Source organism: Accipiter gentilis, unplaced genomic scaffold (genome assembly GCF_929443795.1).
Source record: "Accipiter gentilis unplaced genomic scaffold, bAccGen1.1, whole genome shotgun sequence".
In the NCBI taxonomy this organism is placed as follows: Eukaryota; Metazoa; Chordata; class Aves; order Accipitriformes; family Accipitridae; genus Astur; species Astur gentilis.
The window spans coordinates 1,148,089-1,218,599 of record NW_026060956.1 but is presented as its reverse complement, the minus strand read 5'-3'; the positions used below and the strand labels follow the sequence as shown (position 1 = coordinate 1,218,599).

The 70,511-nt window shown below is 51.1% G+C and overlaps 1 protein-coding gene and 2 long non-coding RNA genes across 3 annotated transcripts; 2 read left to right on the top strand and 1 right to left on the bottom strand.

Annotated features, from left to right (window-relative positions):
* Positions 1–25,781: 25,781 nt before the first annotated feature.
* Positions 25,782–26,970, bottom strand: LOC126037177 (uncharacterized). Its single transcript, XR_007505542.1, has 3 exons — positions 26,902–26,970; positions 26,231–26,322; positions 25,782–26,144 (listed from the first exon to the last, which is right to left on the bottom strand). It is a non-coding gene; the product is annotated as an uncharacterized LOC126037177 (long non-coding RNA).
* Positions 26,971–34,506: 7,536 nt separating this feature from the next.
* Positions 34,507–35,236, top strand: LOC126037182 (uncharacterized). Its single transcript, XR_007505547.1, has 3 exons — positions 34,507–34,595; positions 34,753–34,931; positions 35,206–35,236. It is a non-coding gene; the product is annotated as an uncharacterized LOC126037182 (long non-coding RNA).
* A 26,636-nt stretch (positions 35,237–61,872) lies between these two features.
* On the top strand, positions 61,873–63,317 carry LOC126037212 (T-cell activation Rho GTPase-activating protein-like; the record flags this gene model as incomplete). The annotated part of the gene is given in 7 exon segments (XM_049797477.1): positions 61,873–61,958; positions 62,043–62,106; positions 62,341–62,378; positions 62,380–62,500; positions 62,585–62,700; positions 62,862–63,057; positions 63,285–63,317. Coding segments are annotated over 7 exon segments (654 nt in total), but the record flags the coding sequence as incomplete, so codon positions are not given.
* Positions 63,318–70,511: the final 7,194 nt, after the last annotated feature.

Genomic DNA, 70,511 nt, shown 5'->3' with positions numbered 1-70,511 from the left:
TGAAACCAGGACACACAGGATCCCTGCCTCTAGGGCAGTTGCCATTTTGCACTGCTGCAGCCTCTTCCACAGGCAGTGCATAGTGTCATTTCAGAATGCCTTTTATTGGTTGTTTTCCTGGATTCAAATTAGAAGGCCATTTGGAAAAAAACATCTGCCGTGGGCCTTTGGTATGGAAGGCCAGGTAATGTTCACAAGCCCAGTGTCCTTTGCGAATGCTACAGCTGGTCGAACTGGCCAACATCTCATCCAGTCACTGCCCCCTGTCCCCCCTGATTTTCTGCACATAATGCTGCCATGAAGGTAAACATCTGCTGATGGGAATCCCTTATCAGACAGGGTGCTTAGCCATTCAGTGACAACTCTTACTGGTGCCTTGCTTCCCCCCCATCCTCCCCCACCATATTTCAGCCATTACACCTCAGCAAACTGAAACAATGCAGACTCCTCGGTTTGTTTTACAGCTCCCGGGACTCCAGGCTGTGATGTGCTTGAGGAGATCTGTCAGGAAAACAATTATGTTTGTATCACCTGACTCTTCAGTTTCAGTATCAAACTTCAACATGCTAAATTTCTGATCCAGCGTACAGAAAGACTCCTGGGACCTAAGAACATGCAGATGAGTGCCAGCACACCTGTACAAGGAACAGTACCTGCCTTCGCAGGAGACATGGAAATGGGTGATCTGTGAAATAGTGATCTTGAATTGTTTTTCACAAGGTGAGTCTTTCCCAGGATCAATAGAACAGGCTGAGGCTTTTTTGAAGGGCTTTTATTTGCCCACTGGTATGTCAAAAGAGGGTTAGCAACAAAAACTTAACACTCTATTGTATTTCACAGTTCGGTGAAAGACGTGAGACTGCAGACTAGTGCATAAAAGGCAGTTCAAGAGAATCACAAAGAAGCATTGCTGTACCCCCTGGGAGAGGCTTTCAAAGCTGTCTGAAGGATTGAATTGGATTTGTCTGCTTCTCACCCCATTGCGTGGATCTACAGTTTTACTGGCAAAGCGTTTAGGTGCTACAGAGATGGATACCTTTAAAACAGCAACTGTAATGATCTCATGCATAAATATGCACAAAGATGCTCTAATATCACCCATGGTTATAACTCAGTGGATGCTCCTACCAAGACAGTGGTTCCTTTCCCTAGCCACTGAACACGTAAAAGTATGGAACAGAATGACACGATCAAGCTCTGAAGCAAAATCTCCCTTTTCATTTAGCTTTAATTTAGAGCTGCATTTAGTGGTGAAAAGTGCCAGCCTGACAGCTCTGAAGCATGAAGCACTTGATCTTCTGTGCCAGAAGCACGCAGGCACTGGCCAGGCAAGCTGCCTGCCTACTTCTTGCCCTGCCAATACAATATATAATTGAGGAAAGTAAAATGGAGATAGAAATGTATTTTCTCCAACAATTTGGTGCTGACAGCTTCTCGCCTCCAGCCTTCCTGCACCTCAGGAGCTCAGAAAACGACAACAAGAAGTGAAAGCAATGAACACCGGCACTGCATCACTCACGGAGTGGCTTTTCCACTCAGAACAGTGGCTGGACTTCATCACCATAAAGACTAATTGTCTGGGTTTGGAGGAGTGCCTTGGAAGCAGTGCAGGGGCCCAATTCAACAGCGTGTCATCTAGAGAGAGGGAGACAGTCAGTGGCCCAAATGTCCCGCTCAACTGCCACAGCGGGAGAACAGGGAAGCGTTATCCCTGCAGTATTGCTGAGACACCAGCTTCAGTAATGATGAGACACCAAAGGTAAGTAACTTTCCCCAGGTCTCATTAAGCATGCACTCACGTTTTCCAATTTCCTTTCACTGAACTACACAAAACCTCTCTCTACAACAATAAATGCACGTGCCCAGGACCATTCCCTGAAATGGAGGCCAACTGGCACAATTACCCTTGGCCATTTGCTTGCATTTTTTTTATGCAAAATTTGGATGCGCAACAGCTGCGTCCAGAATGCCCACTGGGAAATCCCCTGGCCCACTCCCACTCGTGAGTGGTGCCAAGGAAGTTGTTGAGCTTTTCAGCTGACATGGGCCAAACCTGTACCTGTAAACCTCCAAACGATTTAGCACTACAGATGATCAAGGTCCAGTTCACGGGAACACTCACTGCTGCTGTTTAATTCCATACCACAGATGCTGCCAAAAATTCTCCCTCAGACAGCATCTCACGGTAACATACACAGGGTAGGGTTTTTTTCAACACTCTCTTAAAACACCAGTAAACAGAAGCAGAGGAAAGCAATGGGAATAAACCAAGCTCAACCGCTATCATCTCAGGGATAGAAGAGTGGCTCGTTATCTTAAGAATACAGCCTAAAGAGCATCTGGCTTCAGGCCCAATGTTCAGCTGGAATCCTTTTTTCCATTACTGTGATGAACAGGTAGAAGGGGGTGGGGGGTAGGTTTATTTTTAAACTTCTTACTTTTAAATAAAAAGGGGAACAAAAGGTATTAAGTATCTACAAAGAGACAAGGCACTATCACAAGTGTAGGATCTAGCAACAAGAAGTGACTGAAGAAAGGGAGGCAGGAAATGGGAAGGGTCACCAAGTACCTAAGCACAATTCACAAGTGAAGGGATCCTGTCAGCAGAGACCTTTTTGCCACCAAAATGCTTGATCAGCAACAGTTCAGTCCTTCAAACAAGAGGACATCAGAGCAATTAAAACGTGAAAAGGCAACACATACCTTGAAAGACAACACCTGAAGAGGCAGTTGATTTGGAGGAAGGAGAAATTGGAAGAGATCTCCAGGCCCACCATAAACTTGCTGAACTCCATATTAAGCAATAAGGGGTTGACTGGTTGCTTTCTGCTTGCTTTCCTTCCATCGGAAGGCTGTTGCAGAACCCAAATCTTAGAAGCATTTAGAGTTTTCTTCCAGTTTTCAGCTTAAATTTACTCGGGAGCAGGTGGTACACATGTCTTCCGGTGCCCACTCCTTTTAAGCCTAAAAACTGTTCTGCCTAAATGGTATTTCCCTCTCCTGTGTTTACAGGAGTCAGCCCACTCTTCTTCCACCTGCTTTTTCTAGCCTAGGCAAATCATGAACTCCTGATGTCATCACGCATGTCCATCGCCCGTGTCCCAGCAATCCCTGCAGCTCTCTTCTCCAGTTATTCCAGAAGGTCATCTTTCTTGTACATGAAGGCCACGTCAGATGAGCTGTGCTCTGTTCAGTGGCATTAACTCTTCTCTACACTTCCTGAAAATACGTGGCCTGACACACTGCAGCGTAGCACTTTCTTATGCCCACATCACACTGTTGGCTCCCAGCTGCTCTCCTGTCCTTCCCTTTAGCTACCTGTAGTTCTTCTTCCCCCTCCTCAGTTTTGGCCAGCTGAAGAACATAGAAGAGAATCATAGACTCACAGAATCATAGAATGGGTTGGGATGGAAGCGGCCTTCAAGAGCATCTAGGTCCAACCCCCCTGCCATGGACCCGGACACCTTCCACTGGATCATGCTGAGCAAAGCCCCATCCAACTTGGCCTTGAACAGTTCCAGGGAGGGGGAGTCCACAATTTGTCTGCACAACCTATTCCAATGCCTCTCCACCCTCGGAGGGAAGAATTTCTTCCTTCTATCTAATCTAAATCTACCCTCTTCCAGTTTAAAGCTATTACCCCTTGTCCTATCACTACGTGCCCTTGTCAAAAGTCCCTCTCCGGCTTTCTTGTAGGCCCCCTTCTTCCCTCTCTTCTAAATATCTTCTTGGGGGTCTCAGCTTGCTGCCCTTCAGCTATGTAGCTTATCACAACAGGACAAGGATAGCACTCTTTTCTCCCCAAGTAAGCAAATACTTAAACTGTTCATTCAAATATAAAAATGAAGAGAAGGGAAAAAATTGACAGCTAAGTGGAACGTGAAAGTTTAAATTCGTGCCAAAGCAACTTGACTACTTATTCTGCAGCTGTAGCAGAGGGCTGGCACCTCGATGTCTGATCATAATACAACAAAAAAATCCTTCCACTATGGCTTCAAATTACAAAAGAACTCCATCTAAGGGAAGACAAAGTGTATATACACAAACATTGCCATATGTTTATAGTGCCTTCTCAGCACAATGTTTCTCTCATGGCACCAAGAACTTACTGCTATGAAAAATTACACATTTTAAGTGCTACTTTAAAGCAATTTACAGCTAAATCAACAGTAGTGAGAAAATAGTCAAGAATTGGACTTGCAGAATGGGAGATGATTCATGACTGTCTCAACATCTTTTACTACTGATGAAGCTTACAACTACCTTACTGTTCGGGAATGACATTCTTTGTTAGTATTGGTCCAGTTAGAAACTCAGCAGGCTGGCTTGTTCATCATTGCAATTTTTCAATCAGAGGAAAGAAAGAACTGAGGAAGAACTAAGCAGAAAGAAGGCCAGCAGGTACCAGTTTCAACTACCTTTCACCTGGGTGCAGAAAGAAGCTTCTTTCTAAAAACAAAAATTGCATCCTATCGGGATATTGGCTATGCTCGGAAGTGTCTTTTTTCCACCCTTCACTTCACTAAAAAGCTTTTTGGCCCAGCGCGTTTTCTCCTGATGCGGAAATGTGAAAGCATTGGGAATCTGGCACATTTGCATAGGAAAGCTGTTGCCCACTTAGCTCTGTAGCTGTGACGGTAGGCGCTGCAATGGTCACGTTCCCCTGCAAACAGCAGTTGTCTTTGCAGGTGAGCCATGTCACAAGGAAAACATGCTCCATTACAACTTCCCAGCTGGATGAGCAAGGACACCACTAGTGGGTCTGCATGCAGGTCAGAAGCCCAACGCTGGTGCCACACCTCAGGTTCTTGACACAACAGTAGGTCAATATGCAAAACTTAAAACGTGGGGTGGTTACTGTTGGAATGCCAAAAATGAAGGAGAGGTATGGCCTGTGGGGGACTTCAGAAAAAGAAAGGAAGATCTTACTCTCTCTGTATTACACTTTCCAAAATGAAATCTCGTATGTAAAAAGCAGTCAAGACAGGATTAACAGCTACCAACAAGTCAACAGATTTCCTGGAATTGTTCTGGAATCATATAATCCCTGTCCGAAGGAAGCTATCTGCCTTGAAGATGCCAGACAGTCAGTGGCATTTCTACCGGTGCTCAGCTACATTTTAGTTCATCAATTAGCATGCAGCCTGGCTTTTAAAAGATGTTGCACTGGCCAGAAGAGTCAGAGCTGAACTGAGCTCTCACATGAAGTCGAGGGGAGAGGAATACAACAACACGTATTTACCACAAACTGGAATATAGTTGACAAAAAAGTAATCCACTTTGCATGGCAGACATGCCCGGGTTTAGATGCTGCTGCTAACATCTCGGGCAGAGGCTGTCGTTATTCTATGGGCTATCGTTGCACTCATGTAACAGCCAGCCTTCGCTTGCACGAGGACTGGAGTGAGACCCCTGTGAATTACCATGCTCACTGAATCAGCCAGCAGAAAATAAATAAATGAATTTTTAAAAAATCACATGTAGCACAAAAGAGGGCCTTCTTCAGAAATTATGGCTCTCTAGAGAAAACAATGGCTTGGATCAGTTTCTCATTAACTCTTAAGTTCTCTGTCCTCTGCTCTGATAGGTGTTGATTCAAGATCTCTCCGGACTCAGAAGCTCTACAGTTGGATATCCCGGCAGGAGCAGTGGGGGACAGCAGCCACCTAGACCAAGACCGACTCCTTGTTCTCTCTGTTAAGTCAATAAACCTGAAGGAGCATAAAAGTGACTCCTCTGGTAGCAAAAACAGAACGGGATGAAGGGGCTTGAGGTTTTCAGAACTGTTCTCCCATATATCATAACGATGGAGCAGGAAACACTTTATTTTGATCCCAATTCACAGTTCCTTCATAGCCAGAAGAAATTTCATTACAGGAATTTCCATACCACTAAACTGGCAAAAAAGGCATCCAAGCCTTTTTATCCCTTCTTCTCCTTTTATACTTGTTCCATAAAACCATTTTCCACTCTCCAGCTCACGATCCCTCTAAGCAGGAAAGTCCTATCTGCCACACACTTGGCATAAACTAGGCAGGATATGACAAAGTTTCAAATCCATCAGTATTTATAAGGTTAGAAACGTCAAAGTGCAATAAAAAAAAGAAAAAAAACAAAGCAAAAAAGGGTGGTGGGGTAAAAATTAGTTTCTACCTTGACTGTTAGGCTCTTAAGCTGCCAGTACTTAACACTGATTTTTCTATTTCCGTGATTGCTACAGTTCTGCGATTTGTGGATATCAGTTTGAGATTATCTGCCTTTCCCCAGCTCAGGCAATCCACTTCTCAATGGATTTCTTTTCTTTTTTTTTTTTTTTTCATGTTTAAAATGGTTAGAATACACGCCTCCTCTCGATTTAAATACCAGAAGTTAGCTCCACTGGTACATTCATCCACAAGAACGTTAACACCTCCAACTTCATAGACAACTGCAAATTATTTCTGTAAACAGCAAATTACTAAACATAGTACAACACTCTATGAAGGAGAAAAAGAATGCACACCATCAGCATTTCCCTTTTGGACTAGAAAATGAAAATCTCTAACAGCAGATAAGCCTGAACTAAACATCAATCAAATCTGGACCCCAAATGGGGTACGGCTTATGTTATGTCACATGTCTGGACTCGACTCTTGAAAGCAATCATGCACTTAGGAAAATTCGAGGCTGTTATGCAGAGGTTTAACTAGAGTCTTGGCAACTTTATTTGGGACATGAAAGGTATTTGCACTACAGTACCAGGTGCAGTAAAGGAAACTGGTCTTGCAGTTTAATTCCAACGCTGCATCTGCAAACAAAAGGAGGCTGCTACGTTTGAGGAACATGGATGGAAATCTCACCTGCCACCCCGAAGTTACACTCTGTGGCATTTTGTCACTTCTTGTCACTTTCCTCGGGCTTGGTAAATCTTTTGCAGAGTCCAAGGCAAAGGCCCATAGCTTCTTCCTGTTTGTAACAGTAGATGTCTGGGGTTTCGCAGGCTGGTTTGCTGTGGGGCACCACTTGTACCCTCGATTTGCCTTCATACATGCAACCTTGTACTGGAAAAGAAAAGGGAAATTGCCAGTCATGACATTACACTATCCACAGGGCAACAGAGTGCAGTGCTTGTAAGAGGATTTAATACAGTAAATAATCCTTAAATGTCTTGATTTTTTTAACAGTTCCGTCACGTGCTTAGAGACTGACCGCCAACACAATCTAACACGAAGAAATCTTGAGATAAGTTGAGCTGCATTTAAAACACTGGGGTTTCTCTCTCCTCTCCTGAGGGTTTATCACCCAGAACCCAGAGCAGGCTGAAGTTCTGATCCTGCAAACTGCTCCCCAGTGCTTGAATGCTCACTCTGGGAAACAAATTCTGTTGCAGGTTCAATCTTTGTTTACCTTCTAGTTTGAATGAAATGAAAGCAGACACTTAGCAAGAAATGCAGCATGATGCTCCTTACCTTGCGCTCCCTTTCCTCTAATAGATCTGGATCTCAGAAAATTTGAGTATATTCTTTCCCCAACCAGGCACTGAAAATAAACCACTACCAGCATCACCTCATTTTCAGCAACTTCTGATACATCATCCCAGTGGGCCTTCCAAAATGTACCATGCTGCACAGCTGCACGCAATAAACGGGGAACACTTAAAACTGTCTTTGGCCTGGAGCACACGACACACATCTCAGTTCTTTGCTATATTCTTGCTCTGAGGCAGCAAAATGAACAAAGCCAGGCTACGCATAGCGGGGTAGGGGGAAAAGGTCTGGATCCTGCACCGTTTGGGGGGTAAGGGGAAGGATGGGAACCTACTTGATTCTCAAACTGCAACCGTGACGTTTTCCAAATACCTTGCTGACTAGACCAAGACAAGATTTTTGAATGTTAGCAGCCACAAAGAGAGCACATTTCAGTATTTCAAGCGTGCTGCTGTGCCAGGTGGAGAATGCATGAATCAGAGGAACATGCCACACTTTCCTGCTACAGCTGTTTGCCTAACAACGGAGAGGGGCACACAGCACTGGCTGCTGTGGGAGGCTACGCAGTGAGGACCAGCGCTGACTGCAGGGAGGAAGAACCCAATACCTTCCCATGCCCTCCCTCAGTAGCTCTCAACGACAGCAAACAACCAGACCTGAAGCACATGGCAGGGCAGCTGCAGGAAGTTTCTGCTGAGGTTGCACACCTTGCCACCCACCCAGCTGTCATCAGTCCCCATTACAGCACAGAGAAACACCTACGTTTCTTGCACATGCCTGCACAGAAACGCACGCAGAGGGAAAAAATCCCCTGGGTGTCACACGCAGAGATAGCACTGACAACCTTGTTCTCTGACAGAGTCACTGCGGCGTTTTCCCAGATCAAGAAGCAGCATGCCTTGTGGCAGGATCACCATCGCAAGCGTATCGCTTGCTTTCATCTCCATCTTAGTCTATCGGCTGGCGCTCGCTCCCTCCAGACTGTAGCCGGGATAGAAGCGATTCAGTTTACAAGCAGCACAGCACCGCGTGAGCCCGCTGTGCTAAGTCCTGTATTTGTAAACATGGCTATAAATAACAAAACTCTGCAGGGACCGCTGACCCACACGGAGGCTGTGTTTTCTGAACAGGGCGTCTGCGTGAAACCGGCCAAGTCAGGGCTGCGACCCCCCTCGCCCTGTCCCTTTTCTCCTTCCCTCAGCCGGGCCCGGCTCCAGCTTGGAGCCCCCTCCCCCGGGCAGCCAGCAGGCAGGAGACACCCCCACGCCCGCCCAAGGGCCTCCCTCGCCTCACGGGCAGCCCCAGCCCTCACCTCAGCCGGGCCGTAGCTGGAGCAGAGGCTGCAGAGACCAACATGGCCGCCCGGCAGCCCCCAGGCCTACAGCTCCCAGCATGCCCCGGGAACCACCAGGGCTCCTGCAGGCCCCAGGACTACAGCTCCCAGCATGCCCCGGGGCGCTCCTTCCTGCTGCCTGACCCTGCAGGGACACCATCCCCGGCCCGGCCCCGCCCCCCGCAGGCCCCATGGCTGCCTGCCCGGGGGAGGACGAGGGCGAGGAGGAGGACGAGGAGGACGAGGAGAAGGACGAGGACGAGGAGAAGAAAGAGAAAAGAAGAAGGGGAAGGGGGGACAGGGCGGCGCGGTGGCCGGAGAGGGGCAGGAGCAGGGGCAGGGGCAGGGGCAGGGCAGAGAGAGGGAAAAGGCGTCAGGAGAGCGGAGCGACAGAGCGATGGGACAGGGAGCAGGAGAGAGGGACGGAGGGCAAGGCTGAGAGGAGACCAGCAGGGAAGAGAGAAAGAAAGGGAGAGGCAGGGACAGAGAGCAAGGGGAGGACAGGGAACAGCCCAGAGAGAGTGAGAACAAGAGGGGTGCGGATCAGGACAAGGAGGGGCAGGAGGACAGAGCAGCGATGGCCTCCAGGATGGAGACGGCGGAGGAGCAGAAGGGGCTGGGGAGCAGCACGGAGGCCCAGAGAGAAGAGAGAAGGCCCAGCCAGCTGAGCAGGAGGGGATACGGGCAGGAACGAGGGGCCAGGCTGCGGGAGAGGGAGGGAGGAGGAAATACGGACAGGGAGCGAGGCAGAGAAAGAAAGAGGAAGAAGAAAGTAGTGGTGAGAGGGAGGAAATAAAAAGTGGGGGCAGGAAGCCGGACAGAGCGTGATGGGGAGAGACCAAAAATGGCAATTCTGGGCAACTGCCCCCGTTTCTGGAGCACTCCGCAGGAACTGCATCACCGGGAGCCTCAAGGACTGTGCTGCCTGCCAAAGCCCTGCCCTGGGCCCAGTCCTGCGCCCTAATATTGGCGATGAGCATTGCCTTGCGTAGTGGCCAGGACTGAGGGAAAAAAAAGGACAGCTGGGAGTGTGGGGGGGGAAATCACCCAGCTGTTTTTGGGCTGCTTCTGTATTTTTTTTGCTTGATGCTCTTGCTTTTAAAAAGAATACTCTTTAGGCTCTAAATACAAACTGCAAGGAAAAAGGAACCAGGCGTACCAGTCTGGACACATTTAATGCCTGAACCCATTCAACAGCTGCACCAACCACCACTCGCTCCTGCTGCACACACTCCACCGCCTGCCTGCAGGTACAGGCAGCCGCCCTGTTTCTTGAGCGTTCCCCAGGCACGGCAGCACCAGGCAGCTCAAAACACCATGCTGCCTGCAAAAACTTGAGCACAGCTGAATTCTGGTCAGTTTGTCCTCTTTTTAGGCTGGGTTAAAGACTCACCCATCGAGAGATGGCTCAGGACCATGCCGGGGCCGGTGGCACTGCTTTCTGGATCCTGTGGCGGCGATGGGCAAAGGAACGGGTTGTCAAATCCCAGGCCTGGGTACCCGTGTGGGTTTTCAGGGTCACCCCTGCCTGATTTTTCCCAGTGAAGCTGCAGGTAGTGCCAGCCCCGTGCTGCAGCCCTGGGGCTGAGGCTCAAGGAGCCGGGGATTTCCGCAGGCGCTGCATCCTGCCGGGCCCCACTGCCGGCTGCTGGCTGCCCCCTGTTCTCTCCAGCTCTGCTTTCTGCCAGCGCTGGGGGCACCCCAGAACAGCCTGCCCGCTCCCCACAGCCCCACTGCCGTCCATGTCTGCAGCTCATGTGTGGTGTCCACATGCCACAGCTGATTTGGGGGGTGGCAGGTCTCTCTTGTGGCAGCCTGGGCATGGGGGCAATGCAAACCCCATCCCTCCCTTTCAATCTTTGTCCCCAGGGAGACCCCCTGGAGACTTAGCGTGCACTGGAGAGCGCCCTTCAGGGAGGTGACAGCCGATTGCAGAGCAACGCTGAGACCCGCCTGACAGCAAAGGCGCCCGGTGGCCACGGAGGAGCCCAGGTGAGCTGGTTCTCTTGGAGGCCAGCAAAGCAGCCTTCCTCTGCCCCTGGTTTTGTGAGGTATGGAGCAGTGCAGAAATGTTTCTCAGGCATCCAGGCCTGAGGAGGGTTTCCCAGTGCCCCCGTGAGAGATCCTGCTCCCAGGCAGCATCTCCCCTTAGAGCCGAGGTCGTATCTAGCCCCCCGGAGCTGGGTACGGCTGCGCTGAGGGGTCTCGCAGGGAGGACGGGGTCATCTGCCTGCTGGCTCTGACACAGAAATGATGAGCTGAAGCCCCGTGGCCATGGTTGGCCGGTTCAGCGTCTCCGAGTGCCTTTCTGCCATGGAGCGTTTAAGCCAGGCACTTTTTCAGAGTGTGATGGATGATGTGAAGATGGATGCTGGTGATGTCCTGGTGGCTCTGTCCCACTGCCCCTTCAAAGTTGTGATGTCTGAGATCTGGGGCCACCTGCAGGCTCTGGATCCAGAGAGATGCAAAGATGTCCAGGGAGTTTGTGTTCCGTTTTTTGGTATCTTGAGGCTACGGTGTGCTCGGGTTACGGTATGCTAGCGTTGCAGTGTGCTAGGGCCATGGGATGGCAGGATTACAGGATGCCAGAGTTCAGGTGAGTTAGGATTAAAGCATGTTACTGTTACGGACCGGCTGTGGGTTTGTTGGCCCTGGGTTCTTGGAGTTATGTTATTTTTGCCTTGTCTTGTGTCCTGGGTTTTTTTTTTTTTTTATTTTTTCAGTTGCTTTTTTATCTTGTTTGTCTTTTCAGGGTTTGGATAGGGGCCTTTGGTTTGTGTATGTTTCTTCTGGCTGTGTTTTTTACTGTTCCGGTGGTTTGTGTTGGGTTTTCTGTCTCAAAACCACCATTTGTGGTCTGATATGTCTGACCAGGTCATGCAGAGTTACTTCTGGTGCAGTCTGACTCATTTCCAATGAGTCAGGAGGTTGTGAGGTAGGTAGGTAGGTAGGTACGGAGGACTTAGAGTCAATTGTGAACAACTACCAGATGGCTAACGGGCACCTATCCCACTCATCCCTCCACCATTCTGTATTGCTATGGACTTTACCAGCCATTGTCATGGACTCTGAGCCTGTACTGTAGTGAAGTCAAAGCAGGTATTAAAAAAAAAAAGAAACCAGGAAAAAAAAAAAAAGAGTGCTTTTCTAAAATATTTACAAGATTGGAAACAACAGGTGGCTGTGGGCAGGTGTGAATACAGAGAAATGGGCAGTGTGCATCTGGATTTAGGGTTTGTTCTGGGATTTGGGCAATGCTACCAGGCCTAAGGGTTATTTCGGGTTTGTGGGGTGCCACTGGGTTGAAAGCTGTTGAAAGCAGCATCTGCTCCAGTGGAAGCAAACCCTGTCCCTGCAGCAGTGCCAGCAGTGCATGTCGTAAGGTGCTGCGCACCAGCGTGGTCATGCCGCACTCTCTGGAAGGGTTGTTTCAGCAGCTCAGGTCCCCAGCTGGCCACCCTTGAGAAGAGCTGGGGTGCCACCCTCTGGTGTTCTTAACTTAGCCGGTTTGAGGTGAGGTCATGTCTCTGATGTTTAGAATAGTTCAGGATAGTACAAACCGTGCTGTCTGCTCTGCCTTGGTAGTCAATGATGTGTTTCTTTTTATAGTTGAATTGCCTTATTCCTTCTTTTGAGTCTCTGATGCAGATCACTCGGGGCCGTTGATCGAGGCTGATTTTTGAATTGTGCCTGCTGTTTTGCTCGTCAGTGCTGCAGGAGGGAAGCCAGGCAGTGCTGCTCCACTACTGCTTGCCGGGGTAGCTGTGGAGGAAAGAGGCTTTAGGAAATCCCTTCCCAAGTCCAGCTGAAGCTCAAGAGGTTTTCTGCCAGTGGAGTTGCTGCGGCACTTGCATCACTTGGCAAGGTCTCTAACTTTCCTTGGGATCACCTTAGTTTCTGCTCTGTAGGAGATGGCTGGCAAGCATTGAATTCGCACAGCCTGTGCTCCTGTTGAACCGTCTTGTTGCTTTTTGTCGCAAAGCAGTTTGTCAGAAAATGTCTGGTGAACGAGGCTTCTAGTGATAGTTTGCTCTCTGGATATTCAGGAACAGGAGAGGGATGTAAGTTAACGTTTTTAAGCTGGATGGAAACAGCAGCTTGAATTTATTAAATGTTTTGGCACACTTCAGAGTAGCTCTGAGAGCATCCTTTGCCTTCTAGCGATACTGGGTAAGGTCATGAATCTTTAGTCCCGTGCTAGGTTTTCACCTGCAAACACTTGCGTGTACTTCTTCCTGCATCTGCTTTTGTCCCTGTAAAACCAACAGCTGGTCTCTGGGTCTTTTGCTTTGTGGTCAATGCTATTATTTTGTAGTTTAGTTCATCTGCATTTGTCTCTTTCTCTCTGTCCTGTGAAAATGAACTCTATCGCAGCTGCACCCAGGACACTCTCTCGCTCCCTCTGTTTTGGATAGCTGAATAATCTCGTAACCTCTTAAGTAGAAGATTAACCAGGCGCCTGTTCCTGTACTAAAGAATGCAATGTAGGAGCGAAAGGCAGAAGCGTCTCAATAGGACACATGTAAAAATGCAATGTCATTGACAGTTTTGGCCGTGTTTGGCGGTGGTGGTTGCTGTAGCCCTGTGCTAGCTCCGTGCTTCCAGCTCAAACTCGGTGCAAAGGTTGCCTGTGAGTTTCTTGCTTGGTTCTGCCCGTGCCTTTGGTTGGCGTGGGGTCAATGTTGCTGGCTGGTGGGTGGCTTCATGCCTTATCTGGTAGGCTGATTTGTCTGCTTTGGGAAGATTTTGAGCTGTTGAACAGGTGGGACTGAGAGCAGGGAAGGCATCTGGCTTTGGGCTCTTGTCCGTGTCCTTGCACTAACGAAATCACACTACTTTTTGGCTTATCCCAGTTGTTCAGTCGAGGTACATCAGCCTCCAAGAAAAGGAGAAGTCTAAAGGCAGCATCCTCCCCAGCAAGTTTTGTTCTAGGCGTCAGTCTGCCTGATGTCCGCTGTGGAAGTGGCGCCTGTGAAGGATGATGATGAGAGGTGCTGGGACTGCTTTCTCGAGGAAGAGCTACAGGCTGAGCCTTGGGCCAGAGAAGTCCAAGCTCCCAGGGACGGGCCTGCACAGGCTATGTAGAAGACGGACCACTGTGGTCCTGGATCGGGGTGAGAGCGCATTGCCTTTACTTGAGATCCACTGTCTTCCCGTTGCCGATCCGAGGTGTGGTGGGGTTGAAACTGAGTAAATCCCTGAACTGAGATCTGGGGGGGCCATTCCCTTAGTACCAAGGAGTGCACCAGAAGCTCATGTCACAGTGCCCTTTCTTCAGCACACAGCTCGGCCTTGTGAGACTAGAGAAGGTCCTGTTGCCTGTCTTTGTCCCATCCGATTCAGGGACTTCCCCTTCCAGGTCAGACGGCTCCTCAAGTTCTCAGATTAGTCCTTTCCTGGGAACTTTTGATACTTGCTAGGCAGTCTGTTTTCTCTTGAACTGACTGATCCAGCAGAACTGTGCTTATGAGATCCACAAATCTGGGACTCGAGGGCTTGTTGCATTCAGAAATAAAGCAGGCTGCATCAGTGTGACATTAGGGATTCTTTTGCACAAAGAAAGCTCAGGTGAGGCCATACATCCTTAAAGGCAGCTGTGGTTTAGACTAGATGAGCTACATCTGCAACCCTTCCTACCTCAGCCTGTTCTCTGGTGTGGTTAAGAGGTGTAGGTACATCAAATGTTCCAGGTATGAACAGAGGACATTAGGAATTGCAGTAGTGATAGGATTTATTTATTTTTTTTTAAATGGAAGTGGATTCCCACCTCCAGCTTTTGAAGTCACTCTATCTGGCAGTTGTACAGCAGGATTCCTGATGGTGCAGTTCCACCTGTGGGAAACAAGTTCTAGCTCCCATTTGCTGTTGAAGAACAGCTCAAATTGGAAATAGCCCCTGTTGCAGAGATGGACCCCATAATGCTGGACTCTAGAGTTGTTAGCAAAGACAGTAAGATGAATGACTTCTTGAAACTGTGTTTTCCACCGTCTTGTCTGTACCCTTGAACATCGTTTCCCCGTAGTTACCAATTTCTTGCTCGTACATGAAATTAATGCTTGAGTTTACCTCCTGACTTGCTAAGCTTATTTTGCTTGTATTTTACCAAAAGATGGTGAAAATCAATTCACAATCATTCAGCAGCTGCTGAATTATTATCTGCATGACGTCTTTACCGATGCTGGTGGGTACCAACCTGCAGCTGCTTACAGGAATTGGGCTGCTTCTCGCTGACTACATGGCAAGTGATGCTGTATCAGTCCCCAGATATGCAACACTGTGGGAAAGGAAAGATCTTTTAGTCCTCCTCCTGTTCTTCCTCTTCCTCCTCCTCCTCCTCCCCCACTAAATCTAGTGTAAAGCTCTCCATACAAGCCTGGCCAGCCCGTAGCCTCAGTAGCATTTACATATCGGAAATCATACGGTTTTCTTTTTTTCCCCTCCCCTCAGCCCAGAGGATCCCACATAATTGTCGTCAGACTCCGAGGCAGAGAGAAAGCCACAGAAGAGCAGCGGCCAAACAGCAAGCACAGAAGCAGCTGTAGCCAAAAGCACCTGAGCCTGAGGATGTCAGGGAGCGTGCTGATGTGCAGACAGCTAGGATGCTGAAGGGGTCTTAATTTCATCTAAATCCAAAACCTCAAAGCATGTGGGGAAGGGGCAGTGCCCCAGGGCCGTGGCCACGGTGGGAAGGCCGGACTGTGAGGTCACAGAGCCCCGCTGTGCCACGCCGTGATGTGCAGTGCTGTGCCACAGGCACCGCTCCAGCAGTGCCAGTGCCAGTGGCAGCGGCAGCAGCAGCAGCGTCATGGTGCAGGCGTGGGGGGCCATGACCCCCACCTGCCTCATTATCCTTTTTATGGTGTCCCTGCAAGCCTGGGATGTCGGGGCTGCCCCGTGGCAAGCGCGGGGATTAGGTAGGGGGGCAGGCGAGGGCCAGTACCCAGCCCTGGCAGCGTGGCACAGCACCCACCACACCTCGGGGTGACGGCGGGGCTGGGGTCGTGGTGTGGCAGGGCTGTGAGAGCAGCGGGGCCGGGCTGGGCCGGGTGAGCCGTGGCCAGCTCACGGGCAGCGGGAGGCAGATGCCCCACGGGGAGGTGCAGGGGGCTGCAGCCGCTGCGGAGGCATTTTCGAGGTGAATGGTGGGGCCGAGAGCGGCACCGCGGGGTGAGGAACCATCCCTCGAGCCGGCCCTGTGCTGCGCTGCCCCAGGGCAGCCTTCCCCTGGCCTGCATGTCAGGGCCAGAGCAGCAGTGCAGGGGCCAGGCAAGAGCCTGCAGGAGCACTTCTTCCCAGGACTGGTCACAGCCGTGCCCGGGGCCGTGGCTCTGCCGCTCCCCGGCTGAATGCTGGCTTTCAGCCTCAGGGACCCAGGGACGTCCATCCTTGGGAGATGTCTGCTCAGAAAAACAGGAGCATTCCTGCTCTAGCCCCGCAGTGCTCTCCTCAGGGGAAGCCACGTCCCCCAGGCCCTCTGCAGCTTTGGAAATCTCCACCCATGTCTGGGTCCCACGTCATTACCTGACCCCCCTCCAGTGACTGCAGGTCACTGAGAAAGAAGTAGATCACAGCCTCTAATGGAAACGTGCTTGATTACAGCTGTGCCTGTAGCCAGTGGCCGCCCGACTGCTCAGCCGGATCTTGTCTGGGAGCCTCAGGGCAACCCCACAGGTACGTCACTTGAACGAGCGGGCATTTAGGTTTTAATATTCGTTCATGTGAAATTTAATATTTTCTTGGCCGATGCTTAGACATGCAGAAGAGCAGAGAGGGAATGGGTCAGGCTCAGTGACGCGGCCTGGGGCACTCTGCCTTGCAAAACATTCTTTCCCAGCCTCTCCGACCCTGCGCTGCCTCCAGTGCCTGCTGCAAAGCCAGCGGCCTTGTTGGGGTTGAGTTTGGAGCTGGTGTGAGCTCCAGGGAGTCCTTTCTGCCGGCAGCACTGTGCATGGTTTGTTTTAAACCGGCATGGTCCAGGCACCCAGTAACGGTCTGCACGGTGCTCCTGAGTGGCAGGGAGAGACGAGTGCCACGGAGCAATCCTGCGTTTGAACTGCATGTGTTGCCGTTCACATCTGAAGAAGTCTATTGACATATTTCACGGGAGCTTCTCTGTTCTGTTTTACAGACGTGGCTGGGCGCAGTGGATATCCAGCTTCCCAGCCGGGTTCCAGGGCTGACGTGCAGGGAGATCGCACGGGTACGTCATGGCTTTTTACTTCTTTGAGAGCTGCCAGCTCAAAGCCCGAATGTGAGCAAGATGTCTCTTGCAGGTGTGAGAATATAGACCTGCATCGTGTGTGCCATGTTGTTCTGTGATCCCCTTATATGTTCCGCTATTCAGTATGCCGGTGTATATGACAATGTATGATGGGAACTTCTCTTGGGTGTTTGGTTGCAGACGTGGGTACAGGGAGGGCTTTTCCAGCGTCTCGGCCGGGTCCTGCGCTGGAGCTCACCTGGCATCCCAGGGGTGAGTAGTCAGTCCTGACTGACTTCACAGACTAAGCGCTCGTTTTCAGTATGTTATTCTTGAGAAATTTAACTTTATACTTTCTGTTAAGGTCCTCAAAGAGCAAGGTACAAAGCTAAAGCTGAAATAGGAAAATCTTCCCAGCGGTCGCCAGATGTCCTAAAGGAAATCCTGAAGGAATTGGACAAAGCAGCACGTGGTGGGTATAACCGGAAGACTTGGGAAGCGGAGGTTTCAGATGCATGTATGGACAAGCCGTAGCCTACGCAGCAGGAAGGGATCGATCAGAGCCTCACTGCACTGTCACTCAAACTTCACGCCTTGCTGGTGCTGGTGAGCTGTAGAGATGGTGCAGAGTCTCTGCTGCCAGTTGTGGTTCAGCTGAGCCCCAGGGATGGCTGCTGGCCCAGTTATAGCGTTACTGGCCAGAGCTGTTCTGGGCAGATGTTGGTATCCAGCTGGCAGGAGCTGGCGGTGCTCACACCTTGAGTGTGTGAGGGACTTGGCTTAGGAGGTGATTCCTGATAAGCCATGAGAGGGCCAGCACCCTGCCAGTCGCTGGCAGGGAGAGTGCCCTCGGCCGGTGGACAGGATGCGCCGGGAGCTTGGGGTCACTGAGACCGGCAGACTTTGCCTGGGCTGCAGGCATCCCCTGGGCAGGATGGGAGCACCCCGGCTTCACAGCCTGGTCTAACCCCATTGTTCTCCTTGATGTCTGAGGAGTCCCGGTGAGACCTCGGGGTCAGGGACAGGTGAAAGCTGGACACCCAGCTGAAGGCCAGACACCTAACTTGAAGGCAGCTAAAATGAAGGGCTGTGAATTCAGTGTTGGGTGGTTTGCCTGTCTGTTTCTAGTTGTGTTTTAGATAACTTGGTTGTGGTTTTCCTCTTGTTTTGGGGGACTGTGGGCTCTTCGCTGCCACTTGTGAAAGAGCCCAGAATATGGTAGCAAGAGCTTGCGGTTCAGTCCACCATGCGTGTCTGTTACCCTTACCATGTGGTGGAGTTGGTATGGTGGGAAGTGCTTCTCAGAAGGACTCTTTCCCCAGCTGAACTGGTTACAGCATCTTCCTGTCTTCTGCGAAGCAAGTAATTTACCATCATCTTGCAGTTTGCCAAAAATGCACTAAGTGGAATGTGAACAAGATCACATGCAATCCCCTGCACTCTCAGCAGGTCAGGATTTGCTGTCTGTTGGTAACCTGGAAAGTGTCTAGCGCTTAAATTTTTCTCCATGAATGACACGCTGTTTGGACTAGTGACTAGGTGCACCCCCAAATGCCCAGGCTTTGTTTCTAAGCGTTATTAATGGATTTTGAGAAGTATTGCCTCCTGAAGATACCGCGTTCCTGATGAGGAACGGTTACTTCTAATTAAACCGAGCCACTTTCTTTCTAAAGAGGTGGACCCTGAGACTGTGGAGAAGGAGGCGTTTCAGGACGGAGATGGTCACGCAGTGCCAGCCTCTGACGAAAAAACAGGGGCAATTCAATCAACAGGCGTGCCAGGTAATTGCTGTCCTTCAGTCATCCAGTGTCATGAATCAAAATCACTGTGTGTCTGCAGCCTCTTCCCCTGGTGCCCGCTACTGCACATCTTGTCAGCAGCCAAACTATTCGTACAGAGCGAGTGTTCTAAAAGAAGCCAGGAACGGCTCTCTGAGGATGACTGTCATCTCTGGGGTGTGGAGGTTACTGCCATCGGTGTGCCAGAGAGACACTCACTCGGAACCCTCTGTGTGGGTGCAGTGAGATGCTCACCTCCCACCGCACCCTGTTCACAGGCATTTCAGAACTTTGCCGTTTTGGGAATGAGGCCATCTGAACCACCCTCAGCAGATGGTGGGAAATACAACTCTTAACTGAATGTGCCTCCTGCAATACCTGCATCCCAGAGCTTGCCCTGAGTCCCCCACAGAGGGGGATCCCTCCTGTGAACTGAGGTCCAAAGGGATTCACTGGCGGATCGGGCATGGGCTTAGAGGGAACCTGTGCCACCCTCCTGCACCTTCTGTGCCTGAGCCATGCTGAGGCTTTACCTTTTCTCTGATTCTTGGCAGTGGCAGTGCTGTCCAGCCCTGGAGAAGCCCACCACACCAGGAGATATCAATTTTCTCCAAAGAATGCAGGTAATCAGCAGTCTTGCAGGGGGCCATAAGGGGGGAGACAAGTCCTGAAACCTGGGGGCATGCAGGCCATGCCCGCGCTGGAGAAAAGGCGAAGAGGGAGAACGAGGTTCAGGTGTCTCCTGAGAGGACCTGACTCCATCCCCTCGGGGTGTGGGTGCTGGGCTGGGGAGAGAGCTGGGGGTGGCACTCCCTGATGCAGGGATGGGTTTTGTCTGTGTTGCTCAAAGGAACGATTGGCCAAACAGCTGCGCTCCCCCACATGCTCTCCATCTGGCCTCATGAGTCCTGTTCACTGGCACAACTTGTCCCAAAGGGCCAGAGAGAGCCTCCAGGCAGCACCACTAGCAAGCCTTGGAGAGTGAAGGTGGGTGAGCGCAGAAGAAATTGTGTGCAAATGTGACGGGTGGCCAAGAAGGGGGAGCAAACCTGTGACACTGGGAAAACTGGATTACGGCCGTACCAGAGTGTAAGCAAAGCTCTGAGGAGAAAGAGAGGCTCCAGAGTGCATTAATTTGCAACGGCTTTGAGAGTTTCCTTTGCTTCTACTGAAACCAAGGAAACGTTGCAGCCCCAGCATGTTTGCGGGTGCAGAGATGCTAACAAAGTGAGAAAGAACACTTCCTGGCAATGTCAGACCTCCTGTGAGATTACCAGCAGTGTGCAGGACACACTAATGCACAGAATTGTTCCTCCAGGTGCGGATGGCAAGAGAAGCACAAATGCTATGGATCATCAAGATTTCTGGTACTACTGCATAGAAGGCGCCGCGGCGGTCTTGGGCTCCGTGCTGTTTGGAATGATATTGTGTTGTGTGATCCGTCTGTGGTGGAAGAGACGACGGTGAGTTGTTGGGAGGTTTTTTTGCCAAACTTCTGTATTAGATGGCTGCTATTAGCCATGAAGCATTTAGAGGTAGGGTATTCTGGAGTGCCGAGTCAGTTACCGGCCAAACTCTACTGAGATTGCTGCTGCAAGATGTTTTAACTGGCCTCTCAATTCACATGGGCACTCTTTTCTGAAACCCCTTCCTCCTGTGGCAAGTGTTAGTTAAAAGTGACCCTGCCTCGACAAGAGCAGACCCAGCAACAGACGGAGGCAGACACAGCCATTAAAAGTGAGAATTGCAATCGTGACATCTGCCTGCCAGTGAACCTACCAGCAGAAATCACCCTGTTAGGGGATGCCGAAATCCCAGAGGTTCACCTCGGCCCGGGTGTCCCAGCAACTCAGACCGTGGTGAGGAACCTTCCCAGCTCTCGGCCTTGCTTTGGAGAAAGAGAGTCAGTCCGTCCCATCTGCACCTGAGCACTGCCAGCGTGCGTGTTCTCAGCACAGGCAGGGTATTTTTCTGTGCAGGGGTACATTATCTCTTTGGATGAGCAGAGAGCCGAGGCTGTGCCCTTGTCTGGTCAGGGACGGGCAGGGCAGCCGAGTGCTGGTCTCTGCCAGGCACGCTGAGAAAGGCGAACAGGAGGCTCTCCTGGCCCTGCAGTGCTGTGCCCAGCTTTGGTCGCCTCGGTCTGTCGCAGGCAGGTCTCCTTCCAGGCACGTGCAGAGCCAGGCAGGTCAGGATGGTCAGGGCCGAGAGGAGACGAGCCGTGGGCAGGCGAGCAGAGCCCCAGACGAGGGATGTGGGGCGCCCCGTTTTCTGCAGGGAGCTCTCCATGCCCACAGCTCCCACGTGCAGCCAGGCATCCGCACCCCGTGAGGTGCCCAGTTGCTGCCCCGCACCCTCCCACCCTCCCGGCCTCACAGTCGCGGTGGGGTCTCAGCAGCCTCCTCTCTCCGCAGGCGCCTCTCCGCAGCTTCGCGAGCCCGGTCCGACACCAGCAGCTGCTCCTCAGGCCTGGACAGCCGGAGCAGCCGCCCCAGCAGCCCGGAGAGCTGGACCCGACAGCAGGAGCCATCACCTGTGCCTGCAAAACCGGCCCGCCTGCCACAGAGCAGCAGGGAACAGGCCTCCGCCAGCCCGGACAGCCGCCCGGCCCGCCCGCCTCCACCCCGGCCCTCATGGCTGTCCAACTCAGCCAGCCAGCTGTTGCGGGACCAGCCCAGAGACCTCGAGCCCCCAGAGGAATTGAAGCCACCCGCCCGCGCCCCAAGCCCATCGCGCCGGCCCTCCTGCCAGGGCCTGAGCCAGCCCCGCCAGGGTAGGGGTTTGGGCTGCGATGACAGACTCCTGACGGACAGCTTCAGGAGTCGACCATTCGTGTTCGAGTAATGGCCCAGCAATAAATACAGTTCCGTAGCACAACTGTCCAGGTGGTAACGGCAGCAGACCCAGGGATTCACCAGTCCTGGGCCGAGCGTCGTATCGGGGCACACAGGGACCTGGATGCCCACGGTGTCAGCAGGCAGGGAGCTGGGCATGGGACCCACCAACAGGCTGGGCGAGCCCAGCTTCCCTGGTGGGACCGTCCTGCTAAATTCTGAGCCACAGAGGCACCAAAGGGCTCGTTAACAGGTCATCACCCCCACCTCTGCTCCCTGTGCCAGCCTTGTCCTGGAGTGCACAGGACAGGGGAACTGTGTAGGGCAATTCCAGCCCCAGCCCCTCCATTGTGTGCGCACCAGATACACCACATAGGGCAAAGCCAGAGATAAAACGCAGAGCAGCACCAAGCTGCTATTGAGCCATAACAGAGACACCATCTGTTCTGCTTTCGGCTGGGATGGAGTTAATTTTCTTCCCAGCAGGACATATGGTGCCGAGTTTCGGATGTGTGACCAAACCAGTGTTGGTAGCACACCCATGTTTTAGCTATTGCTGAAGGCTGCTTGCATGGCCCCAAGGCCTACTCTGTTCCCACGCTGCCCTGCCAGCGAGTAAGCTGGGGGTGCGCGCGCTGGTGGATGAAAAGCTGGACATGAGCTGGCAATGTGCGCTTGCAGGCCGGAAAGCCAACCGTATCCTGGGCTGCATCAAAAGCAGCATGGCCAGCAGGTCAAGGGAAGGGATTCTGCCCTCTCCTCCGCTCTCCTGAGACCCCACCTGAAGCACTGCATCCAGCTCTGGGGTCCCCAGCGCAAGAAAGACACGGACCTGTTGGAGCGGGTCCAGAGGAGGCCACAAAAATGATCCCAGGGCTGGAAGACCTCTCCTGTGCAGAAAGGCTGAGAGAGTTGGGGTGTTGCGCCTGGAGAAGAGAAGGCTCCAGGGAGACCTTAACAGCGGCCTTTCAGTATGTGAAGGGGACTTCTGAGAAAGGCGCAGAGAGGCTTTTTACCGGGGCCTGTAGTGACAGGAGAAGGGGCGAGGGTTTTACACTGAAGGAGGGTAGGTTTAGATTGGACATAAGGAAGAAATCTTTACGCTGAGGGTGGTGAGATGCTGGAAGAGGTTGTCCAGAGAAGCTGTGGATGCCCCATCATTAGAAGTGTTCGAAGTCAGGTTGGAGGGGGCTTTGAGCAAGCTGGTCTAGTAGAAGATGTCCCTGCTGATGGCGGGGGGGGGGGGGGAGTAGACCAGATGATCTTTGAAGGTCTCCCTTTCAACCCAAGCCATTCTACGTTTCTATCATTTTTACTCCCTACAGTGGGAGGACAAAACACCCTGGGCGATGCCTGGGAGGAGTCCCAGGGAGCTACCAGGCATTGACCTGCCTCCAACATACACAAAACCGCTCAGGTGGCTTCCTTGGAGGAGTCTGGGGCTGCTAAGTTTTCTTCCCTCTTGCAGCAAACACAAGGCAATAGTTGTATGTTCCTCTGTGGACGTGGACTGTCGGGACACGCTGTGTGGGACAGCCAACAGCTCTGCAGTCACGACAGCATTGCAGCTGCGAAAGCTGGTTGTGTCACGACTGCTGTGAGCGGGAGTATGGACCCAGCCCTGTGGTGCGTGGTGACGGGTGCTGAATTGGGCTGTCCCTCGGGCAGGGACAGGCTGGAAAGCTCGTGGAATGGAAACCTATTTTGAGGAGCAGACACCAAGGGCCAAACTCCCTGAAAACCCTGCCAAGAGCTACAGAGCACAACCAGGGCAGGAGGGCAGGGACCGGTCACCTCGGAAAGCGCACACAGACGTGGGAGTGGGGTTGGACCAGAGGTGCAAGGGCAGCACAGGGTGATCCACTGCTGATTGACCCAGCATGCTGACATTTTACTGCTTCCTCATTCTCTGGACAAGCTCCCTTGATTTAAATCCCCTTCCTACCCTTGCTGGAGAGGGGACCGTTAGTGGACCACACAGCTTCCTTGGTGAGGCCTTGTAATTTCCCTGGGACCCCAGCGCAGGGAAGAGCATCTCCAGAGCATCCCTTTTCCAGCCCATGAGATGCTCTTTGTGACAAGGGCAGGTGCCCGTCGGTCCAACAGACGAGGCCCTGCAGGGCTCCCATCAGGTCATCCTTTCACCTACCCATCTTCCAGCCGCCACTCCAGGGGCTGGGGGTCTCTCTCACGTGGGTCCCCTGACATAGCCCTTAGCCCCAGTCAAGGTCTCATGCCTCAGCGTGTGCTTGCAGGGCTTGTTTCCTTCCCGCTGGCAAGGGCTGAGCTCCCATTCAGTGCTGCGGGGCAACCTGGAGCTTTTTCTGGGAGTCACATTGCTTTGCAGTCCACGCGTGCGATTCGTGTGCTGCATGGGAGATGAGGACACAAGCTGACCTAGTTTGGACACTGGACCCTCCCTCTCCAGGCAACGCCAGCCCCCTTCTTTTTCCTTTGACTTCTCCAGCCTGAAGATCTCCAGTGTCAACTTCTACCTGTCCTTCGATAAGCGTCTCTATCACAGCTATTACGTCAGTGACACAGCACTAAAATACTCCCACGTTAAAAGCACCAACATTCAGATCACAGGTAAAGAAGGAGGAGGACAGAGGAAAAGAAGTGTTCTATTTTGAAAGAAATCCCCTTTTTTTCCTCCAATAACTATCGGTGGATGAAAAAAAAAAAAGTGAGAAAAAATTTCAGGTCAGCCACAACACTGGGTTTCAACTCTGAGCCTGTAATTTTGTGGCTGTTCTGGAATGTCTAGCAGTGAAAGAAGAGTTTGAAATGTCAGTCTTCCAAACTGATTTTTGGCTTATTTTGACACCATCAAGCCTAGAATCGTTTTGGATGCCTTGATTAATTTTCCTCTAAATTAAAAAATTACAACAAAAGAAGAAAAACTTGACGGAGTCACAAAAGCCTTTGCTGACACTAAAAACATATCCTCCTCAGCTCGGGCAACAAGAGAGAAAAGTTTTGCCCCTTTTACTCATTACGTCAGCCCTTGAAGAGCTGAGCACTGCACGGTTTCCTCTCTGGTTTGTGCCAGTAGGGAACCAGCAGAGCAGCCAGGAAAGCCAAGGGACCACTAAGGGACCTGGCTGGGATGAGAGGAGGAACCTGCAGTTGAATTCCTAATGGAGCATGGGCCTGCTCTTACAGAGGCAGCAAATCAGCGAACACATCCTCTCCGCTACAGCTGACCTTCATGGTAGGTGACAGATGGTAGCTCCTTCCACTTTTGTTTCTGCACCACCACATCAAACTGCAATCGCGCAGCTGATGAGGAAACCTAGATGTAGATTAATGGCTCAGATTTCTCATCTGAGAGAGAGGGAGGGAGGCCTTCCGAAAGTGTCCAGAAGAGGACCGGTGGAAATTCTCCTTCTTGTTGCCATGTGAGGAGAGGCTGAGAGACCTGGCGCTCTCCGGCTGGGGGAAGAGAAGACTGGAGGGGAGGGGAGGTGTATTATCAATGTGTATAAAAAGCTTCTGGGAGGGAAGGAAGATGAGGGAGCCAGGCTCTTCTCAGGAGTGTGCACCGAGAGTACCCGAAGCAACAGGCACAAATTAAAGCACATGATATTCCAGCTGCTCATGAGGAAACAACTTTGCTGTCAGAGGGGACAAACGCTGGCACGGGATGCCCAGGGAGGTTGTGGACTCTGCGTCCTTGGAGATACTCAAAACCCAAGGGGACACAGTCCTGCGCAACCTGCTCTAGGTGGCCCTGCTTGAGCGGAGAGGTTGGACCAGATGACCTCCACAGGTCCCTCCTAACCTCAGCCGTTCTGTGTGATTCTGTGCTTCACTCCTAAAGCCCCTGAACTCAGCCCCGATGCCTGCTGGAAAGGATTCTGGGACAAGGGATGATCCCAACTCCTCTAATACAATTTATCACAAAACAACCTCTACCTCAGCCAGAAGATCACACAGCAGACACAGTAAGAAAAAAGAAAATGTCTTTTATTGTGCACATGAAGTGCGGGAGCCCGGGAGCCACCGTGGTTCAGCCAGTTCCAGGAAACTGGCACCTACAATGATAGAGTCAGAAAGCACAGAGAAACCCACAAAGGCAGGAACAGGCATGACTTGGTTCCCCTTTCTTTGGGCAACACAGTCGACAAGGATTTGTTTTCAGCCCAGAAGAGAGAGCCATTGCTGGCATTGACTATAGGATGGCTCTGGCCTCTTATGCCCATGGGTAATACCACGCAGCAGGGCTCGATGGGGAGCCCCTGGGGAGCTGCCACGGAGTTCTTTCCAAAGCCTGTGCAGCACCGTCCCTTGCCGTCCTTGGCAGCGACTTCGACTGATGTAGAGCAGTGTTCAGAGTTGGGAAAGACAGGCAGCAGAGCCTGGGACACACCTGGGCTTCTTCACCTTCTGGCCCTTCCTGCTTTCTTTCAGTCCCCATCTTTTTCTCTCTTCCTTCTTTCCTTTTCTTGTTGGCATTCCCTCTCCTCTGCCCAGGCCTCTTTTCTCCTTCTTTTTCTTCGGTTTTCATTTTCCTGGGGGCAGCCTGCAAACCTTTCCATCCCACAGTGTGATTAGATAGGTAAAGCCAGGGTCAACTGGAATCAGTTCTGGATTTAACCAAAGCTGACTCATGTTACCTGCTTTCCTCTGAAGGGCTCTTGAGTTCTTCTGCGCACACCAGGGAGTCCACTGCGGTCTCTGGGGTGGCTGGAGGCAAAACAACAGGTGCCTAAACCAGAAATGTCGGCATTAGCAGGTGGCAAGGGACGCCCTGGAGTAGCAGGCGACTGTTTGGCAAATTGCTACCATAGCTCTACAGAGAAGATCCTTTTGTCTGGTTTGCATTAGCCCTGTCTTCCAAGGGCCTCCCTTTGGAACACAATGTTCACACAGGTGTGTGACGCTTGTGGGGGCCATTCAGCAGGGAGCCTGTGGTCCCCCTCCGGGCAAGAAAAGGCTTGCCCGCTTCATTCTGCCAGGGCTTCTTCTGCCCTCCTGAGACAGAGCTCTGCGGCTATCCCTTTGGTGCAATAACACCTTCTGTGGTAGGAGGCTTTGCTTTTGAAATCTCTCTTTCTGGAGGTACTTTGTAGGTATTTCCCTTGGTTAAGCACATGCCTAACGCATTTGAGAAACAACCATTCCAGTTTTACTTACAATGTATCATGCCAGTGGGAAAAAAACCCCAAACCCACAGAAAGCCACAAGAGATGGAATGCCAGGAAGAGGCACAGCAGCTACTTGGACTCATCAGGAGCTCCCCTCCTACATGAGACCTGTTGTCCCAGTGTTTGTGGAGCTGCCATACCTCTGCTGTTTCCGATCCCATCACTGTGTCTGCCCCTGCTGCTCTCTGGAGGATGAGCAGAGAGGGTGGTGCGTCCAGGAAGGCTTTTGCCTGGTGCCCCGCGTCTGCTTTGCCTGCAGGGCCACGCTGCTCTTCCAAAGGCAGCTCTGGAAAGCAAAAGCAAAAGCATGTGCAGCGAAGTGACTTGTTGGAAGCATACAACAGCTAAAGCAACCTGAAGCCCTACACGGGCTGTCTGCTCAGGCTGTGACAACCCTCAGTCCCTCCTCATACCTGTGGAACTGCCCATGGGCGCTGGCAACTCCTCGGCTGGTGGACTGGAAAGGCCAGCCATCTCCTCCCCAAAGATTTTCCTACAGTTTTCAATCAGGAACTCCACTAGCACGTTCACCTGCACACAGGCAAGCCTTGCTTTCAGCGCAAGTGCCTGAAAACGTGTGAAGCAGCCTTTCCCACTCCCGACACCTGCCTCTGTACAGAAGGCTGTTGCTGTGGGGCTGCTCTTCCAGGCAGCCACCCCACCAGCATTTGCACAAGAGAGGAGGCAACCAGGGACCTCTGAAGGGCCAAGCTCGGATGGGCCGGGAAGGCTGCAGCCGAACGGGAAATACAGCGTACCTTGTCAGTCACCTCCAGCAGCAGCTCCAGCGGGAGCAGGTCCTTGTCGGCTGGACTCAGCAGCTTTGGCCCAACGCAGATGGCCAGACTGCTGCAGCTCATCCTGCTGGTGCACACGTTGTGTGTGATACGCTGGAGCAGGGACAGCAGCCGCTTGAGGACGAGGAGATTTGCTGCAGGCAACTTGTTGGCCACCCTGAGGGAAGAGAAACCCAACGTCAATAAAGCAGATGTTGCCCACAGCTGTTCCCCAGGCTTGCACAAGGCAGGTGGGAGCCAGCGGCTGTGTTGCACAGCTTTGCATTTGCTCTCAGCCAGTAGTCAGTGCTCCTGCTAAACAGGCAGGCTGCTGGCCACACGTAGGCTTCCAACTCTTCCACCTTCTCCTGCTTGCTTGTCCTCTCCATCGCTGTCATCCGTTCTGCGTAGAGGTTGGTCACAAGGAGTTTACTGGGGATGCTTCGGAGGAAGTCCTGCAATGCCAAGAGCTCCAGGTGAGCCTCTGAACACTCCAGGCCAGCCAGGAGCTCTTCCAGCTGCAGGCCAGACACGCTCACCTTCAAGATGATGGCCAGCAGGAGCACAGGCTGGCTTTCCAGGTCGACGTCCACACTGCCATCCAGGGCCTCCCTCAGTTCCCGAAGCGCCGTCCTGCTGGCAGCCCTCCAGAATATGCCCTGTCGATGGCCCTTCCTGGTGCAGGACAGCCAGCAGCTCCTGCAGGAGAGGCAGGACGACAGTCACTTGGCTGGGGAGCTGCCTTGCAACAGCAGTGGCCAGAGCACTGCCCCAGACCTGGCTCCTTGCCTCCCCAAGCGGGCTGGCACCAAAAGGCTATGCTGGGGGTGAAGAGCCAAATCCCCTATCCCCAGAGCTCCTGGTTCCTCTCCTGAGGATACTGCCTCTCTGAGAAGGCACAGGGCTGGGGACCCGCTGTCCAGGCTGGCTTACCTGGATGGGCTGGGGCAGCGTGCCATCCTCCCCACAGAGGAGCAGCCCCCTTCTCCTCCTCCTCCTGCTCCCTCCAGCTGCAAAGGAAAACAGAGCGAGACCCCGTCAACGGAGACTGCCAGGCCAGTGCTCTTGCAGCCTGCCCTGCCCTGCCTGACGTGTGGTCCAGAGCAGTGCGGCAGGACGGGCAGGGAGCGGGCAGCTGGAACCGCAGCTCCGGCTCCGGGGCTCCATCTCAGAGGCTCCTGAGAGCTGGTGTTACACCGTGACAGCTGGGCCAGCCTGGCCCAGCCCTCGCCCTGCCCTCCTCCAAGCTGTGCGCAGCAGCAGAGACTCCATGTCCTTGGAGAACCATATTCAGTGGCCACTGTCAAGAGGGTGTCCTTCCTCGTCCAGGTGACATCCTTCCTTGGGGTGCTAAACCTGCAAGGTGACACTCAAGGGACAAGCGAGCTCTTTTCCTGCTGACTCCAGCCGAGGAGCAAGGACCCATCTGCCCAGCTCTGAGGATGGAGCACCAGCGGCAGGCAGCACCTTGACCGCTTGCCAATGTCCCCTCTGCCCCTGCATGCAAGGGAGGGACTTCAGGTGGGAACGAAGGGACCCCGAGGGCTCAGCTCTCTCCTGCTGCAGAGCGATGGGAACAGACTTGCTCAGGCAAAAGGCAGCCACAGCAGCATCCCATGTTCTGCAGAAGTGCTGGTTGCAGGAGGAAAGGCGGCCCTCCCTGCCTGTCTTTTCCAAACTCACCTGCTGAGTAGCAACATCCCCCTCCACTGCCAGAAGGAACCAACGGAGGCCTTTGGGTGGGATGATCCTGCAAGAACCAGGCTGTGCTTAGAGAGCAGCCCTGCAGCAGAAAGGGCCACCGGCGAGCTGCCACCCGGCACCAGCAGCCTGAGCGCGGCAGAGCTGGGACCCTCTACCCTGCCGGGCTCTCTGCCCCACACGGCAGGTTTCCTCCCAGCGCCGCCAGCAAGGACGTGCTGGTGTTCCTCGTGGCTCCCCACCCTCTCAGCTCCCTGCAGAAGGTCACCCCACTTGCCAGAGATCCCTGGCACAGCGAGAAGCAGGTGAAAGGCAGCCATTCTCACCTTTGCCTGGCCCTCGATCAGGGTCTCCAGGCTTCTGGCCTTTAACGTCCTCCACTGGGCAAGAGAGAAGGAGAGGAAGAAGGTGAGAAGCGATGCCTCTGCTGCTCGGCTGGAGGACCAGTGCTCGGGGGACAGAGCCGAGATGAGAGTGATATTCGCAGCATGGTGGTGACTCAGCTTCTGCTGCAGGTTTGTGATGGAGGGCAGTCACATCACCAGGGCTCTCTTCGTTCGTTCTGCTTGCCTGTGCACCGGGAAGGGACAGAAAAAGAGCGATCCCCAAGCAGAGCCCACCGCTTCTCCTTCCAGCAAAAGGGATTCCGAACCACCCCCGGGTTCCGGCCTGGAACCAAGCAGAGAGCAGAGCTCCCCGCAGAGCCCCTGTCTGCCGGGCACTCAGCTCTGCTTCTGTCCTGGTTTCAGCTGGGATAGAGTTAATCGTCTTCCTAGTAGCTGGTACAGTGCTACGTTTTGAGTTCAGTATGCGAAGAATGTTGAAAACGCTGATGTTTTCAGTTGTTGCTAAGTAGCGTTTAGTCTAAAGTCAAGGATTTTTCAGCTTCTCATGCCCAGCCAGCGAGAAAGCTGGAGTGGCACAAGAAGTTGGCACAGGACCGAGCCAGGGCAGCTGACCCAAACTGGCCAAAGGGCTATTCCATCCCATGTGGCTGGGGTTAAACCATGAGAGCTTCCCCACCGGCCTCTCCCTGATGCAAACAGAGGCAGAAGAGGGTTTCCATCCCCACTCATCCCTTGTCTGCCTGACAGCTGCCTGCAGCCACAGGGGCACCTTTCCCCAGCTGGAGAGCCGTGTTGCCCCGTACGGCTGCGCCTGGAGCATCACCCTGGCTTACCCCAGCAGTGTGCCCACCCACAGCTCCTTCAGCGCCCAGGAGCTGCGGAAAGAGAGGAGAACCAGCGTCAGGCCCTGCTGCCCCCAGCCCGTGGGCAGAGGCAGGTGCCTGCGCAGCCCTACCCCGTAGGGAAGGACACAGGGGCAGGAGGAAGCCCCATGGGGCAGGACAGAGGTGCTGCCAGAGCCCTGGCTCCCTCTTTTCTTCCTTTTGGCCTTCCCTTCTGGTGACCAAAAGGTGACCAGGGAATGCAGGACGTAGAAATGCCCCCTCATCCCTCTCGTTCCAGCTGCCTGCATGCCCACCCCTCAGCCCCCACCCGGCCAACCCAGCCTCCCTCCCTCCCTGCCGGCGTGCTGCCCGGTCCCTGCCCAGGCTCTGCACGGAGGGCAGAGGCCATTCCCAGGATGGCGTGGGCATGGCTGGGAAACTCTCCTGACCCTTGCTAGCCCTGACTGCAGCTGCCAGACCCCAGAGAGGACGGGGACCAGCACCGCCCCATACTGCCCAGCCCTGCCATGGGATGTGGCACCACGACTCATTTGAAAGTGGCAAGGCAGGAGCTGGTGGGCCAGGCGAGGATGAAGGAGCTGCTGCCCTCACTGCTGCCATCCTCCTCTTCTTCCTCCCTGCCGCCTCTGTCCTGCTGCTCAGCACCCACAGCTGGTCCAGGGCCAGGCGGAGCTGTGGGTGCAGGGTGGTGCCACGTCTGCAGAGGAGAGGCAGGTGGTGAGCTGGAGGTGGCTTCCTTGGGGTCCTCCCAGGAAGAGCCCTGTCTCCCACCTGCCCTTGGGACGGACATTGGTGCATCCAGCACCAATGTCCCGGGGCTCGGGCTGGTGCCAGGGCATCCCTGCCATGGTCCAGGGCCAGGTATGCGGGAAGGGTGGCTGGACTCTCAGGGTCTTACTGATCACCAGTTCCTCCTGGTGGAGAAGGAGCCTCTCGCTCCTCTTGCGGCCCTGGGGCAGCTGCACGTCAGCGCCCAGCACCGGCTCAGCATCAGTGAGAGCCTCCCTACGGAGACGTAAGAAGTGGGACGCAGAGATGTTGCTGGGGTCCCAGTGCTTTGGAGCACCCGCTGGTGGCCCGAAGGCACGGGAAGGATTCTTGCCCCCAAGGTCAATCAGGCTGCGGGCATTTGGCCACTCTCGGAAGCCCCGAGATGGCTCCAGGTTCAGGGAGAACAGGGCTCCGGAATCTTCTGGGAGGCGTGACCAGCCTGTGGGACCAGGAGGCAGGTCTTGCTCACGTGCTCAGGGAATAGCCGATCGCCAGCTCTGGGGTCAGGAAGGAATTTTCCCCCGGGGCAGATTGGCACTGGGCCCCGGGGGTTTTTTGCCTTCCTCTGCAGCACTGAGCAGGATCACTTGTCACGGCTCCTCTGGTCCGTTCTGGCTAGGTTACTGCCTGCTGCTCGTGCACCACGAAGATGGCCTCTTGTGCCCTGCAGCTCGGGGGAGCAAGGCTTTTTTTCCCCCACGGTGGGCTAGCAAGTGTCCCCGGGGCTTTTTTGCCTTCCTCTGCAGCACTGAGCACGGCCCCTCGCCAGGGCTCCTTTGGGCCGTTGTGGCTAGGTGCCCGCTGCTCGTGCTCCACGAAGGTGGCCCTCGTGCCCCGCATCCGGGGGGAGGAACCTTTCTGACTCCCAGGCCGGGCTCCAAGGGATGCTCCCGGGGGTTGCTTCTTGTCCTCTGTAGCACTGAGCACAGCCCCTTGGCAGGGCTCCTCTGGGCCCTTTCGCCTAGCTCCCTGCCTGCTGCTCTTGCACCTCCAAGGCACCGCTCTCGTGCCCTGGCTCTCTCGGGCTCTCTTGCCCAGGGCAAGTCTGGAGCGGGAGCAGGAGCAGGAGCGAGCGCTGCTCTTCCCTTAGCTCCATTTCCCCAGGGCTTCTGGCTGGGGCAAAACAGCCTGTGCTTGGAAGGGCTCCAGGCTTGCTGGCCCATCACGAGCTGCCACTTTTTGCCTCTCCCTGCACGCAAATCAAGCGCACAGCCGGCACGAGAGTGCCTTTCATGCATCGTTGGCCAAGAAGCACAGCGGCGCAGCAAGTTGCTGAACGCAAAAATACGCTTTTCACCGCTACCTGTCATACTTTGGAAAATACCCCACGGTACCACACACCTCCTCATCCTCCTCCTCCTTCTTCTTCTTCTTCTTTTGTGTGTGGTCGGTCCTGATCCCCATTCTGCACGTTCTCACTGTTCAGAATACAGGGACTGCTTGGCCTGCTGCTGTATTCCTGCTGCTGCTTTCTGCGTTCCTTTCTTTCTACATTCCTTTTTGCTACTTTTACATGCTCTCTCTCCAGCACATGCAAGCAGGGCAGTACACTTTGAAACGCGTTTCCTCTAAAACATCCCAGACAAAACAGATGCCAACTTCAACAGCGTACTTCTCTGCCTTCAAAGAAGCAGAGTACTGTTGAGACTGCCCACTGCACACAGAGAGCGCTTTTCAGCAGCCGTACCAACACACCCTCACCAGGTATTGCCTGTTGATTAATTACTTGCACTAGCAGATCTTCCCCACGTCGACTTTCGGAATGTTGGGCCATTATGGGACTTGGATTCCTCCCATAATGAGGCAACAGCATCTTTTTAAAGAAATAAAAATAGCACTGCTAAATGGGTACAACTACCTCTTATATTACTAGAGTTACCACAGAATGCATCGTTGGTATAATTCCACTCAGTCTGGTCGACTTACTCTGTCAATGATTTTTTGAGCCCTTATATCTTACCAGTTTATTGAAAAGGTGCTTTTTTTTTTTTTTTTGGACAAAAGCCCAAATAAAATACTTCACAGTCCATGTAATTCTCGGCCTTCCTATGTTCCTATATGTCTCCTTCTCTAAAGCGGATCAATAAATCATGCATTTGGTTTTCAAGTAATGCTATCAAATGCCAGACAGACATCATCTAACCCAAGAACCCATTAACTAACCCAAGCTTTGCTCGCCACGAGACCAAATGTTTTAACAGACTCAAGATTTAAATGCATTTTATCAAAACTGTAACACACATACATATGCCTATATCTCATCCCTTCTGCTCTGAACAGGACCAGGGAAAAACTGAAAAAACTTAATTCCAATAATTTACTCCAGAGCTGTCTTGTGGCTCAACAGGCTGATTCACAGGTCAAAGAAACTCACAATGAAATGTCAGCAGAGCTATTTTCATTCTCCATTTCCCAAGAAAGAGTATTGCAGTTATGTTTGCCTATAATATTCACCGTTTACACCAATTAACCAAACTTCCCTATTATTTATAACTCTTGGGGTACGATTTCATCGCTTTTACACATATGCCCCTCTGCCTCTCACTAGACCCAGGGGTCCTATTTGAGACTGCTCACAGAGTACAGTACAATTTCGCCTTAGTACACTTAGAAATATCTTTGTGAATGATATTTCACAGCATGCTCTTGCATGTCCCCTTCAGTTAGCAAAACACCATCGATACGCTCTACACATCAGTATTCCTAAAGTTGTCCTGTTTATGTAAAACTGATTTTAAGTCAAGATGTTATGCAGGTACATGCTCATGTGAATGCAAAGCCATCGTGGAATCGGTGCTTGTGCCTTTGGCTCGCCACTACGTGGCGATGGGCGATGCTGCCAGAGCCTTCTACTACCTTCTGGAGTCTGCGGCTGCCTACCTGCATGTCTCCAACAGCTACATGGTGAGTTGCCCTGCTTGCCAGCACGCACTGTGCCCAGAGGCCTGCCTGCCTGCCTGGCCGTTGCACTCGGGCATGCCTTTGCGGGACCTTGGAAGGGAAATGCTGGGGTCAGACCCTGACTTTTTCCTCTGGTTTGCCTCTTCTGCGGCAAGAGACACAAGGCACTGTGCCCTTAGCGCAAGGGGCATTAGCAGGGAGGCAGTCTGAAGGATCACTGGTGCCTGTCTGTGCTCTGAGACAGTGTGACTGTGTTTGGGCGGGCGTCACCAGGGGGAGAAACAGGCCCTCTTAAGACAGATGGCAGAGGCAATGATGAGGGAGGACAAGGCTGGCCATGGGCTCTGCACCCACGCTCACCCGCTCTCTGTGTGCTTGCGCAAAGGCCCTCATGAAGCTGAACGAAGCGGAGGTCCTGAGGAACTCGCTAGAGAAGAAAGCAGATGTGATAGCCTGCTTTGAAGAGGCCACCTTCTTCAGCCTCAAAGGGGAGGTAAGAGACGGGCAGGTCTGGAGGGATCTCCCGGGGGACGGAGCTGGATGCCTTCCGCGGTTGCAGGGGATATCCCTGGCATCTCCAGCCACTTGGAGATTCCTGCAGTCTCCTGGGCAACTAGTCCATATCAGGATGTTTCCCTTTTCCTCTGCAGGTCTGCTGGCATATGGGGCACGTGAAGCTGGCAAAGAAAATGCTCAGGGAGGCTTTGAGCCTGCTCGGAAGACAATTCCCCCGGACCTCCATTGGAGCCTTTGCCAAGTCTCAGGTGGAAAAGTTGCCGTGTGCCTCTTCTGTTGGCAGAAGAGTATCCTCCCTTCCGCAGGAGGCCCGGTAAGAAGCAGAACTGAGAAGCCAGGGGAGGAAGAGCCCATTTCCCACCTGGTCCCAGGCATCCCGGCCCAACCTGCCTAGGCTTGAGGCCACCCTGAACCTGACACATAGGCCTTAGCAGGACCGAGGCAGTAAGGAGCCACGTGCGGGTAGACCAGGGGACGGCAGAGCCCCACACTCCCTCCCTCCTTGCGCCCTGCTTTCCCCCGGCCCTGTCCCATTTAGCACTGCACAGCTAGAGCCTCTGGGCCAAGCAGTTTCTCTCGTGTGGCAGGAGGAAGAGGCTAGCCTGGCTGCTGCGGCAGAGCTGCTGTCTTTGCTTACTGGAGCACCTCTTCAGCCTGGAGGGCACTTCCAGTGGACGGACGTTCTCCCGCCTGGCAGCGCGCATGAAGGCCAACACGGACAGGGCAGTGGACTCCTATCGGGCAGCAGACTCCTGCCACAGATAGACTTACACCAGAAGGGTGGCAACGAAGTTACCTCATTAAACAGCTCCGTCATTATGACCTTTGTAGTCGGGCCTTTCTTTCTTTCTTTCTGAGGCACGGAATGGTACACTGTCTTATCATTTCTGTTGATGGCTACTGCGGCGGCTCCATCAGTGATGGCTACAGCTCTCTCGCAGGCCCTGGTGCAGGCTCCTGATGGAAGACGCTTCTGATTTGAGGTCACATTAAAACCAGAGGCCTCTAAAACCCTAGCCCTCTCTGTTGTTCTTGCTCCTCACCACCCACGTACGGTCAGCCGGCTACTGCTGCTCCCTGTCTTTCCCCCGCTAAAGGGGAGGGGTTCCCAGGGTTTAGGGGGTGTCACGTCCCAACTTCTCAGGACCATGGCTCAGGTTTGCTGATTCCCATGTCAGGATTAAGGTGAAACAACACCAGGGATCCTTTAACTCACAAAACTCAACTTCTCCTCGCTCACCACAAGAATTGGCATGCTCACCGCAAGAATTCGTATGCTCGCAACAAAAATTGGCATGAAACTATGTTGGCAAACTGTCTAACATGTGATAACCATACATCACCAAAGATACGCTACAGGCCTTGCTTATTTGGGAATCAGTTCAGGGAAGACAATGAGGAGAGCCCTCCCGTTGAGTCACGAGGTTCAGAGCAGACCCCCTTGCTTTCTAGGCTCCTTCTCCGAGAGGAGCCTAGGGGCAGCTGGATCTGCTCTTAGTCCCAGACTTGGTCAACTGTTTATGCCTAAAGTGATGAGATGTAGGCATCATGGAAAAGGAGAGGGGGCAGGAGGGAGGGGAGGGAGAGGGAGAGAGAAGGTGATTTCATCAGTCCTGGGGCCAGCACTGGTTCAGTCAGCCGAGGGGTCCAGTCAGCTGAGAGGTCTGGTTGCAGTGGGCTTGCACACCTGGGGCTTCAGTTTGTGTGTCCTTTTATCACCCTTGCCCCTCCTTTGGGTGGGCACTCAAACTCCTTATGCTAATTAGGTAGCCTTTGGGAAATAGGTCTGTGGGCTTGGGGGTTGTTTGGGGACTAACTTCCCCCTGCCTGCAGATGTGATCTTTTGCCATGCATGGTGAGCTGCCCTGCTCAGCACATCAAGAGCAGCATATGAGAACAGGGAGCTGTGCCCCCTCTAGCATGCCTTCCCCTCCCTCTCCTGGTGCTGATGGGGTGCTGATGGGCTGCTTTTCACCTGTGGTTCCTTGCTGGGCAGAGTTCCTTGTTATGTCCTTAAGCAGAACTTGCCCCACCACAATGTTGGAGACATTAACCTTTTCAGTCCCTCACAGGGGGTCCCGGGTTTGGGGTCCCAGGTTTGGGGGTTTCCAGGGTTGAGGGATCCCCAGGCTTTGGGGGCTCTGGAATTTGGGGGCTCCAAGGGTCTGGGGGTCCCAGGTTTGGGGGTCTCAATCCTAGGGGAGTGCCTGGGGTTTAGGGGGCCCCAGTGTTTGGGGATGCTGGGCTGGGGGAGTTGCAGGGTTCCCAGATTTCGGGGCTCCCATGTTTGGGCGTCCTGGACTTGGGGGTTCCTTGGTTGGGGGTCGCTGGGGTTTGGAAGTCCCGGGTTTGGGAGTTCCCAGGCTTGGGGGTCACCACCTTAAGGATCCACAGAAGCGGCGCCATTTAGGTGGTTTCTTACTAATCCTGTAACAGAAGAAATACATCGTTCTTCTTTGGTGTGGTGTGCCAGCTTTGTGGAGTTAGCCCCCAGCACCCATCTCCGCGCAGACATGAAAGAAACCAATTTCTCGGTTCTGCGTGTAAGATTGGCTTATTGCGCGCCGGGTACCGACCCCCGCTTGTGGCACAACACATCTGCAAGTACAGTACTGACCCAGATATGAAACATCGAGGGTACCAGTTAATCCCAGGTGCCACATACGCTGCACCTTCTTCCATCGCCTCCTCTCCATGAATTGTTTTCCAGTCTCTCCCACCTCATCCCAGCTCAGATACCTGCACCCTGGCTCAGGGCTGGCCACCCTCGGGGCAGCAGCAGGAGCTGCTCTGACCCTGGTGCTGGGGTTGTCCCTGGGGCTGAGCACTCGGGCCCAGGGCTGGTGAGCTGGGCCATGACAGGGCCCAGGGCTGATGAGGTCTCCCCCAGGCCCGTCCACACTGCGAGACCACCTGCTCTTGCCCCTGCAACTGTAACCGCAACTGCAACTGCCCCTGCCCTTGGCCTTGGCCTTGGCCCTGGTCCTGGTCCTGGTCCTGGCCCTGGTCCCCCCCTCGCCCCGGCTGCCCCACCCCGTCTCTCCCCCATTTCTCCTCAGGCCACTGGGCCTCTGCCCCCTCCCGGCCCCACCCCAGGTCGGCAGTGACTGACAGGCCAACACCGGCTCCGCTGATTGGCTCAGCCGTGGCCAATGGCTCACTTGAGAACAAACCCCAGCTTGAGGCGAGGGACGGGCCTGGGAAACTTGAATTCAAACCCATAAATCCCCACAAGGGTGCTGGTAACGGAAGAAAACGGTGGCAATGCCACCGAGAGCGCCATGCCAGCAAGAGTGCCAGCCTGTAGGAGGGAGGCACTGCTCCCCTCTCCCCAGCCTTATAGTGCAAAACACTATGCACACAGCAGCCCCTCTGCCCTAACCACGTCCCTGAAAAACACCACCTGCGCTGCAGGATCAGGACCAGTAATCCCCTCTCCTCTCCTCCTCCCCTGTCCTTCCCCAATGAGTGTGTATCCTCTTTTCCTCCTCAGTATTTCCTTCCAGCAGAAACACCGGACTCCCTCCCCCATCCTGCTTCAACTAGGGAAAAAACCACCTCCACAAAATCAACACTTAAGTACCTAAGACAAAGACTTGCAGTTGTCACCTGCAGGTCCTAAAGCTGGCACCAGAAGTGCTCATTAGGAACACACAGGCACACCTCAGGATGCCCACAGCCTCAGGAAAATCATGCTTCAGCTGAGCTGTAAGAGATTCACACATCAAAGAGTATCTCAACAGCTATTAGGACTGAAATTAAAAGCCCTTCACGTTCTCCAGTGTGACACCGCTGTCATACATCTGTGTTTGACACCAGGCCAATAAAGGCTTACTCTAATGCAAAACTCCTTTAGCTAAACTGTAAACTAATTGGGCTGAGAAGGTAAAGAACTTGGAAACACACAATGCCGAAGCATTAGACCCTCACACTCCCACCCTGCATCTTCAACCTCATTTTCCTATAACAAGTTTCCAAATTAAGGTATTCTCAGAAGCAGCAACAGGACATATTTCTTGCAGTGCTTTCACCTGCTTGTACCCCACTCTGATCCATTGCCAGCCCTTGAATTGCTCTGTCATTTCCTCACTTTGCTCCTCCAGTTGCAGTTATTCCTGTAACCAGAACAGCAACGGCTCTTAGGGCAAGAAACTTCGCACGGTTAAGGGACTGGCATTGTAGTTTCAGCTGTAAAGTTCTAAGCAGTAACTTCTCCCCTCGCTTGGTAAGGAAAACTCAGCACAGTGTGGGTAGTTTAAAAACAACCACCACCACCTCCCTAGAATAAAATAAGCAAGCACTTCTGCACCTGCTAGGAATCCTGCATCACCTGGGGCACAACAGGAAGCCAGAAGCTCACACTTGCAACCTGCACTGCTGATTGCCAAGAAATCTTCCCTGTAAATCCAGCAAAGAGAAGCCAAACAAGCCAAACAGTTGTCAGACACTTCTAAAGCCCGAAAGGGAGAAATGTCAAGAAACAGGACAGGCACCCATCTAAGAAGGCAGCAAATTTGAATACCATTTTAAGAGTTTTAAAGACACTACAGTAAATAAAGTACAATCTTTCATCTGCTAACTCTGCAGATGCAGGCTCTACAGAAAGCAAGCGCTCAGGTGAAGGAAGAGGATGAAACTCTGGAGAAGAACAACAGATACAGAAGTATCTTAATCCTCAAGATACAAAAAGCAGCCAAAGACTTGAAACAGAGGCAGTGAATATATCCCCATAATGGAGTTCAGGAGTCCCCCTCATTAAGGAAGACGCAAGAGTCACCCACAGGGTCAATGTAACCTTTGTGGACAGACTAAGTCCAGTAAGATCACTGGGCACACTCTTGCAGCGAGTCTTAAAAATGGATCTATGTGGAAAATTAACAACTGAGACTAGCAACAAGCACCAATTAACTATTCTTTGGACATTTACTCCCCTTGGACTAATGCCAGCAGCACTGATGAGGGAACCAAACACATGGACCCACTTCTTTACCACAATCCCAGGAAGCACCCAAGGAGAGCACTAGCAATTCTCCTGGGTGACTTGACGGTACAAGGGAGAAAGCTGGACGAATTCCCAGGAAGAAGGTGTTTGGTGAAGAGGCTGAGCACCACCCTCATTGCTGTGCTCAAGCCAACACTGCAAAGCAGCTTCTGCTTCCTCAGGAATGTCCATCATATTAACACCCAATTGTTAATGAGGGGTTGCTGCCCAGCGCTTGCAAGCTGGGTATTACCGAACCCAGAATTAACTCACTCATTTGATTACATGTGATCACGAATACTGAAAATGTAATACCCAAAGATGCCCAAATTAACATGCCAGTCTACTGAAAAGAGCTGAGCCATAAAATTAACTGCTCCCTACACTCACCAGCAGCGCAAGAGCTCCCACATGACTGAAAAGCCAACAGCAGGAAGAAAAGTCTGAAGGTCTGTTACGATTAAAGTTCTTTTCTCTCCTTCAAGTGCCTAATGTGAGATATACCAGAGTCTGTTCCTCTCCCCTCTCCCAGGAATAGACCGTTACTGTGTAATACCATCAGTCAAACACGGGCAAGGGCAACTGCCCACTTCTACAGGCTGAGCCAGCCTCAAAGGTCTACCTGGTCTCAAATAAAGCAAATCGAAGGTCTCAAGCATGGCTTAACAAAATGCCAGCAAGCCCATTGCTGCTTGACAGAGGTCACCTCTGCAAGTACAATATTGCTACAGTAAAGATTGGGATGATTTGGGGTGGAGGAGGCAACGCCAAACACACCATTCCAGAGGGCAGGCAAGAGCAAGGGAGGGAAATCATTAAGGAACATTGGAAAAGATAAGATGGTCTGAAAACGGGAGTGCCGCTGGGTCTCAGCAGAGCACAGCGAGCTGTTTAAGAAGCTATGGAAGCACAGTCACAAGACCAAACTCCATCCATCACAGGGGTCTATCTGCCATTTCAACAACAGGCTGCCCCCAAATCACCTCTCATGGGGAGCCTGGAGATTCCCTGCCCTACAGCCATTCCTGCCCTTTGATGGGAAACCCCTGCCTTTCTCACCATGATCCTGGATTTCAATTCCAATGTCTAACCCAACAGGGCAACAAACTCAAATCAAGTAAGAAAACCTGTCTCTTCCTCCTATTGTTGCCGAAAAACTCGGAATAAAGAACTTATCAACACCAATTTAGTGTAGATAAGCAGACACTTCTTTATTGACGGCCGGGTGTGCGGGTGAGTCCTCTCACCAACCACGCACACCGAACTCCAAAATCATACACCTTATATTGAACTTATTCATTCATATTCATTAGATTTCCAAGAAATCATTAGCCTACATTAGCATATATTAATGTCCTTTACACATGCGCATTGAAGGTCTCTGGTGGTCTTCTAGAGTCCTCTAGTGGTCTTTCATAGTCTTCCTCACTTGTCCGCTTCTTGACCTTCTCCAGGTGATTCTGCGCAGTTGGATCCTTGGTAAATCACTAACTAACTATTTATTGGCAAATTACTACAGGTCGCTTTATTCGACCTTTATCAATTCCATTAATTTGTAATTCTGACTTCTTCTCCATTCTTCTAGTTTGTTATTATATACTCCCTCTGACACACACTATATCACTAGTTTGCTATAATATACTCCTGCTGACAAACACTACATCACTAGTTTGCTATAATATACTCCTACTGACAAACACTATGTCGAAATCATTCTTAAATCTCAAGCTTGTCATCTAAGTTCTAAATGTTCCTTCTAAATGATTTTGACCAATTCCTTCGGCCTTGGTATCAGGTTATACAGAGGGTTTCACAGCAGCTGTCGGTTGTTAATTAAATGTGCAAAATGCAATAGAGGTATCTTTACTAAACTGTTTCTGACCATTTTATATTTTTATCAAACATAATTTATTCTAACCACTACCAAATCAGTAATAAATCAAAGCTACCATCCAATCAATAACAAATCAATAACATAATAATCAATCAGTAACACTATCACTGGTCTTTGGACAGTTGGCATATCATCACCTTTCTCTGCCTCGATTTCTAACACTGACTGGACCAAAAGTGACGGACAACCAACCACGAAATATTCTGAAACTTGGTATCTGTATGGCTACAAGCATTTAAAGCCACTGAAACAGGCTAGAAATCAAGTTATCTCTGGCCCCATTTGTTTGCAGGCTTGCAGCACTATCTAGTTTGTTTCCAGTTTTCCAGTGGGATCTTCATACAGCAACAAGGGTAAATCCTCCCCATGAGAAGTTCTCTTTGCAAGAAAGTGTGGGAGCAGCTCGGAACACCTGGCATTTGTTTTCAAGAGTGAACCTTAGAATTTGTTGTGCTGCATGTTTGCCACGCCTTTGAAGAACTAGTTTTACAAGGTCAGGTCGAAGGATGGCCTGGTGTATGCCTGGGAAGATGTGGCTGAAGACAGTCACCAGTATGTGTATGGAATGTTTTTATCTTTAAGTCTTCTGAGGACTGGCAAACATCCCAGCTGAGCCAGATATGTGCTCCTGTGTTAGTAGTATTGGCTGTATGCCGTTAGCTCTTTCTAGATCTTTGTTGAAACATATATAAGTTTGATCCTTTTGTGAAATAAATGGAATCTTGTACAGACAGCTTGAGCACTTAATTCAGTCACCGCAGAAAGCACCCTGAAAGCAGAATACACAGAAGCAGGTGAGACTTGAGGAATTTTACGTCATTGTCCAGATTCTTCGGAGATTTGTCCAAAGCTTCTTATGCAGGAAAAAAAGGAGGAAAAGGGGTCTCACACTACCAGGCTTTAGGACCACACACTGAGGTACTCGGGGAGACCAGAGTCAGCAGAGAGGGAGACTTTCCAGGGGTGCCTCTACAGGAACCTAGAGACTCTGCCGACTCTGCAGAAAGATCAGCCTCTGTATTTGGAAGCCAAAGCTTAGTCCATACAATTACCCTTTTTGCCCTTCACCCAGACCTGGAATATGCTTCAATTAATAGATCAACATCAGGGCTGGGATTTCCAGATCAGGAGTGTTCCTTTGGCACAGGTGACACTCAGTGCCTAACTAATAAATTTTGTTTCAGCACAACTGGAGGACACTCAAGTAGACTCAAGTGTCTAGTTTCTTTAAAACAAAACAAAACAAAACAAAACAAAACAAAACAAAACAAAGCAAAGCAAAGCAAAGCAAAGCAAGCAGCACCTCAAACCAAGCCCACATAAAAAAAAAACCTAAGCAGAACATGTTCCCTGTGACACAGTGATCTTACACAGTAGCTGGAGGAGTAATCCTAGAAATACACAGCCTGTCATACTTCACCCACGACTTGCTGCTTCTCTGTATACTTCCACTTTTCAAAGCCTGTAAAATAACCAAAGCAGTATGTTGCCATCACAGAACAACACGGGCACCATTACGACATCTTTAAAAAACAACGAACAACTCCAAATGAAATTGGAGAGCTCCTTCACTTCCCCAGGGGATATAATCTCCCCCTTTTCCAAGAAAAGCCTGAAGACACACAGATGCAGCGCTGTGAACTGATTCCGTTTAAGCAACCAACCCACAGGGGAAGTAGATTTATGAAACACCACAAGAAGAGCTGTTCATGAAGGACCCACGTCAGTGCTCGGTGGGAGTAAGTTGTACTTCTGGGACAGGTGCCAGAGGTGTACCTTGGGAGAGCTCTTCTCCTGCCAGGATTTCCACCTGGAGGGGAGGGAACTGCATTCCTTTTCCTTGCAGGATTTCCATCCAACTCTCCACTACCAACTGCAAATTAAGCCTGAGACTCACTGCTTGGCATTACTGATGAAGATACTGAGTACAGAGACGAGAGGGACCACAAGGACACAGGTGGACTAGCTCCAGGCAGTCTGGCAAGAACTGCGTAAGGGGCTAGAGCTACTCTGCGGTGGTGGCTGTGACCTCCAGCAGAGACAGGAGAACAGAACATGTCCCAGCCTTGTCTGTCTTCTCAGCTTCAAGCAGCTGCCCATTTGGCACCAAAGCAGTGGAGTACAGGCACACTCTGCTTCACCAGCGACAGGGGCAGGGCAAAGGCGTTCATCCCGGCAGGACAGAGGCGTCAGTAACAAGCTGAGAGTTTGGTGCCTGCCAAAAGGCTACGAGCAGCACCCTGGAGTCCTGCAGCTTAGCTGAGCAGTAGGGAAGACTGTCACTCTGGAACACACACGCTTCACAGCTGGACCTGACGGGCATCAGACCCATTCTCCCTACCCAGTCCCACAGAAGTTCGAGGGAGTTTCAATGCACCAGGCAGCAGGGCATTTGGGGAAAGACGGAGCCTCTCCTACAGCAAGCAGGATGACAGCAGGTGCTAGCGCAACATGAGCTAACAGCAAGTTACCTTGCTACATGGCAAGTTTCTAGCTTGTGTTAGTGAAGTCCGACGTGCACTCTTCAACCTTGGAGAGAAAAAAAACCACCCCACAGTTCATTTGTCACATTGGCTTATTAGAGGAGATGGTGTCATGACCCAGACTGGACAGACCAGGGAATCGTGTTTAATTCAAAATTCCCTCGGGCTAAATTAAGGTGAAACGACACCAAACGATCAGTTAAAGGTTTTATTTATGACAGAAGCAAACGGAACTGGGGAGGCGTGGTAGTAGGTGACAGGGTTTCTCACAACAGGAATTGGCATAAGACTACTTCTGTAAGCCGTATAATCATATACATCAATTCAGGGAATAAGGAGATCCCTCCCGTTGAGTCACAAGGTTCAGAGCAGACCCCCTTGCTTTCTAGACTGCTCCTCAGAGAAGGGCCCAGGGGCGGCTGGATCCACTCTTAGTCTCAGACTTGGTCAACAGTTCATATCTCGAAACGGATGAGATGTAGGGATTGTGGAAAAGGAAAAGGAAAGAGAGAAGACAGAGAGAAAGATTTCACTGGTCCTGGGTCCAGCGTTGGTTCAGTCAGCCGAGGGGTCCAGTCAGCCGACGGGTCCAGTTCCAGTGGGTTTGCACTCCCAGGGCTTCAGTTTGTGTCCTTTTATCATCCTTGCCCCTCCTTTGGGCTGGCACCTGAACTCGTCAGGTTAATGAGCAGTTTTCGAGCCTTTGGGGTTGGGGGTCCTTTGTGGAGTAACTTCTCCTTCCCTGCAGACTTGGCCATTGTTTGATCTTTGTATCAGAAGAGCTTACCAGAACAGGGAGCTGTGCACCCTCCAGCATACCCTCCCCCTCCTGTTGCTGATGTCTGAGCTGTTTTCACCTTGGTTCCTTGCTGTGCAGGGTTTATCTTTAAGCAGAACTTGCCCCACCACAATGTTTGAGACATTAACTCTTTCAGTCTCTCACAGATGGCCAACCAGAACAGCTAAAATGGGAAAAGTTTCCACAGCCTGGGACTAAAAGGATCCTGGGTTGGAGGCAGGTTATGAAGAACCCATGAGCTACAGCAGCAGCACACTCAGCAACCTTGGCTCATCTGGAAAATGGAGAGATTTAGTTAAGTTTGAATGACCAGAACACTCATGCCCCTAGCACCCATTTTCCATCAGCACCTCTGCAGGCCCTCCATGTCATGTCCCCCTGCAACAGCCATGCTGCAGAACAGCCTACGCAAACTCCAGCTTTGCAAGGCAATACCTGGGACAGGCACAGAAGGAACAGATCCATTTTTGCTCCTGGCACTGCTGAAAACTACAATTCAAATACAAGTGCACTTTTGAAGACTCCTGCACTCTGCAGTTTTGGACTTGATGGGCAATACTCCCGGGGAATCAGTCCCTGGGCTCCAGTGACTACAGCTTAAAATCACCGTATTCCTCTATGTATAAAGAGTGTCATTATGATACCGAAAAGCCGGCTGAAGAAACTCTCTAAGAGGCGTTTTGGAGTTTTAGGCGCTGGATGCATGGGGGATAGTTCCCCCTAGCGTGCATGCCACAGCTTCAGCACAAACAGGTTCAATAGAATAACTGATTGCATATTAATCAGATTAGTATACATATACATAAAAATGATCGCAACTGATTATCTTAGTACTGCCTCCATCCGATCATGTGCAATGAAGGATCCCTTTGAGTCGAAGGGCTGCTTTTGCGACCACCGACCCATTGAAGTTCTTGCTGGCTGTCCTTGAAGTCTTTATTCCTGTCCTTGTTCTTTGATCTTGAAGCTTAATGCAGTTTCAATCACATGTGGTCAGTTTCAGCATTGTTCTCATCTAGCGTACAGGAACATCTCGTCCTAAGAGCAAAGAACTGCAAAACTTAGGAGTAACTACCTCTACTAGTTAATTGCTTGGCTATACTTTTGTCTATTGTTTCTATCATAGTTGTTAGTGTAAGATTTCTAATAATTATTTACCAAATCTCACTTTTACAGTCACCTAGCAGCAAACCAGTTTCCACGGCTGGTACAAAATATTAAAACCATCAAAATATTTAGACATACCATACAGAATGTATGGAAATATGCTATCAATTCCCCGCTTTCTGTTTGAGGCTACTAATTCTTTTAATAGTCTCACTTGAACATAGATTGTGTCACAGCTCGTTTAAGACAGCTAAAAGTGACACAGATTATAACAATGATGATAACTACTTCTCTTGCTTTGTTGGTGTGTCAAGGGAAAGCCTCAGGCTGCCTAGTAAAGGTATCAACAAGAACTAGGATATATCAATATGCCTTTTTGTTGAAGCAATTCTGTAAAATCAGTTTGCCAGTATTTTCCTGGAGAATTTCCTTGCTTCGTAATTCCAAAAGTAATCTTATTACTGGTCTTGGGATTATTGCGTATACAAATTTCACATCCAATTGTAATTGTTCGGATAATCTTTGTCATATCTCTACGCAAAATAGACTTTTGTAATGTTTAACAAGGTTTTCTGTTCCCCAATGTAGTTTGTTATGTTCAGCCCGGGCATTTTCTCTCGTTACTGTGGGTGGGACTCTTATTTAACCTGATGGTGTTACAGCCCATCTTGTTTCATTTTTGTTAGCTTGCAATTTAATAATTAATTCTTCATCTTTTTCATTATAATTTGGAGCATCTTTAGGTAAATTTACACTTTTCTCTGGAACTAGTGCTAGGATGCCTTTTTCTGCAGCCTCTTTAGCAGCTCTATTGGTTACCTGTTTCAAGGACAGCCCTACCTGACTGATGTGCTTTACAGTGCATTATCGCCACTGCTGTTGGCTTTTAAACAATTTCAATATTTGTTCTGCATGCTGAATGGTGATTCCTCATGGAGATAGCAGTCCTCTTTCTTTCCATATTGCTCCATGTGTATGTACTACTCCAAAAGCATACTTTGAGTCTGTCCAAATGTTGACTTGCTTTCCTTGACTTAGTTCCAGTGCTCGAGTAAGAGCTACCAATTCAGCCTTTTGGGCAGATACATTGGAAGGCAAAGCACATGATTCGATTACCTTCTCAGTAGTGGTTACCGCATATCCTGATAAAAGTTTTCCTCCACAGATGAAACTGCTTCCGTTGGTATATAGTTCCCAATCCGTTTCTTCCGGCGGCGCATCTCAGAGATCCGGTCAGCCGGAATAGACTTCTTCAGTTGTCTGCAGGCATTCATGTTCCAGTTCTCCTTCAACTTGATCAGCTGTTAAAAACACAGCAGGGTTAACGATAATAGTAGTTTTCAAGTAAACATCATCTTGCTCCAACACCACCACTTGGCATTTCAGCATTCTACTAGGGGATAACCAGTGCCCCCCTTTCTGTTCGAGTACAGTGATCACCATGTGGGGAACATACACTGTAATTCTCTGCCCTAGGGTGAACTTGCGAGCTTCTTGGATCAATAGCGCAGTTGCAGGGATGGCTCTCGGACAACCAGGCCATCCCAGACTCACATTGTCCAATTGCTTCGAGAAGTAGGCCACAGCTCGCCGACTTGGTCCCAGATATTGGGCCAGGACACCCAGAGCTATACCTTTTCTTTCATGAGTAAAGAGTTCAAATGTCTTTGTGAGATCTGTCAGGCCTAGGGCTGGCGCCTCCATTAAAGCCTCTTTTAGTTGTTTGAAAGCAGCTTTCCCGGCATCAGTCCCATCTATAAATCCATTGTTTGAGGTTTTGAGCTGCTCGTATAAAGGTCAGACCAGCAAGCCATAATTTGCAATCCACAGGCGACACCACCCAACCATTCCCAGAAATGTTCGCAATTTTTTTAGAGTCTTAGGCTCAGGGAGACGACAAATTGCCTCCTTTCTCTCAGTTCTTAATTGTCTCTGTCCTTTCAGGATTTCAAAACCCAAATAAGTTACTTCTCTCTGGGTTATTTGGGCTTTTTCTTTTGACACTCGATATCCACTGATTCCCCAAAAGGTCAAAGGCTGATAGTTAACTTTGTGCATTGTTCTTCTCTCTCAGCTGTAATTAATAAATCATCCACATATTGCAGCAAGATTCCTTCATTATTTTCTTTCTTCCAAATCTCTAATTCTCGCGCCAATTGATTTCCAAAAATGGTAGGGCTGCTCCTAAAGCCTTGAGGCAAGACTGTCCATGTATATTGTGTTTTTCTCCCAGTCTCAGGATTTTCCCATTCAAAAGCAAGAAGCTCTTGACTATTGGGATCCAAGGGAATACAGAAAAAGGCATCTTTTCAGTCTAATACTGTGAACCATTCTTGTTTCTCTGTTAGGGTTGTTACCAAAGTGTAAGGATTTGCTACTACCGGATGAATGTCTTGTACTATTTGATTTATCGCTCTGAGGTCTTGAACCAACCTGTAATCTTTTCCATTAGCCTTTTTAACAGGCAAGATTGGGGTGTTATATTTGGATTCACATTCTATTAACAATTTGTACTTTAGTAATTTTTGTGTTATCGGTACTAATCCTTTCCGGGTTTCCAGTTTTAGGGGGTATTGTTTAATTCTTACCGGACTCGATCCTGGCTTTAAATCAATTCTCACAGGCTCTGCTCTTTTGGATTTACCAGGAACTTCCCCAGCCCAGACGATTGGAATTACAGCATTATTTACTTTGACTGGTATGATCCTCTGCTCTTGGTGACCGTCCGGTAACAACAAAGCCACTGCTTTCATATGTTTAGTTTCTGGAATTAGAATTTCAATCTCGCCATTTTAAAATTTAATTTCTGCTTCCAATTTCTCAAGTAGATCTCTCCCTAACAGGGGTTTAGGAGAATTTGGCAAATACGGAAACTGATGAGTGACCCATTGCTTTCCTAATTTCATTGTCAAAGGTTTAAAAAAAGGGTCTAGTCTCTCGTTCACCTGTTGCACTGACAACACTAATTTCTTCAGAACTTAACACTAATTTCTTCAGAACTTAATTCCCTCTTTAAGGTGTTTAAAACGGAAAAGGTGGCTCCGGTGTCAACTAAAAATTCAATTTTCTGTTCTCCCAGGTTAGCTGTAACCAGAGGTTCTGCTGGGAGACTCCCCTCTGGTCCCCATCAGATACTTTCACTCAGCTCTCCCAAGAAAGGGGGAACTTGCTGAGACTGTGCAGTTGAAACTGAGGTCGCTTGTGACCTTGTAGGTCTCAGGGGACATTCCTCTTTCCAGTGTCTTTTTTGTTTACAGTATGCACACTGATTCGGACCCAGGGGCTGGTTGAATCCCACTGGTGACCCCAATCCAGTTCCTCTCCCTCGTCCCATTCTTCGACCACATCCCCTTCCTCGAGGAATAACTCCTCTGCCTCGTGCCATACCAGCTCCTACTTCCAGAGCAGCTACTAACCTTGCATTCATTTCATTCTGTAATTCATCTCTATTGCTATATGCCACCCAAGCAACTTCTAATAGTTTTCCCCAATCTCGAGAATCTGCTCCTTGTCATTTTTTGTCATTTCCTTCTGATATCATCAGAGGATTGTCCTATAAATAAAGGAGCCAATTGAGCTTTTCCTTCTTCAGACTCAGGATCCATAATAGTATATTTCCTAGCAGCATCTCTTAATCTGCTTAGAAATTCAGTGGGAGACTCTTTTCTATCTTGTTTAATTTCATATGATTTAGATATGTTAATTGCCTTAGGCATAGCATTTCTGATCCCGAATAGAACCCATTTTTGATATTGATTTAGCAGTCTTCTCTGAGCCAAATTATTAGGATCTCATTTGGGATCAGTAGATGGAAAATTTTGTTCCACTGTTCCCTGTAATACTCCAGAAGCCACTTGTGCTTCTACCTGGGTTTTAGCAACCCTCCGGATCATATCTCTTTCTGCACTATCAAAAAGTACATCCATTATTACTTGTGTATCTTTCCAATCAGGATCCTGAGTCTGAATCATTGTTTCCAAAGCATGGGCTGTTTGATCAGGGTTTTCCCGATAGCTCCCAGTTGCTATTTTCCAAGTTTTTAAATCCACAGTAGAAAAGGGTACTTTGATAGTTGCCACACCCTCAGTCCCAAGCGCCTGAGGAAGAGGAGCTTGAGTAACTTTGCTCTGTTTAGCTCTTGTTTGCCCTGGGACAGGACTATTCATGGGCTCTCTTTCATCACTGTTTCTGGGAGAAGTTCTAGGTGGGGCCCTTTGAGATCCAATTATCATTTCAGTATCATCCTCTCGTTCTTGCTCATATAACTTTAAACATCTTTGCCCAATACTACATGCAGAACAACACCTTTTGAGCTTATTATCACCTTTCTTGTTTTTCTCTTTTTCCAAAGATAGCACAAAAGGATCGCTGGGTGGCATATTAATTCCACAATCCTTTGGCTGTTGAGGATTTCTTGGCTGGGCGAGGGCATGTGAGCAATCCAGCCGTTAGCTGGGAACGAAGCATAAGTTTACAAAGTGCTGAAGCGGACAAGGACGCTGTGTCCTTGTACGCTGGGAAAAAGGAAGATAAGAAGAGCCTGACAAACAACTCCTGGATGCCAAAGAATGAGATGAGTAACTGCTGGACACCTCGTGAAGAACCTTGAACAGCCAATAGAGGATAAGATAGCATTGAGTGAAACGGGGTATTGTACCCATTAGAGTATTGTATAAGGCGCATGCACAAGCGCTCGCTCGCTCCTCCCGCCCCCCTCCAGTGGGATAGGGAGGAGACGGAGGAGAGGAAAGGATAAAAAACCTGGAACCTCGAGCATGGAGATGAAGGCAGTTTACTGGGACAACACAAAGAAATTACAACAACAACAATGGTACTAATGAAAAGGGTATACAAAAAGAGTGATGCACAGTGCAACTGCTCACCACCCGGGACCCGACGCTCCGCCACTTCCCCCACCGAAAGTCGAGCACCACCCCCCCGGCCCACTCCCCATTTATATACTGAGCATGATGGCACATGGTATGGAATAGCTCCTTGGCTAGTTCAGGTCAGCTGCCCCGGCTATGCCCCCCTCCTCCCAGGTTCCTGTAAAAATTAACTCTATCCCAGCTGAACCCAGGACATTATCCACCCCTTATTCTATACCATCTACATCATGCCCAGATCTTACATTTTCCAATCAACCACTACCACGTTCCTTGTCTTATGTATATAAGTATATGGACTCCCCTCCCTCGCACACACACACACACACACACAAATGGTATTCCTTTAGCCTATGGGCTATCCCTCTAATGTGTCCATCGATTTTATTTAGTCCATGACTTTGGGGCTCCATCTGTTGTAACAGCTCTTCAGGATAAGAGAGATGGTGTGAGATGTTGGGTTGTTGTACGCTGCCTCTGGACCTTGTGGCTAGTACATTTGGTGCAACCCACGCCCTTGGTCTGCAGGTCGAAGATGTTGATCTTGAGGAAATTGCTGGGTGCCAGTTCAAGTTCTATCGCTGTTGTACTTGGCTCAGTTTCAAAAGTCCATCCTGTAGTCATTTGGATAATTCTCACAATAATACCCTTGATATGGCATATAGACACTATAGATACAATGACATGCATTGGCAGGTTATTTAGCAGTTAAATATCATACAGCCCAATTCACTGGCTATTCTCTCCCAAAATCAAATCTCCCTGAGGTACACATCGAACCTCCCCATCCTTCTGCATCACCCACCAGGTGTACCCAGGTCCTTGAGCAAAAACAACCCCTTGAATGGGTTTGCCTCTGCTTGAGGGAGGACTAACCCAGACTGTCTTTCCTAACATACTCCTCATGCGCACTACAGGGACTTTATCCCCTTCTACAGTATGTGGAACTCTTGGTTGGGCGGGGCCAGCCCGATTGGCGGATCCTCTAGTATTAACTAACCAGGTGGCTTTTGTTAAATGTGTATCCCAATGCTTGAAACAATCCACCCCCCATCGCTCTCAATGTAGTTTTCAGCAGTCCATTGTATTGTTCGATTTTTCCGGAGGCCGGTGCGTGATAAGGGATGTGATATACCCACTCAATGCCATGTTCTTTGGCCCAGGTGTCTACGAGGTTGTTTCGGAAGTGAGTCCCGTTGTCCGACTCGATTCTTTCTGGGGTGCTGTGTTGCCATCTCTGAGGAGATGCAAAACCCACAGCTGAATACTAAGCAAAAAGGGGGAAAAAAAAGAGAAGAAGAAAAAGAATAAGAAGCATCATTTGGAGGAAAGCACGTATTTTTCACTCTCATGTAGAATTCAGGAAGTTGGTTTCAAATGTTTTGTTGTTGTCATTACCTCTTTGATAGGAGTAGTTCATGCTGCTACAGGAGCATCACAACTAAAACTGATGACGGTGTGAGGGTAGCGTCCAGGATAGGAGGCATTCCCCTCTCTCTGTGTTGGCTTGCAGAGCCTCGCTCCTCACTGAGGGCAGCGGGCTGCCACACTGCTCTGAGCGTGGAGGCGGGTGATTTTGATGCTGAAGGTCATGCCCAGCTCCTCTTTCATGTGCCACAGGTCTGTGACTAGCTGATGAGTGTAGCTGCCCATTATGTATATGCAACGGGAGAGAAGAGGGCTGTTTTGCTGGGGCTCTACAAAAGCTGTGGACAAGAAGACCCAATGACAGAGGAGCGATAGCTCTGATAAGCCAGACCTCTACGCAGTGTCTAATGTTAGTGTTTATCTGACCAGTGGGTAACTGAAAGTGTTGTCAAATGGCAGATAAAACCCTAAAAACATGCATTGTGACCATCCTTTTATCATTCCTTGCAAGTAACCGTGGGGCTAGGGATGCAAGAAGTCCGTTTTTATTTCCCTGTTGTTCAGTTCAAGAGTGAAATCAGGAATAACTTTTACGTGAGAGTCAAATGGACTCCAAGCCTGTAGAGAAACGAAATACAGGGATGGAGACTCTGACCTTGTCTATCCACAAAATAGCAGTGATTTAGAGATCAGTTTATGAACTTATGACTTGCATCTATTTCATTTCATTCAGTAACTGATGTGTGCAGCATTCCCTTTCTAGCACACCTGGGTGGAAGAAGATGTTATCATGCCAGTTCAGGCACTCCTGCAGCAGCAGGAAATGATGAATAGAATAGCTGTTGTTTTCTTCCTTTGCTTCCTCCAGATGAACATCTGAAGTAAGGCAGAGGGGCATCTTTCCACACTGTCATTCTGTGTATTTCTCTTTCTTCAGCCTGTTTCCATTGTACTTTAATTTTGTGCAGAAGTGATGGCTTGCCCATGACCCCTGGCTGATGGTTGTTCTCTCATTTGGCCCTTGTCAGGGCAGAAGCAGGCGTACTGTGATTGCTTTACTCACCACGTTAGGCTATCAACCAGCATTTGTTGATCACTTGTGCGCTTGCAGATTTGAAGTTGTCATTCTTTCCATTTGCCACAGTTCTCTTTTCTTTTTTTTTTCTTTTTTTTTAAAGCTTCTGGCACGGGACACAGCCCTCGCTACACTTTAAGTAATCCTCTCTGCACCCTTCCCAAAATTTGCCATGGATATTATTTAAGAAAGCAAAGAAGAGTTCAATGAACGATACTGAGACAGAAAGAATGAGGTCCTGACAGTTTATACTTAATGGATGGCATTTTTTAAAATTCCTAATTAAATACCACAACCTTTGCTCATTTCAATTGTTGGCAATAGTTTTGCAGTAGCCCAGTGTGAATTTACTGTTCTCAGGCAGGAGAGGAGCCCTGTTGGTGGGAGAATTGTGCGGGTGGTGTAACACATAGAGCTTCCAGCTCACCTTCCTGTTATTCAGATGCCAGAGTCTGTGATCAGTTGTATACAGCAAGTTGCCTATATTTGTGTTTCACATTTTGGTGGCACTTGCAAGATACCTACTGCTATGTGTTAGTCTTGTTTTTTGCCACTAGTATGAGATTGCTGCTGAGCTGATTCATCCTTGTGGAGAATGAAGTCATATATGTAAAAAGTAAACTATTTGGCATGTGCTTGACTTACTACCCTGACTTTTTATGATGTTGTGAGTCAAATTCAGAGTGTCTGTCCTCACCTTCAGTGAGCTGGATTGGCTGTAGTTCAAGCTGCAAACGAAGGCTGTTGTCAACAGCCTTCTGGACAGTGGAGCTTTTTCTACAAGTGTACCCGTCTGTATGGAAAGTGAAAATAACTTTAGCTTTCAAGATTTTTTTCTGCATTTTAATGGAAACTCACAATTCTGAACAAATCCTGTGTGCAAAGGCGACTGGGTTAAAATCGATGCGTGACTCCTAGGCAAACTAGAACAAGGGAAAGTTCGACAGAAACTGGTCCAAATTCATGCAAACATTTGGATGAGTTAGCACATTATTATTTTTTTTTTTTTTTTATAAACTTGAGGAGATCTTCTTGGCCTCGTTAAGGTATCTTTCAAGGTTGTTAGTTCCTGCAACAGAGAGGTTTCCATAGTCATCCTGAGCCCTTTCAAGCATGGGATGTTTGGCTGAGCAACATTAATTGAGGAGTGAGGAGTTTGTGGAGTCTGCTATTAATAGATGAGTACTAATAAGGTGATCCAGGAGAATGTAATAGTTTATGAGGGGGGTATATAAAAGATATAAATATTCCTCAGGTGAATCATTCTGATTTAGATAACTGTTTCTCTTTCCACCTCCCAAAATGTGGGTTCAATATTCAGAACAAGTAATTGTGAAGTAATGGACAAAACCTGACATCCACCTGGTGCATCATTTCTACCTCTTAATGAACAGTAAAGGATGCAGCTGCTTTGCCACACTGGGTGTGTTTAGCTACAGAAATGGGGAGATGGCAATAGAGAGCTGTGATGAGGCTGTGGTAGGTTTCTGTTTTTAACAACGGCTGCCAAATGTCAACGTGTAATTTGTGATCATTTCAATAAAGGCTGCTTTTAGATTGAATATTGTCCTGGTTTCAGCTGGGATAGAGTTAACTGTCTTCCTAGAAGCTGGTACAGTGCTATGTGTTGAGTTCAGTATGCAAAGAACCTTGATAACACGGATGTTTTCAGTTGTTGCTAAGTACCGTTTAGACTATAGTCAAGGATTTTTCAGCTTCTCACGCCCAGCCAGCGAGAAAGCTGGAGGGGCACAAGAACTTGGCACAGAACACAGCCAGGGCACCTGACCCAAACTGGCCAACAGGGTATTCCATACCATGCGACGTCCCATCTAGTATAGGAACTGGGGAGCGGGGGGAATCGCCGCTCGGGGACTAGCTGGGTGTCGGTCAGCGGGTGGTGAGCAATTGCCTTGCACATCATGTGTACATTCCAATCCTTTTATTATTGCTGTTGTCATTTTATTAGTGTTATCATTATCATTATTAGTCTCTTCCTTTCTCTTCTATTAAACCGTTCTTATCTCAACCCACGAGTTTTACTTCTTTTCCCGATTTTCTCCCCCATCCCACTGGGTGGGGGGCAGTGAGTGAGCAGCTGCGTGGTGCTTAGTTGCTGGCTGGGGTTAAACCACGAGAAATATCGAGGGAAAACAGGCATGTCATGAGTGGCAGATTTAGGCCTGAAGTCCTGTACTTTTAAGAATATAAGTGAAATTTGAGAACAAGTAATTCTTGAACCATATTTACTCTGTCCACTGCAATTTAAGAGTAAGTAGGTGCATATCAGGCTGATAAAGGAGAGTTCAGGTGCTGTTATCTGATTTTACTGAATGAACCTAGTCTATCGTGTCTCTCTTGGTTCTTCTCCTAGAGACAATATAGTGCTCTCTTTTTCTCATCTGCATGGAGATGCTGTTGCATTTTTTTTTTTCCTTGATGGCAATTTTGTTGCCCAGTTGAGGGCTTAAGAAAATTTCTCCTCTAAGCAAATTACCTGCAGTTTGCCAAGGGCAGGACTGAGGTTTGTGTGGGAAACCATCTTGGTTGTTGTTCATTGCTGATTTTGTTTGGTGTCAGAGGTCTTTGCTGTGCTGGAGGTCTCAATTTCAGGACAGAGTGACAATTAGAGCAGTCAAAAATTCCCTCCTCCTTTTGAGGTTCTTTGCATGTTGATGCAGCTCCCCAAGCGTTTTCCAGAGGCAGCCAGCCATATAATTTGCTGGAAAAGCAGTAAGGTGACCTTCCAGGTGCTCTCTACATTGCTTGTCTTCTCCTATCTCTGAAAAGGGATTTGATCCTCGGGAAAAGAAAGCGGACTAGAAGCACGGAGTACGTGTAATTTTTGTATAGCTTTTTTTTGGTACCATGGTTCTAGAACAGGACACAATGGTGTGTCAAAGCCAGGGCAGGTAAAATGTTAGTACACAAACTTCCTAATTTGTCTTTCCTTCCTGTACAAATAAGCCAGTACTTTATCATGCATGAACACACCTAATGTTGATGAATGATAGCCCTACTAAGATAAGTTGCTTTAAATAAGTATGCATATATGAACAAGTGAGTGAATATTGATAAGCAATGCAGGTAATTAAGAAAGTGTATAAGAAAGGTCTCTGTGCATACAGAGTGTCTGGCACAGGATGCACGTTAGGCACCTATCCATCAGGTAATTTTAGCAGAGCGTGAACTAAAGCAGACTATTTTAATTTTTTTTAAAAAAACTGAGCTTTATTTTTGTTAATATATCTGCCAAGGTTTTGATTAATTTTAGAAGTCCTGATCTCTAACTTGCCTAGTTTTTTCAAGCTAAAGAGAACAAGCTTAATCTATGAATATTTACCTTCTGCAACCTGGTAATACTTTCTACATCAGCTTTTATGGTACGCAGTTAAATTATGGAACAGCTGCATAACATCTTGACTTAAAATCAGTTTTACATAAACAGGACAACTTTAGGAATACTGATGTGTAGAGCGTATCGATGGTGTTTTGCTAACTGAAGGGGACATGCAAGAGCATGCTGTGAAATATCATTCACAAAGATATTTCTAAGTGTACTAAGGCGAAATTGTACTGTACTCTGTGAGCAGTCTCAAATAGGACCCCTGGGTCTAGTGAGAGGCAGAGGGGCATATGTGTAAAAGCGATGAAATCGTACCCCAAGAGTTATAAATAATAGGGAAGTTTGGTTAATTGGTGTAAACGGTGAATATTATAGGCAAACATAACTGCAATACTCTTTCTTGGGAAATGGAGAATGAAAATAGCTCTGCTGACATTTCATTGTGAGTTTCTTTGACCTGTGAATCAGCCTGTTGAGCCACAAGACAGCTCTGGAGTAAATTATTGGAATTAAGTTTTTTCAGTTTTTCCCTGGTCCTGTTCAGAGCAGAAGGGATGAGATATAGGCATATGTATGTGTGTTACAGTTTTGATAAAATGCATTTAAATCTTGAGTCTGTTAAAACATTTGGTCTCGTGGCGAGCAAAGCTTGGGTTAGTTAATGGGTTCTTGGGTTAGATGATGTCTGTCTGGCATTTGATAGCATTACTTGAAAACCAAATGCATGATTTATTGATCCGCTTTAGAGAAGGAGACATATAGGAACATAGGAAGGCCGAGAATTACATGGACTGTGAAGTATTTTATTTGGGCTTTTGTCCAAAAAAAAAAAAAAAAGCACCTTTTCAATAAACTGGTAAGATATAAGGGCTCAAAAAATCATTGACAGAGTAAGTCGACCAGACTGAGTGGAATTATACCAACGATGCATTCTGTGGTAACTCTAGTAATATAAGAGGTAGTTGTACCCATTTAGCAGTGCTATTTTTATTTCTTTAAAAAGATGCTGTTGCCTCATTATGGGAGGAATCCAAGTCCCATAATGGCCCAACATTCCGAAAGTCGACGTGGGGAAGATCTGCTAGTGCAAGTAATTAATCAACAGGCAATACCTGGTGAGGGTGTGTTGGTACGGCTGCTGAAAAGCGCTCTCTGTGTGTGCAGTGGACAGTCTCAACAGTACTCTGCTTCTTTGAAGGCAGAGAAGTACGCTGTTGAAGTTGGCATCTGTTTTGTCTGGGATGTTTTAGAGGAAACGCGTTTCAAAGTGTACTGCCCTGCTTGCATGTGCTGGAGAGAGAGCATGTAAAAGTAGCAAAAAGGAATGTAGAAAGAAAGGAACGCAGAAAGCAGCAGCAGGAATACAGCAGCAGGCCAAGCAGTCCCTGTATTCTGAACAGTGAGAACGTGAAGAATGGGGATCAGGACCGACCACACACAAAAGAAGAAGAAGGAGGAGGAGGAGGAGGAGGAGGAGGTGTGTGGTACCGTGGGGTATTTTCCAAAGTATGACAGGTAGCGGTGAAAAGCGTATTTTTGCGTTCAGCAACTTGCTGCGCCGCTGTGCTTCTTGGCCAACGATGCACGAAAGGCACTCTCGTGCCGGCTGTGCGCTTGATTTGCGTGCAGGGAGAGGCAAAAAGTGGCAGCTCGTGATGGGCCAGCAAGCCTGGAGCCCTTCCAAGCACAGGCTGTTTTGCCCCAGCCAGAAGCCCTGGGGAAATGGAGCTAAGGGAAGAGCAGCGCTCGCTCCTGCTCCTGCTCCCGCTCCAGACTTGCCCTGGGCAAGAGAGCCCGAGAGAGCCAGGGCACGAGAGCGGTGCCTTGGAGGTGCAAGAGCAGCAGGCAGGGAGCTAGGCGAAAGGGCCCAGAGGAGCCCTGCCAAGGGGCTGTGCTCAGTGCTACAGAGGACAAGAAGCAACCCCCGGGAGCATCCCTTGGAGCCCGGCCTGGGAGTCAGAAAGGTTCCTCCCCCCGGATGCGGGGCACGAGGGCCACCTTCGTGGAGCACGAGCAGCGGGCACCTAGCCACAACGGCCCAAAGGAGCCCTGGCGAGGGGCCGTGCTCAGTGCTGCAGAGGAAGGCAAAAAAGCCCCGGGGACACTTGCTAGCCCACCGTGGGGGAAAAAAAGCCTTGCTCCCCCGAGCTGCAGGGCACAAGAGGCCATCTTCGTGGTGCACGAGCAGCAGGCAGTAACCTAGCCAGAACGGACCAGAGGAGCCGTGACAAGCGATCCTGCTCAGTGCTGCAGAGGAAGGCAAAAAACCCCCGGGGCCCAGTGCCAATCTGCCCCGGGGGAAAATTCCTTCCTGACCCCAGAGCTGGCGATCGGCTATTCCCTGAGCACGTGAGCAAGACCTGCCTCCTGGTCCCACAGGCTGGTCACGCCTCCCAGAAGATTCCGGAGCCCTGTTCTCCCTGAACCTGGAGCCATCTCGGGGCTTCCGAGAGTGGCCAAATGCCCGCAGCCTGATTGACCTTGGGGGCAAGAATCCTTCCCGTGCCTTCGGGCCACCAGCGGGTGCTCCAAAGCACTGGGACCCCAGCAACATCTCTGCGTCCCACTTCTTACGTCTCCGTAGGGAGGCTCTCACTGATGCTGAGCCGGTGCTGGGCGCTGACGTGCAGCTGCCCCAGGGCCGCAAGAGGAGCGAGAGGCTCCTTCTCCACCAGGAGGAACTGGTGATCAGTAAGACCCTGAGAGTCCAGCCACCCTTCCCGCATACCTGGCCCTGGACCATGGCAGGGATGCCCTGGCACCAGCCCGAGCCCCGGGACATTGGTGCTGGATGCACCAATGTCCGTCCCAAGGGCAGGTGGGAGACAGGGCTCTTCCTGGGAGGACCCCAAGGAAGCCACCTCCAGCTCACCACCTGCCTCTCCTCTGCAGACGTGGCACCACCCTGCACCCACAGCTCCGCCTGGCCCTGGACCAGCTGTGGGTGCTGAGCAGCAGGACAGAGGCGGCAGGGAGGAAGAAGAGGAGGATGGCAGCAGTGAGGGCAGCAGCTCCTTCATCCTCGCCTGGCCCACCAGCTCCTGCCTTGCCACTTTCAAATGAGTCGTGGTGCCACATCCCATGGCAGGGCTGGGCAGTATGGGGCGGTGCTGGTCCCCGTCCTCTCTGGGGTCTGGCAGCTGCAGTCAGGGCTAGCAAGGGTCAGGAGAGTTTCCCAGCCATGCCCACGCCATCCTGGGAATGGCCTCTGCCCTCCGTGCAGAGCCTGGGCAGGGACCGGGCAGCACGCCGGCAGGGAGGGAGGGAGGCTGGGTTGGCCGGGTGGGGGCTGAGGGGTGGGCATGCAGGCAGCTGGAACGAGAGGGATGAGGGGGCATTTCTACGTCCTGCATTCCCTGGTCACCTTTTGGTCACCAGAAGGGAAGGCCAAAAGGAAGAAAAGAGGGAGCCAGGGCTCTGGCAGCACCTCTGTCCTGCCCCATGGGGCTTCCTCCTGCCCCTGTGTCCTTCCCTACGGGGTAGGGCTGCGCAGGCACCTGCCTCTGCCCACGGGCTGGGGGCAGCAGGGCCTGACGCTGGTTCTCCTCTCTTTCCGCAGCTCCTGGGCGCTGAAGGAGCTGTGGGTGGGCACACTGCTGGGGTAAGCCAGGGTGATGCTCCAGGCGCAGCCGTACGGGGCAACACGGCTCTCCAGCTGGGGAAAGGTGCCCCTGTGGCTGCAGGCAGCTGTCAGGCAGACAAGGGATGAGTGGGGATGGAAACCCTCTTCTGCCTCTGTTTGCATCAGGGAGAGGCCGGTGGGGAAGCTCTCATGGTTTAACCCCAGCCACATGGGATGGAATAGCCCTTTGGCCAGTTTGGGTCAGCTGCCCTGGCTCGGTCCTGTGCCAACTTCTTGTGCCCCTCCAGCTTTCTCGCTGGCTGGGCATGAGAAGCTGAAAAATCCTTGACTTTAGACTAAACGCTACTTAGCAACAACTGAAAACATCAGCGTTTTCAACATTCTTCGCATACTGAACTCAAAACGTAGCACTGTACCAGCTACTAGGAAGACGATTAACTCTATCCCAGCTGAAACCAGGACAGAAGCAGAGCTGAGTGCCCGGCAGACAGGGGCTCTGCGGGGAGCTCTGCTCTCTGCTTGGATCCAGGCCGGAACCCGGGGGTGGTTCGGAATCCCTTTTGCTGGAAGGAGAAGCGGTGGGCTCTGCTTGGGGATCGCTCTTTTTCTGTCCCTTCCCGGTGCACAGGCAAGCAGAACGAACGAAGAGAGCCCTGGTGATGTGACTGCCCTCCATCACAAACCTGCAGCAGAAGCTGAGTCACCACCATGCTGCGAATATCACTCTCATCTCGGCTCTGTCCCCCGAGCACTGGTCCTCCAGCCGAGCAGCAGAGGCATCGCTTCTCACCTTCTTCCTCTCCTTCTCTCTTGCCCAGTGGAGGACGTTAAAGGCCAGAAGCCTGGAGACCCTGATCGAGGGCCAGGCAAAGGTGAGAATGGCTGCCTTTCACCTGCTTCTCGCTGTGCCAGGGATCTCTGGCAAGTGGGGTGACCTTCTGCAGGGAGCTGAGAGGGTGGGGAGCCACGAGGAACACCAGCACGTCCTTGCTGGCGGCGCTGGGAGGAAACCTGCCGTGTGGGGCAGAGAGCCCGGCAGGGTAGAGGGTCCCAGCTCTGCCGCGCTCAGGCTGCTGGTGCCGGGTGGCAGCTCGCCGGTGGCCCTTTCTGCTGCAGGGCTGCTCTCTAAGCACAGCCTGGTTCTTGCAGGATCATCCCACCCAAAGGCCTCCGTTGGTTCCTTCTGGCAGTGGAGGGGGATGTTGCTACTCAGCAGGTGAGTTTGGAAAAGACAGGCAGGGAGGGCCGCCTTTCCTCCTGCAACCAGCACTTCTGCAGAACATGGGATGCTGCTGTGGCTGCCTTTTGCCTGAGCAAGTCTGTTCCCATCGCTCTGCAGCAGGAGAGAGCTGAGCCCTCGGGGTCCCTTCGTTCCCACCTGAAGTCCCTCCCTTGCATGCAGGGGCAGAGGGGACATTGGCAAGCGGTCAAGGTGCTGCCTGCCGCTGGTGCTCCATCCTCAGAGCTGGGCAGATGGGTCCTTGCTCCTCGGCTGGAGTCAGCAGGAAAAGAGCTCGCTTGTCCCTTGAGTGTCACCTTGCAGGTTTAGCACCCCAAGGAAGGATGTCACCTGGACGAGGAAGGACACCCTCTTGACAGTGGCCACTGAATATGGTTCTCCAAGGACATGGAGTCTCTGCTGCTGCGCACAGCTTGGAGGAGGGCAGGGCGAGGGCTGGGCCAGGCTGGCCCAGCTGTCACGGTGTAACACCAGCTCTCAGGAGCCTCTGAGATGGAGCCCCGGAGCCGGAGCTGCGGCTCCAGCTGCCCGCTCCCTGCCCGTCCTGCCGCACTGCTCTGGACCACACGTCAGGCAGGGCAGGGCAGGCTGCAAGAGCACTGGCCTGGCAGTCTCCGTTGACGGGGTCTCGCTCTGTTTTCCTTTGCAGCTGGAGGGAGCAGGAGGAGGAGGAGAAGGGGGCTGCTCCTCTGTGGGGAGGATGGCACGCTGCCCCAGCCCATCCAGGTAAGCCAGCCTGGACAGCGGGTCCCCAGCCCTGTGCCTTCTCAGAGAGGCAGTATCCTCAGGAGAGGAACCAGGAGCTCTGGGGATAGGGGATTTGGCTCTTCACCCCCAGCATACCCTTTTGGTGCCAGCCCGCTTGGGGAGGCAAGGAGCCAGGTCTGGGGCAGTGCTCTGGCCACTGCTGTTGCAAGGCAGCTCCCCAGCCAAGTGACTGTCGTCCTGCCTCTCCTGCAGGAGCTGCTGGCTGTCCTGCACCAGGAAGGGCCATCGACAGGGCATATTCTGGAGGGCTGCCAGCAGGACGGCGCTTCGGGAACTGAGGGAGGCCCTGGATGGCAGTGTGGACGTCGACCTGGAAAGCCAGCCTGTGCTCCTGCTGGCCATCATCTTGAAGGTGAGCGTGTCTGGCCTGCAGCTGGAAGAGCTCCTGGCTGGCCTGGAGTGTTCAGAGGCTCACCTGGAGCTCTTGGCATTGCAGGACTTCCTCCGAAGCATCCCCAGTAAACTCCTTGTGACCAACCTCTACACAGAGTGGATGACAGCGATGGAGAGGACAAGCAAGCAGGAGAAGGCGGAAGAGTTGGAAGCCTACGTGTGGCCAGCAGCCTGCCTGTTTAGCAGGAGCACTGACCACTGGCTGAGAGCAAATGCAAAGCTGTGCAACACAGCCGCTGGCTCCCACCTGCCTTGTGCAAGCCTGGGGAACAGCTGTGGGCAACATCTGCTTTATTGACGTTGGGTTTCTCTTCCCTCAGGGTGGCCAACAAGTTGCCTGCAGCAAATCTCCTCCTTCTCAAGTAGCTGCTGTCCCTGCTCCAGCGCATCGAACACAACGTGTGCACCAGCAGGATGAGCTGCAGCAGTCTGGCCATCTGCGTTGGGCCAAAGCTGCTGAGTCCAGCCGACAAGGACCTGCTCCCGCTGGAGCTGCTGCTGGAGGTGACTGACAAGGTACGCTGTATTTCCCGTTCGGCTGCAGCCTTCCCGGCCCATCCGAGCTTGGCCCTTCAGAGGTCCCTGGTTGCCTCCTCTCTTGTGCAAATGCTGGTGGGGTGGCTGCCTGGAAGAGCAGCCCCACAGCAACAGCCTTCTGCACAGAGGCAGGTGTCGGGAGTGGGAAAGGCTGCTTCACACGTTTTCAGGCACTTGCGCTGAAAGCAAGGCTTGCCTGTGTGCAGGTGAACGTGCTAGTGGAGTTCCTGATTGAAAACTGTAGGAAAATCTTTGGGGAGGAGATGGCTGGCCTTTCCAGTCCACCAGCCGAGGAGTTGCCAGCGCCCATGGGCAGATCCACAGGTATGAGGAGGGACTGAGGGTTGTCACAGCCTGAGCAGACAGCCCGTGTAGGGCTTCAGGTTGCTTTAGCTGTTGTATGCTTCCAACAAGTCACTTCGCTGCACATGTTTTTGCTTTTGCTTTCCAGAGCTGCCTTTGGAAGAGCAGCGTGGCCCTGCAGGCGAAGCAGACACGGAGCACCAGGCAAAAGCCTTCCTGGACGCACCACCCTCTCTGCTCATCCTCCAGAGAGCAGCAGGGGCGGACACAGTGATGGGATCGGAAACAGCAGAGGTATGGCAGCTCCACAAACACTGGGACAACAGGTCTCATGTAGGAGGGGAGCTCCTCATGAGTCCAAGTAGCTGCTGTGCCTCTTCCTGGCATTCCATCTCTTGTGGCTTTCTGTGGGTTTGGGGTTTTTTTCCCACTGGCATGATACATTGTAAGTAAAACTGGAATGGTTGTTTCTCAAATGCGTTAGGCATGTGCTTAACCAAGGGAAATACCTACAAAGTACCTCCAGAAAGAGAGATTTCAAAAGCAAAGCCTCCTACCACAGAAGGTGTTATTGCACCAAAGGGATAGCCACAGAGCTCTGTCTCAGGAGGGCAGAAGAAGCCCTGGCAGAATGAAGCGGGCAAGCCTTTTCTTGCCCGGAGGGGGACCACAGGCTCCCTGCTGAATGGCCCCCACAAGCGTCACACACCTGTGTGAACATTGTGTTCCAAAGGGAGGCCCTTGGAAGACAGGGCTAATGCAAACCAGCCAAAAGGATCTTCTCTGTAGAGCTATGGTAGCAATTTGCCAAACAGTCGCCTGCTACTCCAGGGCGTCCCTTGCCACCTGCTAATGCCGACATTTCTGGTTTAGGCACCTGTTGTTTTGCCTCCAGCCACCCCAGAGACTGCAGTGGACTCCCTGGTGTGCGCAGAAGAACTCAAGAGCCCTTCAGAGGAAAGCAGGTAAAATGAGTCAGCTTTGGTTAAATCCAGAACTGATTCCAGTTGACCCTGGCTTTACCTATCTAATCACACTGTGGGATGGAAAGGTTTGCAGGCTGCCCCCAGGAAAATGAAAACCGAAGAAAAAGAAGGAGAAAAGAGGCCTGGGCAGAGGAGAGGGAATGCCAACAAGAAAAGGAAAGAAGGAAGAGAGAAAAAGATGGGGACTGAAAGAAAGCAGGAAGGGCCAGAAGGTGAAGAAGCCCAGGTGTGTCCCAGGCTCTGCTGCCTGTCTTTCCCAACTCTGAACACTGCTCTACATCAGTCGAAGTCGCTGCCAAGGACGGCAAGGGACGGTGCTGCACAGGCTTTGGAAAGAACTCCGTGGCAGCTCCCCAGGGGCTCCCCATCGAGCCCTGCTGCGTGCTATTACCCATGGGCATAAGAGGCCAGAGCCATCCTATAGTCAATGCCAGCAATGGCTCTCTCTTCTGGGCTGAAAACAAATCCTTGTCGACTGTGTTGCCCAAAGAAAGGGGAACCAAGTCATGCCTGTTCCTGCCTTTGTGGGTTTCTCTGTGCTTTCTGACTCTGTCATTGTAGGTGCCAGTTTCCTGGAACTGGCTGAACCACGGTGACTCCCGGGCTCCCGCACTTCATGTGCACAATAAAAGACATTTTCTTTTTTCTTACTGTGTCTGCTGTGTGATCTTCTGGCTGAGGTAGAGGTTGTTTTGTGATAAATTGTATTGGAGGAGTTTGGGATCATCCCTTGTCCCAGAATCCTTTCCAGCAGGCATCGGGGCTGAGTTCAGGGGCTTTAGGAGTGAAGCACAGAATCACACAGAACGGCTGAGGTTAGGAGGGACCTGTGGAGGTCATCTGGTCCAACCTCTCCGCTCAAGCAGGGCCACCTAGAGCAGGTTGCGCAGGACTGTGTCCCCTTGGGTTTTGAGTATCTCCAAGGACGCAGAGTCCACAACCTCCCTGGGCATCCCGTGCCAGCGTTTGTCCCCTCTGACAGCAAAGTTGTTTCCTCATGAGCAGCTGGAATATCATGTGCTTTAATTTGTGCCTGTTGCTTCGGGTACTCTCGGTGCACACTCCTGAGAAGAGCCTGGCTCCCTCATCTTCCTTCCCTCCCAGAAGCTTTTTATACACATTGATAATACACCTCCCCTCCCCTCCAGTCTTCTCTTCCCCCAGCCGGAGAGCGCCAGGTCTCTCAGCCTCTCCTCACATGGCAACAAGAAGGAGAATTTCCACCGGTCCTCTTCTGGACACTTTCGGAAGGCCTCCCTCCCTCTCTCTCAGATGAGAAATCTGAGCCATTAATCTACATCTAGGTTTCCTCATCAGCTGCGCGATTGCAGTTTGATGTGGTGGTGCAGAAACAAAAGTGGAAGGAGCTACCATCTGTCACCTACCATGAAGGTCAGCTGTAGCGGAGAGGATGTGTTCGCTGATTTGCTGCCTCTGTAAGAGCAGGCCCATGCTCCATTAGGAATTCAACTGCAGGTTCCTCCTCTCATCCCAGCCAGGTCCCTTAGTGGTCCCTTGGCTTTCCTGGCTGCTCTGCTGGTTCCCTACTGGCACAAACCAGAGAGGAAACCGTGCAGTGCTCAGCTCTTCAAGGGCTGACGTAATGAGTAAAAGGGGCAAAACTTTTCTCTCTTGTTGCCCGAGCTGAGGAGGATATGTTTTTAGTGTCAGCAAAGGCTTTTGTGACTCCGTCACGTTTTTCTTCTTTTGTTGTATTTTTTTAATTTAGAGGAAAATTAATCAAGGCATCCAAAACGATTCTAGGCTTGATGGTGTCAAAATAAGCCAAAAATCAGTTTGGAAGACTGACATTTCAAACTCTTCTTTCACTGCTAGACATTCCAGAACAGCCACAAAATTACAGGCTCAGAGTTGAAACCCAGTGTTGGGGCTGACCTGAAATTTTTTCTCACTTTTTTTTTTTTTCATCCACCGATAGTTATTGGAGGAAAAAAAGGGGATTTCTTTCAAAATAGAACACTTCTTTTCCTCTGTCCTCCTCCTTCTTTACCTGTGATCTGAATGTCGGTGCTTTTAACGTGGGAGTATTTTAGTGCTGTGTCACTGACGTAATAGCTGTGATAGAGACGCTTATCGAAGGACAGGTAGAAGTTGACACTGGAGATCTTCAGGCTGGAGAAGTCAAAGGAAAAAGAAGGGGACTGGCGTTGCCTGGAGAGGGAGGGTCCAGTGTCCAAACTAGGTCAGCTTGTGTCCTCATCTCCCATGCAGCACACGAATCGCACGCGTGGACTGCAAAGCAATGTGACTCCTAGAAAAAGCTCCAGGTTGCCCCGCAGCACTGAATGGGAGCTCAGCCCTTGCCAGCGGGAAGGAAACAAGCCCTGCAAGCACACGCTGAGGCATGAGACCTTGACTGGGGCTAAGGGCTATGTCAGGGGACCCACGTGAGAGAGACCCCCAGCCCCTGGAGTGGCGGCTGGAAGATGGGTAGGTGAAAGGATGACCTGATGGGAGCCCTGCAGGGCCTCGTCTGTTGGACCGACGGGCACCTGCCCTTGTCACAAAGAGCATCTCATGGGCTGGAAAAGGGATGCTCTGGAGATGCTCTTCCCTGCGCTGGGGTCCCAGGGAAATTACAAGGCCTCACCAAGGAAGCTGTGTGGTCCACTAACGGTCCCCTCTCCAGCAAGGGTAGGAAGGGGATTTAAATCAAGGGAGCTTGTCCAGAGAATGAGGAAGCAGTAAAATGTCAGCATGCTGGGTCAATCAGCAGTGGATCACCCTGTGCTGCCCTTGCACCTCTGGTCCAACCCCACTCCCACGTCTGTGTGCGCTTTCCGAGGTGACCGGTCCCTGCCCTCCTGCCCTGGTTGTGCTCTGTAGCTCTTGGCAGGGTTTTCAGGGAGTTTGGCCCTTGGTGTCTGCTCCTCAAAATAGGTTTCCATTCCACGAGCTTTCCAGCCTGTCCCTGCCCAAGGGACAGCCCAATTCAGCACCCGTCACCACGCACCACAGGGCTGGGTCCATACTCCCGCTCACAGCAGTCGTGACACAACCAGCTTTCGCAGCTGCAATGCTGTCATGACTCCAGAGCTGTTGGCTGTCCCACACAGCGTGTCCCGACAGTCCACGTCCACAGAGGAACATACAACTATTGCCTTGTGTTTGCTGGGTTTGGTGCCCACCAAAGCCGTTCTATCACTCCCCCATCCTCAGCTGGACAGAGGAGAGAAAAATATAACAAAGAGCTTGCAGGTCGAGATAAGGACAGGAGAGATCATGCACCAATTACTGTCGCAGGCAAAACAGACTCAGTTTGGTGAAAATTAACTCTATTTATTACAAATCAACCAGAGTAAGGTAATGAGAAATAAACCCAAACCTCAGAACACCTTCCCTCCACCCCTCCCTCCCTCCCGGGCACAATTTCACTCCCGGATTTCTCTACCAAACCCCCCCAGCGGCACAGGGGGACGGGGATGGGGTTTACGGTCATCACACGTTATTTTCTGCCGCTTCATCCTCCTCAGGGGGAGGGCTCATCACACCCTTCCCCTGCTCCAGCGTGGGGTCCCACCCACGGGAGACAGTCCTCCAACAAACTTCTCCAATGTGGGCCCTTCCCACTGGCTGCAGTTATTCACAAACTGCTCCAGCACGGGTCCTTTGCACTGTGTGCAGTCCTTCAGGAGCACAGTGTTCCAGCGTGGGTCCCCCATGGGGTCACAAGTCCTGCCAGAAAACCTGCTCCGTGGGATCCTCTCTCCACAGATCCGCAGGTCCTGCCAGGAACCTGCTCCAGTGCGGGGTTCCCACAGGGTCACAGCCTCCTTCGGGAACCCACCTGCTCCGGCGTGGGGTCCTCCACAGGCTGCAGGTGGATATCTGCTCCACCGTGGACCTCCCTGGACTGCAGGGGGACAGCCTGCCTCACCAGGGTCTTCACCACGGGCTGCAGGGGAATCTTCGCTCCGGCGCCTGGAGCATCTCCTGCCCTCCTTCTTCACTGACCTTGGTGTCCGCAGGGTTGTTTCTCTTGCATGTTCTCACTCCTCTCTCCGGCGGCAGTTTCTCCCCCGTCCCAACTTTTTTTTCCTTCTTAAAAATGTTATCACAGAGGCATTACCACTATCGCTGATTGGCTCGGCCTTGGCCAGCGGCGGGTCCATCTTAGAGCTGGCTGGTATGGGCTCTCTTGAACACAGGGGAAGCTTCCAGTAGCTTCTTACAGAAGCCACCCCTCTAACGGCCCCCCGCTACCAAAACCTTGCCACACAAAACCAATTCAGTGTGTACAATGACTTTGCAGAACATGTGATTATAAATATGTGTGTGTTTTAGCAATAAAGGGTTATCCATCGTCTGCTTTCAACTTTACAGGCGTCCATTTATTTCCACCACCTGCACGGGCTCACGAAGCTGCGGAGAGGCGCCTGTAAGAGAGGAAGCTGCTGAGACCCCACCGCGACTGTGAGGCCGGGAGGGTGGGAGGGTGCGGGGCAGCATTGGGCGCCTCACGGGGTGCGGATGCCTGGCTGCACGTGGGAGCTGTGGGCATGGAGAGCTCCGTGCAGAAAATGGGGCGCCCCGCACCCCTCGTCTGGGGCTCTGCTCGCCTGCCCACGGCTCGTCTCCTCTCGGCCCTGACCATCCTGACCTGCCTGGCTCTGCACATGCCTGGAAGGAGACCTGCCTGCAACAGACTGAGGGGACCAAAGCTGGGCACAGCACTGCAGGGCCAGGAGAGCCTCCTGTTCGCCTTTCTCAGCGTGCCTGGCAGAGACCAGCACTCGGCTGCCCTGCCCGTCCCTGACCAGACAAGGGCACAGCCTCGGCTCTCTGCTCATCCAAAGAGATAATGTACCCCTGCACAGAAAAATACCCTGCCTGTGCTGAGAACACGCACGCTGGCAGTGCTCAGGTGCAGATGGGACGGACTGACTCTCTTTCTCCAAAGCAAGGCCGAGAGCTGGGAAGGTTCCTCACCACGGTCTGAGTTGCTGGGACACCCGGGCCGAGGTGAACCTCTGGGATTTACGGCATCACCTAGCAGGGTGATTTCTGCTGGTAGGTTCACTGGCAGGCAGATGTCACGATTGCAATTCTCACTTTTAATGGCTGTGTCTGCCTCCGTCTGTTGCTGGGTCTGCTCTTGTCGAGGCAGGGTCACTTTTAACTAACACTTGCCACAGGAGAAAGGGGTTTCAGAAAAGAGTGCCCATGTGAATTGAGAGGCCAGTTAAAACATCTTGCAGCAGCAACCTCAGTAAACTTTGGCCGGTAACTGACTCGGCACTCCAAAATACCCTACCTCTAAATGCTTCGTGGCTAATAGCAGCCATCTAATACAGAAGTTTGGCAAAAAAACTCCCAACAACTCACCGCCGTCTCTTCCACCACAGACGGATCACACAACACAATATCATTCCAAACAGCACGGAGCCCAAGACTGCCACGGCGCCTTCTATGCAGTAGTACCGGAAATCTTGAGGATCCATAGCATTTGTGCTTCTCTTGCCATCCGCACCTGGAGGAACAATTCTGTGCATTAGTGTGTCCTGCACACTGCTGGTAATCTCACAGGAGGTCTGACATTGCCAGGAAATGTTCTTTCTCACTTTGTTAGCATCTCTGCACCAGCGAACATGCTGGGGCTGCAACGTTTCCTTGGTTTCAGTAGAAGCAAAGGAAACTCTCAAAGCCATTGCAAATTAATGCACTCTGGAGCCTCTCTTTCTCCTCAGAGCTTTGCTTACACTCTGGTACGGCCGTAATCCAGTTTTCCCAGTGTCACAGGTTTGCTCCCCCTTCTTGGCCACCCGTCACATTTGCACACAATTTCTTCTGCGCTCACCCACCTTCACTCTCCAAGGCTTGCTAGTGGTGCTGCCTGGAGGCTCTCTCTGGCCCTTTGGGACAAGTTGTGCCAGTGAACAGGACTCATGAGGCCAGATGGAGAGCATGTGGGGGAGCGCAGCTGTTTGGGCAATCGTTCCTTTGAGCAACACAGACAAAACCCATCCCTGCATCAGGGAGTGCCACCCCCAGCTCTCTCCCCAGCCCAGCAGCACCCACACCCCGAGGGGATGGAGTCAGGTCCTCTCAGGAGACACCTCAACCTCGTTCTCCCTCTTCGCCTTTTCTCCAGCACGGGCATGGCCTGCATGCCCCCAGGTTTCA